We start from the raw sequence: 68,960 nt of genomic DNA, 5'->3' as shown, positions 1-68,960 counted from the left end.
AGATCTGCCGAGAGTTTAAGAGCTTCATTTCACTTAAAGATGGAAAAGATGTCATAGCAAGGGATTCTTGGTTTTGCTAACAGTTGTATTTTGCATTCATGATTTTATTTATGGTTTAGTTTGTGGTGTAGACATTAGAAAATGAATGCAAGGAAGGCAGGGATCCAGATGTACAGTTTTCCTTTGTTATTCATAGAGCCTGGTCTAGTGCTCAGTAAATTCCATTTTACTTGACTTGATGGTAGCTAGAGTAAGAAATAATAATTTTTTCAATAGTGGGATTAATCAATGTCACTGGAAGGAAGAATAAAATAAAAAAGGTAAGTAATTCATATTTATGTTCTAGCAGATGTTTATCAATAGGCCTCATTCAGTGGTATTAGTTGCAAGAGATTTCCCACTCTTGGTTTGGACCATAATTAAGTTTAAGTGGTTGAGAAAAATAATTCAGGCTTTAATTTATTTACTTAAACAAATTAAATTTAGAGGTTCCTTGGGTGATGTGGAGGAGATATTTTAGTTTTTGATTAGAGCAAAAAATAGTCACTGAGCCAATAATGTTAAAAAAAACTGATCATGGTAGATTAAAAAGTCTGGACATTGAAGTATCACATATGTGTTTTCTTAACATTAGTAATCAAGATGAGCACAGTGCAGAATGGAATTTTCAAATTCTGATTTATAAAAAATTCAATAGGAAATTTTAATAAGTAACCTAACAGTTACAATATTGTAAGGACACTATTTTGGAATTTAGCCTTATTATTATTATCAAAATAGAATGCTACTTAGAAAAATTAAAATTTCACCGTTAAACATATTCAAGAAATAGTTTATAGTTTTAAATGTATTTTTCACAACAAACATGAGTAGAAATTTATATAAACTCTTTTAGTAAAAATGGATAATTTGACAGACCTTAAATAACCAGAATGATATATATGTATATATAGTCACTATATTTGTGTGTACATATATAATGCACATGTATATACGTGTATAATTCACAAATATTGTGAATTGCCAAAGCATGAAGAAGCAGCATTTAGAATATTTCTATGGAACACCACAGTCCAGCCATCTCTTTTCTCCTTTCCTGTCTTCTCCTCTTTCACTTCAAAGAACATGATTCCAGCCTGGGAGAATCCTCTTGCCCTCCCGCCACTGGGGAATAGGGGACATCCCTTTGAGTCAAGGCCTGCAGTGGAAGTGGCTAACCACTTGGGAGCAGCATAAATTCCCCCTTCCAGTTTGAAAATCTCATTCTATTCAGGTGCCATCAGTGCACCCAGGAAACATGGCCTTGGAAGAAGACATCTTTCTATCCAAGATCCCCTAAGCTAGAGGTCTATCAACAAAATTGAAACCCTCAGTTAAATGTCAAAGTACACACTTGCCTGCATTTTCCATCTGTTTTCTGATTTGTGGTATTTTCCTCCAGCATCAGTTTATTACAGTTATAGAGGCATGGAAATTTAGAGTTGGAAGGAAGGTTACTCCCAGAATGTTTTCATTTATTAGATGTGGAGATTGGAGACCAGAGAGATTGGATAGAATATTCAAGATTGTGTTTCTAATTATTGGCATTATCATGAGTAACTAACTCCCTGTCCATTATAGTTTTATAAAGCTGTAAATTAAAGATGTGGTGCAATGCTGACTGGTCTTTTTATATTAACCATTTGTCCTTTATTTAAGGAAACACATTCTGAAAGTGTTTTGAGGACAGGACTATGGGAAATTTAGTGTGAGATAAACTGTAAATTCTTATTCAGCCCAAATTTATGAAATCCTCTTCCAGGGCATGCTAGGTTATTTTACATTTTACCTCATTTATCATTACAATAATTGTGAAGATATCATTACTTCCTTCACAGGAAAGAAAATTCTTTCAAATTGAATTAAGTAACTTGCTCAGCATTACAGATAGTGTCCTGCAGTTCAGGACTCAAACCTCAGCTCTTGACTCCCAAGGTCACTGCTGTGTTCCTTCTGTCATAGCTGCCCCTCCTTGCACCCAGCATCCAGCTCAGGAGCCCTCGACCTTGAATGCTGTTATGGATTGACTCATGTCCCCACAAAGGCATATTCAAGTTCTTACCCCTGTTCCTGTGGGTATGGATCCATTTGTAAATAGGATCTTTGAAGATATTAGTTAAGGTGATGCCAAACTAAATCAGGGCAGGGGGGTGCTTAATCCAATATGACTGAAGTCCTTAAGCGCACAGGACGTTTGGATACAGTAGGAGGAGACAGATAGGGAGAGAGACAGCCACGTGACGGAGGCAGAGATGAGTTATACTTGCAAGCAAGAACACTATGGACTTTGGAGAAAGGGTTATCCTTTGGATACCTTGAATTTGGACTTCTGTCCTCCAAAACTGTGAGACAATAAATTCCTGTTGTTTAAGCCAACCAATCTGTGGTATGCATTATAGTGTCGATGGTAAACTAAGGGAAATACATATTACAATCAGCCTGGAGTTTTAAAAAATCTTGAGGCTCAGGTCCTACCCAAAGCAACTAAATAAAACTGTCTGTGAAAAATTTCATCCAGGCATGAAATTTTTTATGAAATTTCCTCATGTGATTTGAATGTGCAGCCAGAGTTGAAAGGCACTGATTTAGCATAAAATGCAGATGAATTATCATGTATAAGATGGCACAAGTTTCTTTGGAAATACAGAGATAGGTTAAGACATAGTCTCTGCCTTTAGGGAACTTATAATTTAGCTGAAAAGCCACAAAGATGTTTACTGAAAATATAATGCAGTCACATGTTAGTAAGTGATGTCAGCATTTTTAGTACAGTAGTGCTTATCAGATGGACTACTTTTCTCCAGAGTCTGAAGCATGTAATGGTTGATTAGGTAGCCTCAAATCCATGTGCTCTTAGCACCTAGTAATAATAACAGCTGCCTCCTGTGTGCCAGGCATTTTATATACCACATTTAATCTTCTCAACTGCCTATCAGTAGGATATTACTATTCTAAATTTACTGCTGGAAACAAAGCTTAGAGATATTAAGTTATTTGTCTGAAATCTGAGAGTCAGGCTTTGAATGTAGGTCTAATGGGAACCAAAGTCCTTGTTTCTATCCATAAATTATACCATTTGGTCTTGGTAAGTACACGGCAAGTGGTAGTTAGGATAAGCTGCATCCCATAAAATGTTCCATAATATTTTAATCTACTTATGTTTCTTAATTATTTTTCAAATTTTATATTTTGAAAAATGTGAGACTACAGAAAAGTTGAATAAATAACATACTGCTGTGTATATCGTTTTTTTTATATGGACAGGCACCAGGAATCGAACCCGGGTCCTCTGGCTTGGCAGGCAAGCATTCTTGCCTGCTGAGCCACCATGGCCTGCCCTATAGCTTTTACCTTGATTCATCAGTTGTTAACATTTTTCTACATTTGCTTTATTTTGTTCTCTATTTATATATTTATTTACATATTCTTTAGAGATTTCCTCTTTTATTTTTCCCTTTCTCTTCCTACTCTCCTCCTTCTCCTTTCTCCTTCTCATCAGCCCCTCTTGCTTCTGAGTAGCACAATGGACCCATGCATTTACTTTTTCATTTATTTATTATAACCTGTTACTGTCATAATTCATTCTGAGACTCAACTTGCCGGAGATATGGCTTGTAAGCATCCCTTCAGGCGAGCTCCAGTATCTTTTTGACATTATTGTGTTAGAACAATTCCTTTCTTTCTTGGAGAGCAAGACATTCCAGGCTACCTTGTATTTTCCCTGTCCCAATCTTTTCTGGAATCAGCCATTTCTCCAGGGAATCTCAGTTCCTTTTAGTAAGAAATAGTATTTAAGTACACAATCTATGTTCTTGCTATTACTTGTTATGATTGCCTTGAGAATCAGTTAAATTGAGTTCTTCATATTATAGCTAGAGAACCTATAGCAATGAAGACTTTATTGAATTAGAGACTAACTTTTCAAGTGTGCAGTCCCTGGTAAACATTGGAAACCCTTTGAGTGGTTTGGAGCATAGCATGTAAATATTCACGCTATGAATATTCATGTTACCTATTCAGTAAATAGTGAATAAACAAATGCATGAATGAATGGCCTTGGATCATGGGGTTTACTCCATCTGCTGGGATTGTCTCCTATTCTATGTGACCTTGTCCAGGTTGTAGTGAGTGAAGGAGACTGGGATTTGGCATTAAATTTCATCAACATATTCAGCTTATAGCCTCCTCTCCTGTTATTGATGAAATCCAGGTTCCCATCTCCTGGCCCTCTACAAGGTTGTACAGCTGCTTTCCAAGGCAGTGATTCTGTGGCACCGCCAACTTCTCATCTGGTTCTCAGTGCATCACCTAGATTTCCAAGGGGTGAGAAAGCTTATCTTGAAAAAAATACTTGATAAGAAATATTTTTCCTAGTTTTATAAAAGAGCTAGCTAAGGACTTTTTTTCCCCCCACAGATGAAGAGAATACAGTTAAAACAAAGCTAGGAATATAGACGGCAGAGCTCTTGAGAATCTCATATGTTTAATATCTATTCTGAGAAACAAGGATTCAGTCACAACCACTCTTTGAGGATCTATTTACTGTCAAAGTGTAATTGGATTTCGATATAGCCATTCATTTCGGGGGTGGGGTGGGGATGGAAAGGTGATTACAAAGTAACAACAAACAAAATGAAAGTGATGGTACCTTTGATTTTCCTTCCTCCTCCCCCACTCCTGGATTTTTACAGAGACTGGGAATAAACCCCTTCTCCCCCACATGGTCTCAGAAAACAAGGCACACACGTCAGCTACTTCTGCTGTGAATAATCCATTGAAGCCAAACAGTATTATTCGAGATTCATCCGTGTTCACACACAGGTCATATCCTTATATATCTCTTTGAATTTGTGGGCCGTCCATGGTATACCTCTTCTATAGAAGAAATGTTTTCGTTTTAGAATTCAACTTTTGTAACCTTTGGCAACATGTATCAATGGCTCTTTGTTGTTCAAAAAAAAAAAGTAAAACTGTAAGCTGTCCCCAAGGATATGGAGGGCGTTACTATAGCAACAGCATCTGCCTCCCAGCGCCACAAGAGAAGCTATGAATAAAAGATGGTGTTCTGAGGACAACAGAATAGAAGAGGTTGTTTCAATCCTTCTAATACCTGAAATTTGCTGTTATTTTGTTAAATGCAAAATAAAAATCTTGGGAAAAGGTCCGGTTCACTCAAAGGATGAATTTCTATATTGTACTTCAGATGTCACAGGGAAAAAATACATGCTTTCTGAACATTCAGTCCCTGGCAGGCCAGGAAAGGGCCAGAATATTTGAGTTATATATTTTTTTATTTAGTTTTTTACTTCAGTTGAAAGAACTTGAAGACAAATATGTTAATTTTATGTACAACAAAAAGAGACCGATTTAAACTCTGGCCCAAACTGCCATGTGGTTCCGTTTTTGAACACAAGCACAGGGTGCTCTCACTTCAGCTTGCATTGTCTAGTCTAAGTCCAGTTGTTTGGTCTCTGCCCACTTTGGTGACTGAGTTCTTAGCCTAGTGGCTTCACCATAACTACTAACTACTACCTTTCTACTTACTAACCCAGCTGTATATTATGGTACCGGGTATTTCAGGACCCAGTTCTTAAGGTGACAGCTAAAGGCTTTAGATGATTCGGAAATGAATGAAGTCTGAATCTATTTCTCTCTCCATTTCTCCTTTCCTTCCTCTCTCTCTCTGCCTATATATATATATATTGTGTGTGTGTGTGTGTGTGTGTAATCTTCCTACGTCTGTCTTCATTTCATATTTAGTTAAGAAACATTTTTGTTGTGTGAAGTATTTGGTGAACTGTTATTCAAAAAAGAGATAAAGACCTCCCCCTCTGTAAATGCTTATTTTAAAAAAAATTCAGAGCTAAATGGAATTGTTGCCAGTAGTTAAAACTATCAGAGAGACGGCATTAAAATATTTGGTATGAATAGTTCCTTAATTTTCCTTCAAATTAAAATTTAGTTTCTGTGTGTAGTAGGAGAAGGCATGCAAAGGGATGAGAAGGCATTCTCAAAGTTTTCCTCGGAGTTTTCTTTTGCTGCTGTCACACTGGCAACTTTACACAACTAGAGATCTAAAGGTTACTAATGCAGTTATCAAATATGTATTTTAAACTACTGTTTTGACTATGATATCTAGAAAATATCACTTTTTGTTTTAGGTGGAATATGTTTTCCCACTGAGTTCATGGGCAAACGTAATTGTAGGCTGTATTTACGATTAGTTACAATGAATAAAAAGGTAGCATTTTGTTTTTGAGTTCTATCTTAATTTATTGTGGGTTGTTCTAGTTTGCTAGCTGCTGGAATGCAACACACCAGAGATGGATTGGCTTTTAATAAAAGGGGATTTATTTTGTTGGTTCTTCAGAGGACAGGCAGCTAACTTTCCACTGAGGTTCTTTCTTATGTGGAAGGCACAGGATGGTCTCTGCTGGTCTTCTCTCCAGGTCCCTGGGTTCCAACAACTTTCCCCGGGGTGACTTCTTTCTGCATCTCCAAAGGCCTGGGCTGAGGTGCGAGTGCTGAGATGAGGAATGCTGAGCTGCTTAGCTGTGCTACGTTGCGATCTCTCATTTAAGCACCAGCCAGTTAAGCCAAACATCACTCATTGCAGCAGACATGCCTCCTAGCCGACTGCAGATGTAATTAGCAACAGATGAGGTTCAGGTACCATTGGCTTATGTCCACAGCAACAAGACTAGGTATGCTCACCTGGCCAAGTTGACAACTGAATCTAACTAACACATGGGTAAACGACATATAGGCAGGTTGGACTAAGACTGTACATTAGTACTAATCTTATAAGAAAAAATTCTGGATAACCATTGTTAAAATTTCTGAGACCTCCCTTATTCCTGTTGAGTGTTTCCTTCTCTTTAGGTCCTCCATAATTTAAAAGCTCCAGAAATTTTTTGATACCAAGGGATCTGTATTTTGTCAAGCTGGTCATATAACTTGACTGTTTCTCCTAGTCATAAAACCAGACAGTATACCAACATGTTAATCATGAGTGGTGAAAACATGAGTGATTGTTTTCTCCTTACTTTTCCATTCATTTTCTAAATTTTGTGTAATAAGCATTCAGATCTTTCATGGTGGAAAAGTTATAAAGTTAGAATAAAGCTAGAAAGCTCAGAATTAGATATCTAAAACTGTGAAAAGAAAGAGGAAGTAAATATTCTGACCATGAGTTTTAATATAGTTATGGTGACTGAACATTAAATTTAGCTATGAGCTTCCTGACAGTCAAAAAAAAAGGAATAATGGATTAGAAAATTCTCATTATCTGATCAAAAGAAAGTACACCGACATTTTGTGAAAGAACATTATTTTTCCGGATGTTAACTTTTTTTTTGAGTAAAGCAGGCAGAAAATTTACTGAGAACACATATAAAAGGACGTGTGGGTATTCTCACAAAGATGGAGGGAGAGAGGAGGCAATAGGCAATGCGGGGCCATTAGCTTTTTTTTTTTTCTTTTTGGTGCATGGACCGAGAATTGAACCCCGGTCTTCCGCATGGAAGATGAGCATTTTTAGCACTGAACCACCTGTGTACCCGCCATTTGCTTTTCTAGATTAGTTTTACTTATTCCTCCTCCCCTTCCTTGATCAGGGCTTTTCTTCTCTCCAGGGCGGTGCCTGGTGGTAGATCATGCATTTGAATGGGTAGTTTGGCTGCACTCTTCTCTGTAGATGACTCACTCAGGTGGGGGTCACTTGGCTTCAGATGAGTTGGCTGCCGCTCGGTGTTTCCCATAAGTGGGTAGTGCCCAGGGTGGGTCGTCTGTCCTGGACAGGGGCCCTCTTGACCTTGATTAACCATCCTTGCTTAAGGGCTTCTTCACGTTTTTTTTCCCCCTCTCCCCTCTCCCTGTTCTAGCCAGCCTCCAATTCCTCCTCAGAGAATTCTCACCCCTTAATCTTTTTTTAATGCAATTTTATTGAAATATATTCGTGTGCCATGTAATCATCCAAAGTGTACTATCATCCAGTAGTTGTACATATATCACCACAATAAATTTTTCAACATTTTCATTACTCCAAAAGAAATAATAATAAAATAAAAAAGAACACCCAAACATCCTGTGCTGATTTGAAATAGTTATGTACCTCAGAAAAGCCATGTTTTCTTTCCTAATCCCAACTTGTGGGGCAGACCTATTATTTAAGGTGGAAACTTTGATTGGATTGTTTCCATGGAGATGTGAGACACCCAATTGTGGGTGTGACTTTTTGATTAGATGGAGATGTGACTCCGCCCACTCAAGGTGGGTCTTGATTAGTTTACTAGAGTCCTTTAAAAGGGGAAACATTTTGGAGAATTTCCAATGCAGACTCTTAGAGTACAGTTGCTTTAGAGCCGACAGAGATCTAGATGTTTGGAGATACCTGGAGTGCCAACAGCGAGAGCTGACACAGACTGAGATGTCTGGAGATGCAGAAAGAAAATGCCCCAAGTGAAGTTGTTTGAAACTAGAAGCCAAAGGACCAGCAGACACCAGTGATATGCCTTCCCAGCTGACGGAGGTTTCCTGGACCCATCATATTTTCTTGAGTCAAGGTATCTTTCCATGGCTGCTTTAGTTTGAACATTTTTTGGCCTTAGAACTGTAAACTTGTATCTTAATAAATTCCCTTTTTAAAAGCTGTTCCATATCTGGTATGTTGCATTCCAGCAGCTTTAGCAAATGAAAACACATCCCATATCCCTGTACTCCCCTATTATTTAATATATTTATTTATTCTTGTCCTTATTTTTTGCTCATCTGTCCATTACACTGGATAAAGGGAGTGTCAGCTATAAGGTTTTCACAATTACATGGTCACACTGTAAAAGCTTTATAGTTATACAGTTTTCTTCAAGAATCATGGCTACTGGGTTACTGTTTAAAAGTTTCAGGTGTTTTCTTCTAGCTATTATAATATACTAAAAAATAAAAAGGATATCTATATAATGCATAAGAATAACTGCCAGAATGACCTCTTGTCTCTATTTGAAATCTCTCAGCCAGTGAAACTTTATTTTGTTCCATTTCTCTTCCTGCTTTTGGTTAAGAAGGCTTTCTTAATCCCACAGTGCCAGGGCCATGCTCATCCCTGGGAGTCATGTTTCACATTGCCAAGGAAATTTACATTCCTGGAAGTCATGTCCCACATAGGAGGGAGGGCAGTGAGTTTACCCGCCATGTTGTCTTAGAGAGAAAGGCCACATCTGAGCAACAAAAGAGTTTCTCTGGGGGTGACCCTTAGGCATAATTATAGGTAGGCTTAGTTTTTCCTTTGCAGGAATAAGTTTCTTAGGGGCAAGTCCCAAGATTGAGAGCTTGGCCTATTAAATTGGCCAATGCTTGGGAGAGTGTCAGGAATTCCCAAGGTGGGGAAGTTTAATATTTCTAGGTTAATATTTCCCCAGTCCCTCAAGGGTCTCCTCTTAATCTTAAGGGGTGCTGAGGGATGAGGGTCTGTCTTCTGTATCAACTCCTAGCTTGTCAGGGGTTGTAGGCCCTGACTGACAGGTATAGACCTTTCTTGCTATCTCATTTAAATTGAGAGGGGCAGTTGGAATGACTGAAATTCTTGCATCAGCATTGGTTTGGTGTGAAAGGCTTCTAATTTGAAAGAAATAAACTTGTGAAGAGCTTAAAAATACAAGGGCAATTAGTAGCAAGAGGAGGATAAAAGTGAGCAGGCTTAGTAGATGCCTTAGTCAAGTGAGACTGGCCAAGAGGAAAGGAAATGACCAACTTTCAGGTCCAAGAGTGAATCTTAGCTGGGTAACGACTGCTTAACTGGGGAATAAGAGGGCTGATGTGCTAAGTTAAGGAGTGCACAAATGAAGCTTAGAGGATGCTTAATTGATTGGGCTGCAGATTTGGCTGCCATGTTGGCCCAGTTATTCCCTAAAGAGATGTTGGTATTATTTTTCTGATGGCCAGGGTAATGAATTACTACTATTTTTTTTGGTGGTAAGGTCATTGCATTTAAGAAATTGAGTATCTCTTGGTAGTGTTTAATAGGGAGAAAGCGTTGCTCTTTCTCCACTGTTGTGAGACCATGCAGGAATAAGAAGGTACAGCTTTTTCCATTTTCCTAGTTCTGGAGCTCATGTGAGAGCAATCAGTTTTGCATCCTGCGCTAACTCCCTGGGGGTAGGGCTTTTGTTTATTAAATTGCGAGCTCTCATTGCTTAAGAGAATAAACTAAATTCCCCATGTAGGGAAGTTCAATAGTTTTATTTATTTATTATTTTTTATTTATTTATTTATTTATTTATTTATTTATTTTTGCTTAAAGTACTCTGGCTCTTTTTTGGTCTTATATAGATGCTAAAGTTTTAGAATATAGAATATAGACAATATTATATTTATCTTAGTCCTAATTAGATCATCATCATCATTCACATGTTGCTATATGGAGAACTTCAGCACTGGAGAACTTTAACTCTGAGTCTTGGGTTTTAAACAGATTCTTAAAGTCCCAGGGAACTATTAGGTTATACAAAGAAAAGCATCTCAGAATTTAGAAGGAACAGTTAAAGTTTGGGAGTAAAGTGATTGTTGTATGAGCTTACACTTTAAGCTTTACTTTTTTATAAGCATTTTTAAATGAATTTGTTTTTAGAAATAAAAACATTTGACAGTTAACTTATATTGGGGTCATCAACTACAAAGTATAACAGAAGTTTTGTCCTGTTTTACTTTTATACATTTACCATGGTTATGCTAATTAACTTGTAGAATATAATTTTTAAACTTGGCTTGCTTCTGTTTTAAAGTCCTTTTGTTGAAGATGAAGTTTTAACTTATGGATGACTACCTATACTTTTAGAGAAGCCTTAAAGTAGTGTGGGTGACAAGCAAATTTGGTTTTTAATGATTTGTAACTTTTAACATTATACAGATTAGTATTGGGATAGAAACAATTTCTACATATATGAATAAAATTTTACTCATGCACATTTACCTAACAGAAGGATAGAATTTTTAAAAATTATTGTAATACTTCTTAAACACTTTTTTAAGGAAATATGCTAAACTATTTTAATACTTTACTTTTACAAGGTGAGAGAAGTAAACCCTTTGAAACAGTTTTCCTTTAAGAGTGAGAAGATTTGTCCTCTGAAATAAAGGATGCTAACATTAACAAGGTTATTATTCTAATATGCTACAAAATTTTTCTTTAAAACAGAGTATTTAGATGGTTAAGAAAACTTTTTATAACTTTTCATTAAGAGCAATTTAACAGAGATCAGCATTGACCAAGACAGACAGAATTCATTTTTATGAACTCTACATAACTTTTGTAGTCAGCGGTGACTACAAATAAAACTTACTTTCTTCAATTCTCTACAACTTTTCACATCCATTCAGGACTTGTGGTGAGTAATGACTACAAAATTCACTCTCTTAAATCTTCTACAACTTTCCATATCCATTCAGTTAACAATGAGTACAACAAAAAATTCACTTAAATTAGAATATGATAGTTTACAAAGTTAACATATTGCAAGACTGTACTTTGAGGCAGTTGGAGTCCAGTGAGGTCTGGTGCTAAGGTATTTTTAAAGATATAGGGACTATTTTGAAACACTTGGGGCAGCACTGAGTAGGGTGGGAATCTTATTTTTGAGTCCCTGCCATTCAGTAGCAAATAGGTATTGAGAGTTAGGGTGAAGAGGGATACAAAAATGCATTTTTAAGATTTAGGACCAAAAACTTGCATGCAATCAGGGGTTATTTATGGGGTAGCCTTGGGATGCTTTCATCCCATTAAGACAGGTGTATTTGCTTCAGGATCTTCTCTGGGATGGCAAGAGGCCTTGATCTAATAGAGATCTCAGGGCAAATAAGGGGATAAACACTAGCTGGGTTTTCTAGTCTTAAGGTTGTCCTCAAGGAGTGAAGAAGCTCTCTCCCTAGAGGGAGGTGGGGCATTTAGAGCCAATGAGAAATTGATGGAAATGAAGGAGACAAATAGTGAAGATTTTAGTTTTGATTTTCCTGTCAACTCACATAATCAGGCAAGTCTGAGTGGAGATCGGCCCAGAGTGGCAGTTTGGGACAAAATGTCTCCAGTATTAATTAAGAAATCAGTAATTGTACCTGTCCCATTAAGTGTTACCCAGGGCTTCTCCAAGTTGGTCAGATGTGAAGTCAACTGAACCATGCATGGTCTCAGACACCCTCGGTCTCCTTCATTTGCTGTGAGCAATGCTTGAGGGCTGTCCTGTCCTCCTTTTGGGAGACAGGGCAGTCCCTGGGCCCAAAGCACTTGTTGGTGGCACCTGGGACAAGGTTCTAGTGGGTCCTGAGTTTGAGGGTTATTTCAAAGTTTCTGGTACCGTCTGCCCTTGTGGCCTTCTGACCCACAGATGAAGTGAAGTCTTTGGGCCTTGGAGCCATGATTTGGGTGACCTCGAGAGGACAGGGCACTGTTCATAGTGACTAAAGTAAGTTGAGCATGTTCTCTGGTCTTTGCTTTCCTCTCCAACTTGGCCTTGTTTCAATGATTAAAGATGGAAAAAGCAGTTTCTAATAAGTCAGTGGGAGTTTGCAGGCCCATGGAGAATTTTGCAGCTATCTCTGACTGGCTGATAAAATGGTACCCAGCAAAATCTGGCTTTCCCAGGAATCTGGGCTTACATTCATAACTTTTGTAGGGCTTCCACTAACCTCTCCTAGAATGGTGCTGGGGTCTCCTCTTTCTCTTGAGTGGTTTTCCTCAGCTTATTACAATTAACCAGCTTGGTGATACTTTTTCTCATGCTTTCTAGCAAACAAGTATTTCTTCTCAAATGGAAATTGACACACATGAGCATAACACAAGTGACAAGCATTTTTTTTTTTTTTTTTTTTTGCACTTGCAGGCACTGGGAATCGAACCTGGGTTTCCTGCATGGCAGATGAGAGCTCTGCCTACTGAGCCACGGTGGCCTGCCCGACAAGTCTTTTTTAGTTTCTTGTTTTGATAGAGAGCTATAAATATCTGGGCCTAGGGAATTTCTGACTACTTTTCCTGACTTTTACAGATTGGAGAATGGTATTGTAACTGAGAGTCCCATTAGAGGGCTATACTTCCCCATCTTATTTAGTTTATATTAATTGTTGGCATTTCCCATTTTCTCTGGAAAAGGAGAAAGAGGAGACCTTTTGTCCTATAAATTTTCTGTTTCCTGAGGGCTATAAAGAGAGGATAATTTATAAGAGAAGTTTTATATTTAGTTGCAAGGGGTTTTAGTAGAGACTAAACAATGATTAAGGTGGGGGGATATTTAAAAGAGGAATATTTTAAATATTTGCCTCCTTCTGCAAAGAAGTGTCATGAGGAAGAAGTTTTTGGCAGTTTTACTGGACATACATAATTTGCAGGAACCCTTTATGGGTTTGTTCTGATAGAAGGCCATAAAAGCTGTCAGTAAGGAAGTTTTCTCCACTTTCCTTCCTTCTATAAAAGAGATTTAATTAAGATAGGTGTTCTAGTTTGCTAGCTGCTGGAATGCAGTATACCAGAAATGGAATGGCTTTTAAAAAGGGAAATTTAATAAATTACTAGTTTACAGTTCTAAGGTTGAGAAAATGACCCAATTAAAAGAAGTCTATAGAAATGTCCAATCAAAGGCATCCAGGGAAAGATACCTTGTTTCAAGAAGGCTGATGAAGTTCAGGGTTTCTCTCTCAAGTGAGAAGGCACATGGCAAACATAGTCAGTGCTTCTCTCTCAGCTGGAAGGGCATGTGGCAAACACAGCGTCATCTGCTAGCTTTCTCTCCTGGCTTCCTGTTTCATGAAGCTCCCTGGGAGGTGTCTTCCATCTTCATCTCCAAAGGTTGCTGGCTGGTGGACTCTCTGCTTTGTGGTGCTGCAGCATTCTCTGCTCTCTCTTTCTCCAGAATGTTTCCTCTTTTATAGGTTTCCAGTAAACTAATCGAGACCCACCCAAATGGGTGGAGACACCCCTCCATCTAATCCAGTTTAACAACTACTCTTGATTAAATCACTTCTGCAGGGAGATGATCTGATTACAGTTTCAAACATATAATACTGAATAGGGATTAGAAGAAATGGTTGCCTTTACAAAATGGGATTAGGATTAAAACATGGCTTTTCTAGGGTACATACATCTTTTCAAACCAGCACAATAGGGTTTTGGCTGACTGTCCTATTTGTGGGCCAACACTGGCCACCCTCTAGGCAATATTGTGGCTAGGCAAATGCTGTAGGAAATACTGGAAGAATCACCGATTTTTAAGAGAGATAAAAATGCAGATTTCCATGCTGGTGCCTGGTGTCCCAGTTCACCAGCCTGCTGTTCCAAGTGCTGATCCTTTGGTCCAAGTGGATCAGCCTGTATTCCTGGGCATTCTGGGGCCCTTGAAGACTCAGGAGATAGATGGCCCAGTACCATCCAGAAGCTGCTGAGCCAACTCACTTGTCTTCCTGGGTGTCTGGGCTCTTAATTTACCACCTAGCTTATTGCCTAAGAGACTAGAAAGTATTTGCCAACAACAAAGAAATTCGAGGAAGGGTATCTCCCAGGTGCCAACCCTGGGTATTGCCATGATCAAGCTAGAGGAAAAGAACATGCAGCAAGGAAATCAGGTTCCTTCTAAGAAGGTGGTTTAGTAGGCTTTTCAAGTAATTAGAGGGATCTAGGTATGGACAGATTATAGGACAGGGCCAGGGAGCCAAGAGTGAGGCTTCCTCCATCCCTAACAGTGCAGATCTGTGAAAGTGAAAGTGAACACACACCCAACATCCTATTCTCCCCAGCCAATGGTTTCTTCCTATGCTGGGCAACCCCTTCAGGAGAGCTAGCAGCAGAACATGCTAGGACTCAAGACGTAGTAGCAGACAAAGAGATGGAAAGACCCAGAGAGAAGGCTAGCTAGGGCTTTTGTTTACCCTGTAAACCTCACTTCTGGCTTTTGGGGGAGACACTCCTATTGGAAAATACCCAATTCCTATGAGCAAAAACCAGAGATGACTCCTTAGAATATTAACTGCCTTGTTTGGTACAGGAACCCTTAGCCCAGAATCCTGTGCTACAAAAGATGGAACGACTCAGAAGGCCTAGAAAGTCAGATAGAAGAGAAACAAGATTCTTATGGAGGCAGGGGAGAGGATTTCCATGGATGAGGTGGGAAGAGGAACAATTCAGCAAGAGCAAAGGTCTGGGTCCTCTGAGGGGATAAAGAGAGAGAGAGAGAGAGGACAGAGGGCAGAGGACAGAGGAGAGAGAGAGAGGTGAGAGGAGAGAGACTTTTTGGTTCCCATCGGACTCCTGCTAGACAGGGGGAGAAGCCCCTAGTTGGGTCCCAAAGGGTGGTATCACCCACCACCCTGAACCTCCTTGGATCTACCTGGCATGGAGGTGGGGCTCCTGCCACCTCTGAGGAGGGAACCGGTAGTTCAGGGTGAACCGAGGTTATGTCCTGGGGATGCTGAGTCAGGGTGCCTAGATTCCTAGAGAAAGTAATAAAAATGAGGACAAAGGAGAGGATAGCAATGAGCCAAGTGAGAAGAAAGTGACAGCACATGCACAAGCCTCCCTGTACTCACCAGCCCAGATGGTTGCAGAGAAGTGCCTCCTGGCTAGCTCACCAAAATATGTTGCTGGATTTTGGCTTCCAGGTTCTTGGCCATGCTATGAGAAAGAATTCAAGGGCACACCATAGCATAGAGTAAAGCAGGCAGAAAATTTATTGAGAACACATGTAAGAGAATATGCGGGCACTCTCCAAAGACAGAGGTGAGGGAGGGGAGGTGCTTGATATTAACTCTTAAAAGGACTTTTGTCATAGTATGTTTTTATTTTTGTAAAACAGAAAGAGAGTATTTTTGTATGCTTGTAAGAGCAGAAAAATCATCTGGAAGTTACCCAGGTGATATAAAGGTCCTCAGTCATTTTTGCGGCTCAGCACAACTTTCTCCTTCCTTTGGTGATGATGTCCCCTTTGCTCAAGGGCACTGCTTCTCGGCCACTTCAGTCAGGAGTTTCTGGAGGGTGGGGGCATGCTGCCCACCCCAGGACTCCTTTGCTCTAAGCCAAGCCAATCAGAGCATGACCCTGGGGGCTTTCTAAGGGGAAAAGAATCCCTTTTTCTCATGGGGGACAGTGCTATAAGTCCCGGAACCACTGGAAACCCTGTTCTCCCCTACCTGAGAAATCTAAGGGAGTAGCACACATGCAGAAGCAGAGAGAAGATCATAGTTGAGGTTCCACTCTCTGAGGCACTTGGAATTGACCTTGTTCCTGCAGTAGATTTTTTATTCTTCACCCTTCTCCTAGATGCCTTCCACGTCCTTTCTTGTATTTCATTTACTTCAAGTTACAGTAAATTGCTTGCAGTGGAAAGAATCTCAAGTAATTGATTACTTCTGGGGGTTAGAACTGTGTGTCAAACTTTAGGGACACCCAAATCAATAGGCCATGCCCTATTATTAGTAATCATGAGGCTACTCTTGTAAGAGTAGCATGTATGTACCTCTTGCTTATGTAGGTAGCATAGAAACTTAGACTACCTATAGGCATGCCTAAGAGTTACTTCTGGAGGACCTCTGCTGTTACTCAGATGTAAGTGAAGTCATTGCCCTCTCCGCTATGTGGGACATGACACCCAGGAGTGAAAGTCTCCCTGGCGACATGGGAGAGGACTCCCAGGGATGAATCCAGAGCTGGCACCATGGGATCAATAATTACATCCTGGCCAAATCAAGGAAAAGAAATCTAATTAATAAGTATCAGTGGCAGAGAGAGTTCAAATAGAGTTGAGAGGCTACTCTGGAGGTTGCTCTTATGTAAGCTTCAGTTAGATCTTGCTACCTATCATAACCTGCCAACCCCCAGCCAGGACCATTCCAGTCAATCCTAAAGAACATCTAGGGCGATATATAAGATTCCACAAGGGTTCCAGGCACTAGAGTAACCTGCCATAAACCTACAGCCTCCAGATGGGTTCCTGGTCCAGATAAGTCCTGAAACCTAGCCCAGCCTCTCCAGAACATCAGATAGTTCCATCTCCCTACCCCATATCAATGACAGACCCTTCCAATATCAAAAGTTTAGAATTATCATAGCCCAAACAACCCCAATGAGAGGTATGGAAAGATCTAAGGTAATGGTGGAATTATACATAGAAGATAGACTGGACAAATGAATATGAATGCTGAATCATTAAATTGATATCTCTTTTAGTCTCCAGTATTTTAGAGCAGCTAGAAGTAAAAACCTAAAATTGTGAAGTTATAACCCACGTCAAAGTCTGAAATATGTTCTACAGCTAATTGTGGTGCTGTGCTGGGAAATTTATAACTTTTTTTGTATACATGTTATTGTTCACAAAAAAAGAAGGGGAAAAAAGTTTATTGTGATTATGGAAAGTATTTAAGCCCTCTAGTCTCCTATATTCTGGAGCAGCTAAAAGGAAAAATATGAGAGGATTGTATGGTAACCCATGACAAACTCTGGGATCTGTCCTGTAACTACTTATTGAAGAGTGCTCTGAAAATTATTGCTTTTTAAATTTCTTTGCTTTGTGTATATGTTATACTACACAATACAAAAAGTTAAAAAAAAAAAGTCATGTGGAAGAAATTCTAAGTACTTGCTCTTGAAATAAAATATTATCTTTAAATCCTTAAAAAAAATAATAAGTGCAATGGTTTTAAATCTATTCAATATGTTTTAATCCATTAGTTTATAGTGAGTCTCAAAGCAACAACAATTTATTGGTCACCTTTAGAGGATACTAAGAAGCCACCTAATTTTTTTGAAAACTAATAAGGAAAAATGCCTGGCATTTGGCCTCCCTTTCCTTCATAATCTGTGCCATAGCCTAGCCAAACAGTTGATCAGGAGGCAGGTTTTCATTCCCTAAGTATTCCAACTAATAAACAAAGAAGGGATGATGGAATATTTTTACAGTCACTAATCAAGTAATGGATTGAGGCAATGATGGTAAGCTGAAAACAGATAACACAAAGAGAGAGAACATCAATCATTACATATCTTCTAATGAAAGTGCACACCACTTTTGAAGAAATCTTGTAAAATTAAACTTGAAACTGATTGCACCTCTAGATTCAAATACCAAATTACAAAATATTCAAGACAGATGAATATGTGAAATGTATTATGTGAATGCAATCAGAAAAATCCAGACCAGAAATTCTGCTGGACAAATGATTGAATTCTTCAACAACAACCCTTTGCATTCACACATACAAATGCACATGTGTTTGCAAGAGAGAGAGGGAGATACATATAGATTAAAAGAGATTTAAGCACTAACAATACCAAAGGCTGGCAAGGATATGCAGCAACTCGAAATTTCATACATTGCTGTTGAGAATGTAAAATGGCAAAACCACTTTGGAAAAGGTATAGCAGTTTCTTACAGTCTGACCAAGTAATTCCACTCCTAGAAATTTATACAAGAGAAATGAAAACATATCCACAAAAAGAGTTTTATTCTTAAGAGCCAAAAACTCAAATTAACCAAGTGTCCATCAAAATGAGAAAGGATCAATATATTGCAGTAGTGACAGCTGTTAAAGTAATCCAACTACGTGGGTTGATCTCACAGAAGGCATGGTAAGAAAAAGAAGCTGAGATGTAGAAGGAGAATAAAGTTCTAGAACAGGCACTAATCTAAGGTTAAACACACGTACACACACACATGCAGACACACCAAAAAATCACAATCAGAACAGCGATGGCCCTTGGTGGGGTGAGCGGCACAAGGAACCTGTGTCATGAGAGGGGTATGGGTTATATTTGTGTATCCATTTGTCAAAATTGTAGAACGAAGATTTATACATTTCAATGTAAGTTTACTTTACCTCAAAAAATGTAAATAAGTAATAATTGAGTGAGAACTGGGGAGCTGGTGGAGGTATAGATGAAAGAAAAGAATTGTGTGGACAGGCAAAACAGATAAGGGAGCGTTTATAGTTCTTGAAAAATTTTATTTACAATAAGCATATAATGCTTTTATAATAAAAATACTAATTGAAATAAAAGCAAGAGTAATTCATTATGAGCAAACTTGTGTAATGGACATAAAATGATATAGAGGACAACACATCCAGACAAGATGCTTATAGCAAATGCTGGGGCTTCATTCAGGTGTGTATTTATGTTGGGCTTATGGTAAAGTCTGAGTTGTATGTTGAAGTGGTACTCAGTGATGTAACTAAGCTAATGTGGTGCTCTAGATTTATACTATATTAGACTGTAGAATACTTAGAGAGACAAACAGGGAACAAATCTCAGGCTGTCAGCCTATTAACCTAAGGACCTTTGACCAGAACTGGAGAGCAGACAATTCCAGGTGAACTTTTCTGACAAAAAGTAAGTGTGCATATACTATTGAAGGCACAGTGATATGCTTTGGATCACTGATGAACAGATAGTAGAATTGATATTTTATAAAATAACAACTGCTCCATTTGTGTTCTTACCTGAATAAAGGGTCACTCCACTTCTAAATGGAAGTGGGTCACTGAGGTCTCTGTAGGTGGGTCCATTTTCCTTCTTCAAGAGGCAACTTCAAGTCCTTGTAAATGTTTTAGTGTGTGAGACCTTCGGGTAGCTTAAGATGGATACAGCACATCATAGGGGAAGGAGACTTGAACTCTATACATCCCTACAGCAATTCAATGACGCCTGTCACCTCAGCTCCTTCCCAATGCTGAGCTCTCTTTCTGCAGCTCTACATCAAGACATTGAACTGCTTTTTGACAGATCTGTTTGGAAGTACTTCAGATTCAATGTCTGAAACTTAACTCATTATATATTCCTGAAAACATGTCTGTATTTCTTTATTCCCTCTCTGATTGAAGGGTATTGCTATCCATCCAGTCACTCAAGACAGTAAGCTGGGAGTCCTTCCAGAGTTCTCCCTTTCCCTCCCTTCCAATATACAATTGCTCCCTCTTTTAAACATTTATGCAGTTTGATGTCTCCTCTCCATCTCCACAATCTCTCTTTTTGGTTCTGATTATTTCTTGTAGAATTAATGAATTAGTTAATTGATTGATTTAGCAAGTATTTACTGAGCATCTGTTATATGTCAAGCACTGTGAAAGGATCTGAGGATTCATTGGTAGGAAAAATCAACATTCTCTGTCCTCATAGAGCTTATAGTTTAGGTAGTTACTGCAATTATCTCCCGGATATCCTCCCTTTCTATAGAACACAAGCTCGGCCCATTTGTCACAGTGGTGTTGACTGCTCTTTCTAAAATGCAAATCTCATCATGGCATTTCCCTGATTAAAATTAAGTGCTTTTGATATAAAATACACACTCAACACATTTATGACCTGGCTCTTGCTTTCCTCATTTTTTCCCAATAGTAGAATAAAGAAAGACTAAAAACAGAACCATCCTTCAAAGCCACCATGGGAAATTGGCCTCATTATTCAGGACTCATTTAATGCATACTTTGCAGCATCATAAATCATAAGGTAGTCTGTGTTTATAAAAAGCACATAAAAAGGAAATATAATATTTCCTCCCGCTCTATTTTAAAACTTTATCTAGAAAATAATGGATTAAGATACTTGATTTGGAAGTTCCTTTGCCCTTTGTTAAGTACTTTCTTTAAAAATGAGATTTTAGAGGTAAATTATTAGGACTAGTAAGAGATTTCAACATTGTTAATGAATAAAGGTTGAATGTACAAAAATTTAGAAAAAAATGTCACTTGCAATATTATCAAAAACTTTATGGCCCTGAGAATATATTTAACACAAGATGTGTAAGACCTTAGAGGGGATCACGATAAAACTTTAAGAAAGGACATAAAATAGAACCAAATAAATGGAAATATATAATAAATTCATAGAACAGATGAGAAGACTCAATATCATAAAGAGGTTATTTCTTTACAAATTACTCTGCCGTGAATTTAATCCTAATAAAAAGTCTAACAAGTTTTTTTTTCTTGACACTTGAGAAGTTGAGACTAAAATTCACAGGAAATAAGAAAGTGACAGGAAGAATCAAAATAGTTCTGAAGAAGAATAAACTGAGGGAGGGCTATCCTATTTGATTACAACATTTAATGTAAAGTGATGGCAATTAAAACTGTGACATTGGCAGGATAGGCAACTAGTTAACACATATGTGAGATACTGATATATGACAGAAGCAGTAATAAAATCAGTAAGGAAAATATAGACCACTTATTAAATGGTATCAGGGCAATTGGGCTATCTACATGGGAAAAAGAAATAGATACTTATTTCACAATACACACAAAATTAAATTCTAGAAGGATTAAAGACTTAAAAGAGAAAACCAAACTTTAAAACTTGAAGATATCATTATGACCGCAGGTTAAGAAAGAATTTTTTTACATTAAAAGCACAAGCCATATAGGAAAATGCATAAAGTGGAAGATGTACAATTTTATTTACTTATATAAAACCCTAAAGAAACTCACATGTAAGAATTTTTATTGTTCCCTTTTCCAAATAGCAAAACTTATAACCTCTGAAACTTCCTTGAAAGGTAGACTAGATAAATGCATTATGTATTGTTCTGGTTTGCTAGCTGCCGGAATGCAATTTGCCAGAACCGGAATGGCTTTTAAAAAGGAGAATTTAATAAGTTGCTAGTTTACAGTTCCAAGGCCGAGAAAATGCCCCAATTAAAACAAGTCTATAGAAACGTCCAATCAAAGGCATCCATCAAAGGAAAGATACGTTGGTTCAGGAAGGCCCATGAAGTTCAGGGTTTCTCTCTCAAGTGAGAAGGCACATGGCAAACATAGTCAGGGCTTCTCTCTCAGCTGGAAGGGCATGTGGCAAACACAGTGTCATCTGCTAGCTTTCTCTCCTGGCTTCCTGTTTCATAAAGCTCCCCGGGAGGCATTTTCCTTCTTCATCTCCAAAGGTCGCTGGCTGATGGACTCTGCTTCGTGGTGCTGCAGCATTCTCTGCTCTCTCTGAATCTTCATTTTCCAAAATGTTTCCTCTTTTATAGGACTCCAGAAACTTATTAAGACCCACCCAAATGAGTGGAGACATGTCGTCACCTAATCCAGCTTAACAACCACTCATGATTAAATCACATCTCCAGGGAGATGATCTGATTACAGTTTCAAGCATACAGTATTGATAGGGATTATTCTGCCTTTATGAAATGGGATTTAGATTAAAACATGGCTTTTCTAGGGGACATACATCCTTTTGAACCAGCACATGTATATTCTTGTACTTAATGTTATTACAGATATATTTGGGTTATATATACTATCTTGTCCTTTGTTATGTATTTGTCCCACCTCTTCTCTGTTCCTTTTTTGAGCTGCTCTCTTTCCTTCTTTTTTGCTTTTTTATGAACTAAGAACGTCTAATTTCATTCCCCCCCCCCTTATTTTTGCATTCTTGGCCTATTCCTTTAATAGTTACCCTAGTAATTACAACATGTATCCTTATCTCATTCGAGTTACTATCATTTAGTACTTTTACTATGTCCTGGTTCACACAAGTGTTATAGGACATTTTATCCCTACTTAACACCCCCCTAGCCTTTTGTGTATTGTTGCCATTTATTTTACATCTACATATATTTTAAACCTCACTGTGGTGGTTTGAAACTGAATGTGCCCCAGAAAAACATGTTCTTAAAATTAATCCATTGTAAGTAGGACCTTTTGATGAGGCTGCTTCAGTTAAGGTGTGTTCCACCTCAATCAGAATGTGCCTTAATCCTATTACTGGAGTCCTTTATGAGAGAATGAAATTCAGACACAGAGAGAGAGAAAGCCATAGGATGGAAGAGGCTAGACACTGATGGAACCCAGAAGAGAAGGCAGGGACTAGGAGATGCCTCCATATGCCTTGCCATGTGGCAGAGACTCTGAGGCTCTCTGGCAGCCAGCCCCAGAATGCCAGTCTTTGGCCAGAAAGCACCACCTTGATGATGCCGTGATTTGGGCTTTTTCCCAGCCTCAAACCATGAGCAAATAAATTCCCTGTGGTTTAACCTGGTCCATTTCATGGTATTTGTTTGAGTAGCCTAGAAAACTAGAATATATACTAATAAGGCATTATTATCGTTGTTTTATAAAGTCAATAATCATTTGAATTTGACCATATACTTACCTTTACTGGGTTGTCATTCTGTCCTGTATTCTGTGTTTACATTTGCAATCATTTGACTTTGCCTGAAGACCTCTCTTGAATATTTATCTTGTTGTACATCTACTAATGATAAGTTCTCATACTTTTTGTTCACCTGAAAATATCTTTATTTTTACGTCCTATTCAAAGGATGTCTTTGCTAAGGATATAATGCCAAGTTGGAGGCTATTCTCAATCTGTCTGTGCTTTCTGCTTCATTTTTTTTCTGTTGCAAAGTCAATTAACTGTCTTATATTTGTTTCTTTAAAGGTAAAACTTCTTTCTTCTCTGGCTGCTTTTAAGATTTTCTCTTTGACTTTAATTTCAAGGAGTTTTTATGCTATATTTAAGTGTGGTTTCCTTGGTTATTCTGTTTGGATTTCATGAATCTATGGCTTGAGATCTTTTGCCAGTTTTTGAAAATTCTCAGCCAGGTTCTGCGCCATTCTTTCTTATCTTTTTTCTGAAACTCCAATTGAACAGATATTAGCCATTTTTACCATGTTCTACATATTTCTTATGTTCTTTTGTGTTTTCATTCTTTTTTTATCTCCGTGTCTTGATATTTTCCACTGACCTATCTTTTATTTTCCTAATTTTCTCTTCTTTTGTGCCTGATATATTGTTAATCCTGTTCATTGATTTTTTTCTCTCTTGGAAAAACATGTTTTTAATTTGTATATTTAATTACCATCATTGTCCATTCTAGGCATTCCTAAATTATACCATCTCAGTCTTTATCTTCTATCTTTCCTACTAGTTTCATATGTGCCCCCAGCCCTTCTCCCTCAATCATATTCACATTCAGCTTCATTTAGTGTACTTATATTATTGTGCTACAATCAGGTTGCATTGTGCTATCCATTTCTGAATTTTTACAGTCAGTCCTGATGCACAATCTGCATTTCTTCACCAATTGCCCAATCTCTGCCCTATTTCTATCTTCAGATAACTAGTGTTCTTAACTTCCATTCTCCAAGTTCACTCTTTAATGTTAGTTCATGTTACTGAGACCAATACAGTATTTGTACATTGTTACATGCTTCATGACTTTATTCTGTCTTACAGCTGTATAATATTCCATCATATGTATATACCACAGCTTGTTTAGCCACTCATCTGTTAATGGACATTTGGGCTGTTTTCATCTCTTGGCAATTATAAATAATGCTGCTTTAAACATTGGTGTTCAAATGCCCATTTGTGTTCTTACCCTCAGGACCTCTGAATATATACCTAGTAGTGGGATTGCTGGATCGTATGGCAATTCTATCTTTAGCTTCCTGGAGTACCGCCAAACTGCCTTCCAGAGCGGCTGTACCATTTTACATTCCCACCAACAGTGAAGTGTGCCTCTTTCTCCACATCCTCTCCAGTATTTGTCATTTTCTGTTTTTTTGATAATGGCCATTTTAGTAGGTGTCAGATGATATCTCATTGTGGTTTTGATTTGGATTTCCCTAATAGCCAGTGAAGTTGAGTATCTTTTCATGTGTCTTTTAACCATTTTTATTTCCTCTTCTGAGAATGTCTGTTCATGTGTTTTGCCCATTTTTTTAATTGGGTTGTTTGTCTATTTGTTGTTGAGTTGAAGAATCTCCTTATATATTCTGGGTACTAAACCTTATCTGATGTGTGATTAGTGTGGTCAGTGTTTGCCTCATGTACTTTGGAGCATTCTGGCTTCATGCATAAGTAATTATTATTGTTGTGTTTACTTTTGAGTTGTTCCTTTTATTAATACATAGTGTCCTTCTTTATGTCTTAATTGTTTTACATTTGAAGTCTAATTTGTCGGATATTAGTATAGCTACTCCTGCTCTTTTCTGATTGTTGTTTCTATGAAACATCTTTTCCCAACCTTTCACTTTCAACCTATTTTTGTCCATGGGTTTAAAGTGAGTCTCCTGTAAACAGCATGTTGATGGGTCCTGTTCTTTAATCCATTCTACCAGTTCATGTCTTTTGATTGGGGAGTTTAATCCGTTGACATTTAATGTTATTACTATAAAGGCAATCATTTCTTCTACCATTTCTTCTTTTGGATTTTATATGGCATATCTAATTTTTTTCTCTTTTTATCTTTACTGATAGTCTTCATTTCTATACTCTTCTCCAGACCTTTCTCTCATATCTTTTCCTATCTGCCTGTAATGCTCCCTTTAGTATTTCTTGTAGAGCCAGTCTCTTAGTCACAAATTCTGTCAGGGATTGTTTGTCTGCAAATATTTTAATCACCCCCTCATTTTTTTTTAACTTTCAATGAGATTTTTAAAACTTTTTTTTATTGTATGATATAACATATACAAAGCAAAGAAAGAAAAATGTGATAGTTTTCAAAGCACTCTTTAACAAGTATTTATAGGACAGATCCCAGAGTTTGTCATGGGCTACCATACCATCATCTCAGATTTTTTGCTTCTAGCTGCTTCAGAATATAGGAGGCTAGAAGGAATAAATATTTTTTTATCATCACAATTGACTTTTTCTTCTTTTTTGTGAAAAATAACATATACAAAAAAGCAATAAATCTCAAAGCACAGCATAAAAACTAGTCGTAGACAGATTTCAGAGTTTGGTATGGGTTACAATTCCACAATTTTAGGTTTTTACTTCTAGCTGCTCTAAGATACTGGAGACTAAAAGAAATATCAGTTTAATGATTCAGCAACTGTATTTACTTGTTAAACCCTGCCTTCTCTGTATAACTCCACCATCACCTTTGATCTTCCTATCAAACTTTTTAGGGGTATTTGGGCTATGACCATTCTAACTTTATCATGTTGGAAGGGGCTGTCAATAATGTCTATACTTTTTTTTTTTTTGCATGGGCAGGTACTGAGAATCGAACCTGGGTCTCTGGCATGGCAGGTGAGAACTCTGCCTGCTGAGCCACATGGCCCACCCTTTTCCCCTTCATTTTTGATGGACAATTTTGCTGGATATAGAATTCTTGGTTGACAGTTTTTCTCTTTTAGAATCTTAAATATATCATACCACTGCCTTCTCGCCTCCATGGTTTCTGTTGAGAAATCCGCACATAGTCTTATTGGGTTTTCCTTGTTTGTTATGGATTGTTTTCTCTTGCTGCTTTCAAAATTCTCTCTTTCTGTTTAACATCTGACAATCTGAGAAGGAATTGTCTTGGAGTATTTCTCTTTGGAGCTATTCTGTTTAGGGTATGCTGTACTTCCTGGATCTGTAATTTTAAATCTTCTTTAAGAGATGGGAAATTTTCATATTTATATTCTCTATTAGTCTTTCTCCCTTCTCTTCTTCTTCTGGGATATCCATAACATGTGTATCCATGCGCTTCATGTTGTCATTAAATTCCCTGAGACCCTGCTCGTATTTTTCCATTCTTTTCCCTATATTTTCTTTCGTGAGTTGGATTTCAGATGGCCATTCCTCTTGTTCACTGATCCTTTCTTCTGCCTCTTCAGATCTTTTGTTGTAGGTTTCCATTGTGGGTCTTTAAAAATTTTTGGTATGCTGTATGGTGGGAGTCACATTTCATTCTTTTTCCAAGTGAGTATCGCATTGTTACAGCACCAGTTGCTGAATTTATGTGTGTTTTTTGTTTTTGTTTGTTTGTTTGCTTATCTTGCTTTTGGGAAATGCATGGGCTGGGATTCAAACCCAGGTCTTCTGCATGGCAGGTGAGAATTCTACCACTGAGCTACCCTTGTACCCCCTCCATTGTTTTTAAAATCTCTTTTATTGTGCCTTTCATTCCCATAAATGCTGTGATTTGTTTTTTGAAATTTTCGAGTTCTTTTTGCTCACCCAATGTCTTCTTTATATCCTCCCTCAACTCGTTGATTTGATTTTTAATGAGATTTTCCACATCTCTTTGAACATCCTGAATTAGTTGCTCCAATTCCTATATTTCATTTGAAGCGTTGGTTTGTTCCTTTGACTGGGTCATATCTTTGATTTTCCTAGTATGATTTCATTATTTTTTGCTGATTCAAATTTTTTCTAGGCATTTGAATTCCTTAGTTTATTCTGGAGGTTGTTTTCACTCTTTTACCTAGGATATTCTTGCTGGATGGCTTTGTTCTCTGTCTGTTTTTTGACACTGAGTTCAAGTTGATTTCTAGACTTCTAACATAGGTTCTTTTTAACTGATCAGAATTTTTCAGTTCTTGTTTTTCTGCTTCTTGAACTGCCTATATGGAGCATTATTATTATTATTATTATTATTATTATTTTGAGGAGGGTTTCCTCAGATAGTTATAGACTCCAGTCAGATTTTCCCTAACCAGACAGGCCCACATCTCAGGAGGAAAGAGTCACCAGCATCAGTTTTCCCTGAGGGTGAGACCAAGCTGGTTGACAGACTTTCCTAAGAAGCCACTGGACTCTACTTTTCCTATCCTGCCCAGTATGTGGCACTTGTCTGCCCATGGGTTCCCACCAGTGTAAAGTGATGTGGTACCTTTAACTTTAGCAGATTCTCCCTGCTGCGGGCATGGTTGAGACATAGGTGAGGCTGTAGGATGGCTTTAATTGCTTCAGTTTTCCAGTCCCTGGGGCTTGAATTCCTTGAAGGAGGGATTCTAGTTGAGCTGGGCCCCACTATTTAGGAAATTGATTCTTTTCACCTGACTAGTTACTTTGTCTCTCAGACAAGCTTAAGTCCACCCTTGCTAGGATCACGCTGGAGCCCAAGAGTGCTTCTAGTTCTATCTAATGAGTTGTCAAGGAGCAGAAAAAAAAAAAGCCTTTCAAAGCCAGAAACCTGCTCCTAAGGTTTGTCAATTAAGAGCTTAAGTTGGTTTATGGCTCTACGTATTTCTATGCTCTATGGGCTCCCTTTTCTTGGGGTCCAGCCCTTTTGTAGTATTTTGTGCTGTCTGACTCAGAAAGCCTCTGTTTTTGTTTTTGTTTTTCCCATCAGCCCTGCCCCCTCTCTGTGGGGCAAAAACTCCTAGTACCTTTAGTGCTTATCCCAGGTTTATCTGTGTTGGGGGCCTATTTTCAGTCATCAGAATTTGTTAATTATTTCTGCAGTTGGAGCTTGGTTGAGCTAAATCCTTGCTACTTGTAAGGTCTGTTTCCTTTCCCTGTGGGGAACCAGCCTGCCATATCTGTGGAGGAGGGGCACTAGTGTCCATGGCTTGGGAGACTTGCAGATATGTGTGGGGTCTCACCTGGTCCAGACTGGTATATGCTATGTGTCTGGTCACTGATGTGGCCCCAGCAGTTGTTCTGTACCATCCTTGGGTATTTACTAGCCGCTCTGGAGGATGAACTAAATTCCACACCTCACTAAGCCACCCTCTTGCCCCACCTCCAGATCTCATTGATTTCTTGTTTTCTGATATTGTATTTTATAGATTCCAGTTCCCTGAGAAAATTCCCTCTGTTGCCATGCATCTTATGAAAATATTAATCACAATTATTTAAAGTCTTTGTCTGATAGCATCGATATCTGGATTACCTTTTAGTCTATTATTTGTTTTCTGTTTATTATTTTTTTTTTAGATTTTGGTCATTTGGTTTTACCCCTAGCATGCTTAATAATTTATGTTGTTGTTACATATGGATCTTGTGTATCTTTAATGACTCTGGATGGTGTTAAACCTATTCCAAATAGGAGTTAATTCTTTTTCTGGTAGACAGAGTGTGGGAAAATGATCTTGATCTTTAAGGATGGAGATGATTTGAAGTGGAATTTAAGTCTTTGCAAGAACTGGCTTATTTCTATTTTTCCTTCCTGCAAAGTATAGCCCTTGATGGGTCCGACCTGAAAGCCTGGGTGTTTACTAGGTCATGCCTTCCTTGGTGGGCCCTGAACTCCAATTTTTACCCATCTTGCCCCAAAAGACAGCTACTAGCTTTCCTTAGATACAACCTCTTAGCTGCTGCTTTTTGCTTGGCTTTTTTGGCCTCACACTTTTTGTGGTCTAGGAATTGACAAATCTCTCAAGGAAAAAGTGGTCAAGAACGTCCAGCTCACTTCTCTGTGATTTTCTTTTCTCCTGGATTCTTGTCCTTCCAATTCCTGGCTGTCCTGAATTCTAGTTTTTATCTTCATATCCCCATAAGACTACCAAAATCTTTGAGCCTTTTTTTATACTTGACCTCTTGGTCCTGAGCATCTTAGGAACTGGTAAATATCTTGAAAGAAAGGACAATAGAGAGCATCATGCTCACCCAAGTGCATTCCCCTTTTCTCAAGGATAAGCCCAGAAGTTCTGGCAGTCTTGGTTGCATTGCAAAAAAGCAAACAGCTTTTTTTTTCCTTTGGCTTATCAAAACTTTATTCCTAGCAGGAGAATTGTTCTTATACAAGCTACTCTAGTACCAGTAGAGCAGAAATCCCTAATCTACTTTTTTATCCTTCTTTTTTGTTGTTGATGATTTATATTTGTTTTAAGATGACATTTTGATTCATTCTGATAGCTAACCTCTAATTGTTCTATTAATATTAAGAATATTCCTATACTAGAAACACTTGATCCATCAGTTCCATAATCCCAACAGTTTGGACTTGATGACAGTTAAGAGGTAATGTGAGTTAATGAGAAGGAGCAGATGCCTGGTTCCTAGTCTTGTTCTGCCATTACCTGTGTAATTTGGATCATACGGTTTTCTCTGGGCCTTTGTTTCCTTCTCTATAAAATAGGGAGGTCAAGGTAGTCAGTGATGTGGCAGATTTTATTTTCCAGTGATGGTTTGAGCAATATGCATATATAAATATATCCCATCGCATATGTTCTTGCAATGTGACTTATACCCTTCCCACTGAGAGCTACATTTCCTCTCCTTGATTCTGGGAAAAGACTTGTAATTACTCCAACTGGTAGAATGTGGCAGAAGTGATGCTATATTACCTCTGAAGCTAGATCATGAAAAATATATAGCTTCACATTGGCTTTTTTTCTCCTTCCTCACGGGATACTTGCTCTTGGAACCCAAGTACAATGCTGGGATATCATCAGAACTAGCCAATGTGGAGAGATCAGATGGAGAGACCCATTTGGAGAGGAACAGAGACTTCTGTCTGACAGCCTGTTCTAGTTTGCTAGCCACCAGAATGCAATATACCAGAAACAGAATGACTTTTAAAAAGGAAATTTAATAGTTTACAGTTCTAAGGCTGAGAAAATGTCCCAATTAAAGCAAGTCTATAGAAATGTCCAATCAAAGGCATCCAGGGAAAGATACCTTGGTTCAAGAAGGCCGATGAAGTTCAGGGTTTGTCTCTCAAGTGGAAAGGCCCATGGCAAACATAGTCAGAGTTTCTCTCTCATCTGGAATGTCATATGGTGAACACAGTCAGGGTTCCTCTCTCATTTGGAAGGGCACATGGTGAACACAGCGTCATCTGCTAACTTCTTCTCCTAGCTTCCTGTTTCATGAAGCTCCCTGGGAGGCATTTTCCTTCTTCATCTCCAGAGGTCACTGGCTGGTAGACTCTGCTTCTCATGGCTATGTCGTTCTGCTCTGCTCTGCTCTCTCTAAATCTCCTTCATTCTCCAAAATGTTTCCTCTTTTATAGGGCTCCAGAAACTTATCAAGACCCACCCAAATGGGTAGAGATATGTTGTCACCTCCAAGGAGATGATCTGATTACAGTTTCAAACGTACAGTATTGGATAGGGATTATTCTACTTTTACAAAATGGGATTTTGATCAAAACATGGCTTTCCTAGGGTACATAACATCCTTTCAAACCAGCACACAGCCAGTATAAACTGCCAGACATATGAATAAACAAAGCTTTGGATTATTCCAGTCCCCAGTTTGCATCTTCCAGCCAAGAAGGCATTCATCACAGATCAGAGACAAGGCTTTCCTGTGGTTCTATATCTGAATTCCTGACCCTCAGAATTGGTGAGCACAAAAATAGGGTAATTGTTAGGCAATATTAGATAGAGATTGCCGATACATATCATAACAGTGCCAGCCAAATAAGGCTTTTCCTATCTCTTTACCACGCTGCCTTTCAATCCTGAAAGGGGTTGGAAATCATAGTTAAATTGAGATAGAAAGAGTAGATGTACAAGTTGAGGTAACAAAGAAGAAACTAATTCATTTCTCTCTTCCACTGCTGTTTAAATGAAGTTTGAATTTTGGAGTTTTATACCGGATACTCTATAAAATCTCATATTTTTATATAGTCAGTGTGGAAATTAAAATATTTTTGAGCTGATGAGTAATATGACCAGATCTGTTTTTTAGGAGGTGTCTGGGTAGAGAATGGATTGAGGCTGAAGAGTCTGGAAGAAGGAAGATCCGTTAGGATAGTTTGTAAAATCTAATCCAAATATCATAGGGGGTCTGAACTGATTCAATAAGAGTGGGAGATAGAATGAAAGTAGTTTACTGATTAGATTAGAGTGTGGTGAAGGAGAGATGGAAGGACTTGATGATGTTGCTAGGGTTTCCTTTTTAAGCTACATGACTAATAGAAAGAGATAAAAATGTGAGATTATAGTAAGAATGAGTTTCTAGATCCTGAATAGACAAGAAGGAAGAAGGAATCCTTTAATCTCCTGCCTAAGGATTTAAAAATATGTATTTTTATTGACAAATCTTCACATACATAAAGTCCATACATGGTGAAAAATCAAAGGCTCACAATATCCTCATATAGTTGTGTATACATCACCATGATCATTTTTAGAACATTGCATCACTCTAGAGAAAGAAATTTAAAAAAAAGAAAACATCCATATATTCCATACCCCTTACCCTTCTCTCTGATTGACCACTAGTATTTCAAGCTACCCGATTTATTTTGCCCCTCATCCCCACTATTAATTATTTATTTTTATTCATATTTTTAAACATATCTGTCTGTACCCTGAATAAAAGGCGCATCAGATGCAAGTTTTTCACAACCTCACAGTCACATTGTAAAAGTTATATTGCTATATAATCATTTTCAATAACCAAGGCTACTGGAACACAGCTCAACAGTTTCAGGTATTTCCCTCCAGCCACTCCAGTACACTATAAAACTAAAAAGGGACTTATATATAATGCATAAGAATAACCTCGTGGGTAACCTCTCTACTCTGTTTGAAATCTCTCGGTCACTGAAACTTAATTTTGTCTCCTTTCTCACTTTTCCCTTTTGGTCAAGAAGCCTTCTCCATCCCTGGAGTTCTGTCCCATGTTGCCAGGGAGAGTTACACCCCTGGAGTCATGTCCCATGTAGAGGGGAGGGCAATGAGTTCACCTGCTGAGTTAGCTTAGAAAGAGGCCAAATCTGAGCAATGAAAGAGGTTCTCTGGGGGTGACTCTTACTGCCTGAGGGTATTAACCTGGCTGCCAGTGTTCTGGAAGCTGGGGAAAGGGACAAGGGGTCACCTCCTGCAATGTGCAGGCTTTTCTTTACTCTCTTGTTTACTTTTACCTTAGATATTCCCAGACCATAAGTCAAGATCCTTTAGGATTGACTTTCAATCTAACCAATAATAATCCTTCTGTCTTCTGTTATTCTTCAGGGTGTGGGGGTTGAAAGTTCCCTGGCTTTTGGGGGTTGAAGGAAGGGATCTGGGCATCTAACTGCTCACTTAACAAACTTTGAACTGCTTTTCCTATTTTCAGCTTTGACTTGCCTCCTGTCTTCAGGGGTAACTGATTCACCCCCAATCCTAGGTCTTTCTCGAAAGTTGACTTTCTTCTTGTTGACTTTCATTTTGGTAGGTAACTAGCTTTTAAGTTACTTTGGTCTCCTAGGTTAATGCCCATTCATCCTTCCACTTTTCAGATTCCAAAGGTTTGTATATTATATTTACTGTTATCTTCTCCTCTGTGTGATTTATCCTTGGGGCTTCATGTATTTTTATTTCTCCTACTTTTTTTTTTAATGGGATTGGGGATGAAGCAAAAATTAAGGCTTATATTCCATCCTCCATGTCTAACAGGAAGCCTCCTCTTTCCCTGTCTAAATTTTATGTTACTATTCCATTTTATTCTTTGACATTGTGTGAATCTGGAGAGTTCTGATTATAACAAATAATAAAACTTCCTGGAGGGTCAGATGTTTGTTTTAATGTATCTAGTGAAATAAAATGTTGGGTGATTTGTTTTAATTATCCATACTGAGAAGACTCGGAATTGAAACACATCCCCCCATATGGTGTATGAATATGGTCAACTGATTTTTTACAAAGGAGCAAAGGCAATTCAGTGAAGAAGTATAGTCTTTTCAATGAATGGTGTTAGAACAATTGGCTATTTGTATAGAAATAAATAAACTTCCATCCATACCTTTGTATATTGTTAATATACAAACATTAACTCAAAATGGGATGTAGACCTAAATATAAAACCTAAAACTATAAAATCTATGGAAGAAAACACAGGAGAAAAACCATTTGATCTTAGATTAGGCAAAAATTTCTTATATATAATTCCAAAAAAAAAGTTGATAAGTTGGTCTTCATCCAAATTAAGAATGCCTGCTATTCAAAAGACACTGTGAAGAGAGTGAAAAGACAAGCCACAGACTGGGAGAGAATATTTGCAAACCAGAAAGAACTCTCAAAACATAACAAAAAAACAAAGATCTTATTTTAAAATGGATAAAATATTTGAACACTTCACCAAAGAAGATATATATATATATATATATAAAGATGGCAAACGCATGAAAAGATGCTTAATATCATTAGTTGTTAGGGAAATTTAGGTTAAAACCATCATGGAATACTACTATATGCATGTTAGAATATCTAACTTGAAAAAGAATGACCATATCAAGTGTTAGTGGGAATATGGAGCAACTAGAACTCTCATACATCATTGGTGGTATTGTAAAATGGCACAAACACTTTGGAAAACAGTTAAACATACACCTATCCTAAGATGTAGATATTCTGCTCCTAGGTATTTACTCAAGAAAAATGAAGGTGTATGTCCATACAAAGACTCGTACAGAAATGTTCACACCAGCTTTATTTGTAATAGCCAAAAGCATTTGGAAACAGTTCAAATGTTCACCAATAGTCAAGTGGATGAAAAAAATGTGTTATATTCATACACTGGAATACTACTTAGCCATAGAAAGGAATAATTAACTATTGATGCATGCAGCAACGTGGTTAAATCTGAAAATCATTATCTCTTTTTATTTCTTTTCTTTGGAGTAGTAAAAATATTCTAAAATTGATTGTGGTGATGAAAGCACAATTATATAATGATACTGTGAGCCACTGATTATATACTTTGGATGGATTAAATGGAATGTGGATAAATCTAATAAAATTGCATTAGTTAGAAAAATAATTATGCTGAGTAAAAGAGGTTGTGCTGGTTTGAAAAGATGTATGTCCCCTAGAAAAGCCATGTTTTGATCAAAATCCCATTTCATAAAGGCAGAATAATCCCTATTCAATATTGTATGTTTGAAACTGTAATCAGATCATCTCCCTGGAGATGTGATTTAATCAAGAGTGGTTGTTAAACTGGATTAGGTGACAACATGTCTCCACCCATTTGGGTGGGTCTTGATAAGTTTCTGGAGTCCTATAAAAGAGGAAACATTTTGGAACATAAAAGAGGAGATTCAGAGAGAGTAGAGCAGAACAACATAGCCACGAGAAGCAGAGTCCACCAACCAGCAATCTTTGGAGATGAAGAAGGAAAATGTCTCCTGGGGAGCTTCATGAAACAGGAAGCCAGGAGAAGAAGCTAGCAGATGACGCCATGTCTGCCATGTGCCCTTCCAGATGCGAGAAACCCTGACTGTGTTCTCCATGTGCCTTCGCACTTGTGAGAGAAACCCTAAACTTCATCAGCCTTCTTGAACCAAGGTATCTTTCCCTGGATGCCTTTGATTGGACATGTCTATAGACTTGCTTTAATTGGGACATTTTCTCAGCCTTAGAACTGTAAAGGAGCAACTTATTAAATTCCCCTTTTTAAAAGCCATTCTGTTTCTGGTATATTGCTTTCTGGCAGCTAGCAAACTAGAACAGATTTCATGACAAAAGTGAACATATTATATGATCCCATTTATTTAAAACTAGAAAATGCAAGCTAACCTATAATGACAGGAAGCAGATCAGTGGTTGTGTGAGAATGGGGAAAGAGAGGGGTAGGAAGGAGGGCTTACAAGAGGACACGAGAAAGCTTTTGGGAGTGATGGCTATGTTCAGTCTCTTGATTGTGGTGATGGTTTGTACACATATCGAAAATGATCAAATTATACACTTTAAATATGTGCAGTTAATTTAATGTCAATTAGAATTCAATAAAACTTTTTTTTAACAAAGGTACCTAGGCAGTTAGATCTTGACGCTCTCTCAGTGGTTTGAAGACAAACAAAATTAAATGAAAAATTCTGTCTCTGAAGAGTTAAACGCTACCCTCAGAAAATGCTCCACTAACCTGAAATGTTTCTTGCCTCTCTTTATTTGAAAATATAAAATGAGGACTAAAAACTACTCAATATGCATGCCAAATTGAAGCTGATTAACCCCTGACCTTTGTGCATCATTTAATGAGGCAGCACGCATGCTGGCATGAAGAAGCCTCTGTCCGAATGCTGAGTTTGAGAAGATGCCTCTTCTGGAGCTCTTTGTTTTGCTCATCTGAGGCTGGGGGCTTTACATGAATCCCAATCAGTCACAGCTGTTGGCAGAAACAGCTTGGTGGAGAATGAGAGTCGTGATTTTGTCATGTATGAAAAATGTATGTGATCAACAGGAAATAAAATTTCCTTTGTCTCTGGTCAGTCCCATTTAAGAGCTATTATGGTATTTGAAGAAAACATCAGTCTAGTTATTTTGCTTAGATTATTTTGTATCTTGATGAGCTAAAAAACCAAAAACGAACGCAGAGAGAGGTGTTGTGGGACAGAGAGCCCACCGAATTTTCCGCGCTGTACACAAAGACTGAAAACAAATTGCCCACAGATTGAAATAATTTCCATGGGGTCAAGGATGTCAACAGCATCTTTCAGAATTGGTTTTCTTTTTAAAACTGGGAACTTCTTTTATGATATTGCCCAGCTATGAAAACAAGCTTCACATAAAACACAACTTGAAGCTCTTAGTGTTGTGTCATCGTTTTATTTTAGTTATTTCTAACATCTTCATCATGATTCTAACGATCATCATTAAACATTTACTGATTGTCATGTGCAGGGATAATCCCCCCGCACCACAGAAACTATACATTTAAAACATAGGAAAATTAAAGGCTTCCTTCACATGGTTTCATTTAATCACATGACAGTTCTGTATCTGCTGAAAGATCCAGAATTCTCATGTAAGCAGTAGCCACTTTTTAAAAAACTTTTGAATTGGATGATGACTATTTTTTAGATAATGACTTTCAGTGTAAAGTAAAAGTAAAGACTTCTAGATCCTTCCTACCCTTATTACATAAGATTGCCTAAAGGGCAATAAAGGCCCTTCGAGTGGAGGCAATAATTTGGATTTTAGTTTCATACTAACTGCCGTCTGGGAGAGGCCACGGTGTAATATATTTTTTTCTTACTCATTCATATGACAGGTAAAAAACCCCAAAAACTCCTACAGGTAAAGGACCACTATGTGGTCGATCTCATGTCTTTTGGCATGCTTTCATTCACTCAGACAATATTTATGGAGCAACCATAATAGACAACACTGTGGTAAAGACATGACAGCACAGGATATGATTTAGGTATTAAGGAAGCATACAGGAGAGTCCCCTAATTCCATGTTGGGGCATTGGGTTGTCAGAAAAGGCTTGCCAGAGGAAGTGAGGCCTCGGCTAGGTCTGAAAGATGGGTAGGAGTTAACAAGGCGGAGGAAGTGAGGAGGTAGAGGAAGGTGGGTGGCAGAGGCTAGCACACGTAAGGGCTCAGAGGAGAGAGAGGGAGACAGAATTTAAAGCAGTTCAGTTTGGCTGGAGTGTAGGATGCATGGAGGAGTGGGGTTGTAAACAAGGGCCAAAGTAAGGCATGGCAAACAGGGTCAACAGGGACTGTTAGAGTAGTTTAAATAAAGGATTTACTTGTTCATAATTTCATTTGAGGAAGGACTTAATATTGTTCAATGAGGAGAAAAATGAAGAGATTTGAAAAGCATTTTATCTACAAAATATAATGAAAATGTGTTAAATGTATGAATGTTACTGAGTACATTATGGTTTATTTATAACCACTGAGAGATCATGAAGACATAAGTGTTTAGGTACTTTTGTTAAAAACAGTTTTATTGAATTATAAATTGACACCTTTATTGATAAGTGTGTTGGGTAGTTTTCATACCATTTCATTGTAATGTGGCTCTTGAAATAGACTCATTCATATATGGAAATATAATTTAGAATTTGTAGGATGACAGAAGTCTTAGCCTCTCCCTCTGCCATTAGATTAAGCTAAGGAGGAAACATTTTTGTGCAGAAAACACATCCGCAGTGTTCTCATAAAAACAGATTCTATAGAAACCATCTGAAATGGGAATAGAAAAGAGGGCAGAATCCTGTAATACTTCCTTATCATGTGAGTTGGGTTTGCATTTTCATGACTTCATTAGGAAAATCCAATAATTTTGGGAAGTGGGATTAGGGCTGGAAATATCTGTATTTTGAGGTCAAGATTTTCTACATCGTTACATCTGAACCAACGTCTGAAGTAATTAATTCACAGATTCCGCAAACACGGGTGAGTGCAAACAGCGTGCCAAGCTCAGTGTCACAGGTTGGGCAGCAGTGCTGTGAGCCAGGCAGGTACAGCTGCTGCTCTCGTGGAGCACAGGGTCGGCCTGCAGGGAGGAGAGGCCTCACCCACTCAGAAGTAGGACTCAGGGCATGCAGATGCCATCTCAGATTGCCGGCGTCTGCGGCAGGCAGTGGAGTCCAGGGCAGTTTAAGGGATGATGGTTTGGAAACCTCTCTCAGTCTCTGAAGAATCCCTGGAAATTCTCCAGCCTGTATTTACATTCAGTGAGCTTCCAGCCCTTTTACTCAGTCATTGCCAGTTTCTCCTTTTCTGATCTGGCTTTTTGTACAATGAACAGTTTTTATTTGCTCTCCCCCCACTCCCCACCCCCAAGCTCAGAGTTTTGCTCAAGAACCTCGCCACTGGGGTGGGCTGGTAAGAGGGTTGGCTCAAAAGTCACTTGACCACTCTAGGATCAAGGAAGAGTCTGGAAAGTGGCGTTTGAAATGGATTCCTTTTAGAGAAGCTTTGAAGGTTGGGCCTGGCCTGAGGCCCTGGGATTCCTGGTGTGGTCAAGCCTATGGTAAAAAATACAGTTTTTTCCCCTTAATGAAAAGAGCTTTTCAATTGTTATCATTTTTGTTCTACAAAACTTTTACAAATTGAAATCCATATCCTCGTTTAACCGATGAGCAAACTTGGGTCTGTGCAGGTTAAGCCAAAGGACAGACTCTGTGGCTCTTCTATTTTCCTCAACTCATGTCTTATTTGCCCAAGGTAAGCCATGGGATTGTTTGGATTGCAGGTAGGCTCTAGAGTGGAATAAGTGGACACAAAGCTGGGCCTACCCTGGGTTTATTATACTAGGGCATAGGTAGGCCTGTATTTTAACAGAGTTCTATGCACCTTTGATCAGAATAATCATAGGTGGCTGAATTATCACAGAGATAGTTTGTTTTAATTTCTATAGGTTTATTTGGTAATGAGATTTGTTTGAGGGTAGATCAAGATGTGGGAAGGCAAAAGTATAGCATTACAGTGTTTTTCATTATGTTTACTTCTTTCATATTGGAAGCAAAACAGTCTGTGGTCTTCATTTCCTCCAGCACGTTGGCATTAGGAGATCCCTAGTGTCCCCTTGCCAAGAAGTTTGCAAGTTTGCCCCCTTAGCTTCTGGGCCTCTCTGATTAAAAGCAATAGACAGGGGGCGGGGGGGGGGGGCACAGGTGGTTCAGTAGTAGAATGCTCACCTTCTTTCATGCAGGAGACACAGGTTAGATTCCCGGACCATGCACACACACCCTCCCCCACAGCAATAGTCAGCCAAATGGCATGTGTATTATTTGATGCACTGCAAAGAAAAAATAATACACATTTCACTGAAGTTGGCTTCTATAAGCTGTGTGTTTGAACAACTAATCTTTTTCATAGAGAGAAAACTGTATTTCTTACCATTATGGACCTTAACAATTCAAATCCATTTGTTCAGTATTGTAGATGCATGACTTTACATGAAATGGATTTTTTTCTTTAAAGTCTGCACTGTGGGATACACAATGAAGACAGTCTTAAATGCTTCTCAGACTTAATTAGTGGAACATTACAGATACATGAGAAATCCCCTTGTGATAGGGTTCTCTATTATGCTGTCATGCTTGATACGGTTTCTGTACTTTAGAGTTTCTGTGCTAACGTATAAGGTGGCTCAGGGAATTAGTGGAAATCTCGAACATTTGCATAGAGACATAGGCACAGTATAACTAATGGATCCGGTTTGTTTTAAACTATTGTCACTTTTGTTTCCTGTTTTGTAAAATCCAAAAAGTAATTTGATGGATAGAACTCAGGGAGTCCATAGGGCATAAGGACAAATCATTCCTATCTCTGTCTCACAGAGTTTTTAACAGTCGTATGGGACTCATATAAGCTAAAAATTCTTGTATAATCTTAGAAATTATGATGTCAAAAACAACAGCACAATCAGTTCAGTTTATTTCATTAAGTTACTGGGCAGTATAGGTTGTAGAAGAATTCTGGCTTTGGCGGTGGAAAGATCTAAATTTAAGGTGTGGATGACCCCTTCCATTTATGAGATCCTGGACAAGCTTGATTAAAAAAAAAAATTTAACCTATCGACAAACCTGTGGGGAGCAGCCTGAGGTATGGGTTTCTCTCCCTCACCCCACTCCGCCGCGCTCCCGCAGAGCCTTGGAAAGGGGCCCCAGCTTCCCGGGGTCTGCGGTGACTTCCTTGGACCGAACTGAAACGGCCTTTGGATTCTGCAGCAGCAGCTGCAAGAGGCAAGAGTTGGAAACCACGGCTGCGGGAAGGTTCGCAAGCCTTCCCAGAAACGTGGCGGTGAAGCACCAGCTCCCCTCGGCCTCGTCCATGGACCTTCCGAGCGGCAAGTCACCTGTCGTTGAACATCGTACAGATGCCCATCCAAACGCCTCTGTGCGTGGCACCCTCCCACGGAAGGAAACAGGCTCCTCCCACAAGGTCCTGTGATAACTTCCGGCACCCAGGCATCCTCCCTCACTCCACATCCCCACGGCAGGACTCGCCTCCGACGCAGGACGGCATCCAGGCGAGCCCACTGCAAGGCTGGAAAGGCGAAACCTTCACCTCCAGGGAGCAGCATCTTCTGGACCCAACCCAGGAATATGGGACGTTCTCCAAGGAGAGGTGCGTTATGGACAGAACCCCGGAGAGGCTGAAGAAAGAGCTGGAAGAGGAGCTGCTGCTGGGCAGTGGGGACCCGCGCAGCCACGCCTGGTGCCACGGCTGCGTCCCCTGACAGGTGTCCGAAAACCTCGTGCAACGGGGTGGGGACCTCCTGGTGTGCGACTCTCAGTCCAGCCCCGGTACCTTTGTTCTGAACTGTCAGTGGAAGAACCTGGCGTAGCACTTCAAGATCATCTGGAAGCATGCAGTAGCAGTTCGAGATGGGGAGAGCTTCCACTCCATCCCCGGCCCCGTGCGTTGCTCGGTGGGCCACCGCTGGCCTATCTCCCCGTAGAGCCGAGCCGGTCGACAGGACGGTGCCCCTGCAGTGCCTGGAGGAGGGCTACAGCACCTTCCCAAGCCGGACCAGCGAGGAAAGGCCCGAGGCGGCCAAGAGGCTGAGCTTCAGCCTGGGCAGCAGGCAGGCCCCAAGAGCAGAGCTTGTCCAGGAGGAGCCTCCTCAGAAATAAAGAGAAGAATGGTAACCAGCCAGCTTGCCTGGATCACATGCAGGACCCAAGAGCCTTATCCCTCAAAGCCCACCAGTCGGAGAGTTACCTGCCAGTTGGCAGTAAGGTGTACCCTCAGTCCCCAGGTGTGGATCCAGGCCCCTGCCCAAACTCACCCATGTTCAGGATGGGCAGTGAACCCAACCAGCAGCCCGGCAGTGGTTAGGAGGGTCTCCTCGGACACTAGGGTGGGGGAGGTGTTGAGCCAGCTGTGCCCTGAGCCACCCCTCAAGCCGTGCAAGGTCCCCTTCCTCAAGGATCTCCGTCCACTTGGCTCAACTTGGAGGTCAACTACTGTGAACTGAACCCAGCCTTCGCTGGGGACTGTGACAGAGGAGCCAGGCCACCCTTATGTCCCTAGGGCAGCTATGTGGACCTGATAGCAAAGCAGAACAGGGCCCCTAGTCCCCAGAACTCTGGCACCAACTACTTGACCCTTGATGACCATGATGGGAGAAGGCCTTGGGGACCTCCAGCCATTGCAGATAGTCAAGGGACAGGAGGACAAGGACGAGTTTGTGGTGCCCCTCCTGGAGACCGTCTCTTCTTTCAGGCCCAGTGACTTTGAGCCAAAGCCCCTTTCTCCTGAGGACAAGCCCTTGGAAACAGCAATGCTGAAACGTGCACAAGAACTATTGACCAGCAGCTCTCCCAGGGTCATCATGCAGCACATGCTGAGGATGGACTGCGAGGTTGCTAGGATACTGGACATCTCAGAAGAGATGAGGGGGAACATGAGCAGGAGCTCGGGCCTGGAACTCATTCCCTTGTCTTTTGGACATCAGCTGCACCTGGACATAATCGGAAGCCACAGTACAATGGCGGTTGGCATAGCAGTGGACATTCTGGGCTGCACGGGCACTCTGGAGGACCGAGCAGCCACTCTCAGTAGGATTGTCCTGGTGGCCGTGGAACTGAAAGACTCCATCGGGGTCCTCTGTTCTTTCTCAGCCATCCTGAAGGCCTTGGAAATGCTGCAGATCACAAGGTTAGAAAAAATCTGGACTGCCCCGCAGCACCGGTGCACCCACACGGCCATCCTCCATGAGAAGCAGCTGGAGCCCTTCGGCAAAATCCTGCACAAAGGTGGAGAGTCCGCGTGTATTCCCCTAAGCAATGGATCAGCCCCACTGCTGATGCCTCTTGTGACCTTCATGGAGTGCCAGGCTGTTACTTTTGAAGGAACTGACATGTGGGAAAAAATGACCAAAGCTGTGAGATCATGTTGAACCATCTGACAACACCCGACTCATGGTGGAGGCCATATTCACCTGCCGGATGAATGCTGACAGGATCCTGGAAGATTTTCAACCCGATGATGCAATGAGTGAAATCTTCAAGACTGAATTTCAAATGCAATTGTTATGGGGCAGCAAAGGTGCACAAAACAATCAGACAGAGAGATATGAGAAATTCAACCAGATTTTAACTGCCCTCTTGCGTAGATTGGAACCTCCACCTATAAAAGCAGGCAGAGCTTTTCTAATTTTTCCTTATTTCAAGCTTCTCCAGTTCCTTTGGAAAAGATCATCATTTGATAAATCAGATGTGCATCTGACAATATACAAACTTTTAGAATCCACAACTTGTAAATGGCACAAAGCACACTTATTTGTGAATTGTTTACAATTACTACTGATTTTAAGTGAATGGTAACTTATTGTTCAGGTAACTATTGCTAATGTTGATCAGTATATTTTTAAAATGAAAAAATATTTTTAACCTCTCTTAACTTCTGTTTCCTCATCCGGGGATGACAGTGTGCCCATCTGAGAAGGTGGCTGTGAGAATTAAATGGAACAATGTGGATAAAGCAAGTAGCATAGTCCCCGGAATATGGAAAATGTTCAACAAATGTAATTTTGCTCCTCTTGGCCTCTTTATGTGCTGAACTGGGACCTGATGGAAGAGGACCTTCACTGTAAATTAGTTTGTGCCATTCTTTTCAATTAGGAGTTTGCCTGCCTGAAGAGAAAAGATGTGACAGATTTATCAAGCCATGCTCTCAGGGAACGAGAGCTCCTTAGGAGCCATGAGATGCGATGGAGAACGCCTTGCCTGGGGGTCAGAAGACATGGTTTCCAGTCCAGAGTTCCAGAATTAACTGTGTGGGATTTTATACTCTCTGGACCTAGTTCCTCTTTTCTCAAGTGCTTGACATTTAGAAGATATTTGTAAATATTTGTTGTCTAGGTTAAGGAATTAATCTGTAAAATGAAGTGATGGGATTGAATGATCCAGTTCAAATCTTCTTTTTGGGGATCCCATTGCTAATGGAGAAAAGTCTTCAATGAGTGGGTATTTGCTCTATGTCTGCCACGTGGAGCTTTCTGTGGGGCACTTCCAATTCAATTGACATAGGCACCCTGATTTGTTGTGTTTATGGGAAGGCCACCTCAGGGGGATAAAGATGTCAGAAGATGCTAAAAAAGGAACTAGGTACATTGACAATCATCCCTACCCTTGACTATCCCCAGTCGGGGCACAGGACTGCTATAACTCCTTGGTATTCTCTTTAGCTAAGTGCTATCAAACTCTAGTCTACCTTTTATGTCTATTTCAATCCTTTGTTAATTCCTTTTTTATTTCCTCTTCAAGATTGCCCTTGATATTTTAACCCAGTTTCACAAAAGATTTTCAACGAGGGCAAGTGCAAAGGGAGGTGCATGATTTAACCTCATTATAAACTCTTAGGGATGCCTCTCAGCCCTTAATAATTTTGGAAATTATTGCACTACTTTCTTTCTACTCTTTTAGGGTTGGGCATAACAGTTGTTCATTCATGTGAAGCTGCCCTTTGCCCTTATGCTCAAGAGCAATTCAAGATGTGCTTCTTACTCTTCTAGGATATCAGGGGTACCAGGGTACATGAAGTCGCCAAGATCATTCATAAAGCCTGAGCTTCCTTGTTCTTCAAGTCTGGGGTGAAGATCACGAAGAGAGAGTCATTCAATGATGTAGGACATGAGGGAGGGGAAATAAAAGAAACCAGATGGTGAAAAATGAACTTTGGGCTGAGTCTGGTGAGGTCAATGTTTAGGAAATAGAGTTGTAGAGATATAATATAGCATTTAATGCCTTCTCATGTATCAGACACTGTATCACTTAATCTTCATAATACCCCATTAGGTAAGTACTGCTTTTATCCTTTTCTTAAAGAAACTGAGGCACAGAGAGATTAAGTATTTTGTCCAGGGGCACACGGCAAGTATCAGAAGTGGGATTTAAACTCAGGAAGTCATGCAGCAGATCCTGTGCTTTATCACACACATGAATGTCATAGTGCTAACCTGTTTTGTCTCTAGGTCTCTTTCAATGCAGGCAACATGGGACCGAGTCTTCCAAGGGTCCTGAATCATGAGCAATGCCTTGAATTACACAGGAATATACAGTTCTCCTCCACCCAAAAATAGACCCAGCAAGGGCAGGAACTCCTATACCCACTTCTGAACCCCAAGTGTCCTGGACTGCCACCCTATATTTCCATTAGGGATGGACTTGCCTTCCTAGGGTCACAGTGCAATGATTAAAGACAAAACACCCTCAACCATTCCACACTCATGCCCAACCACTTTCAGCTATAGCCACTTTCAGCTATAGCCATCACCATTCTATCCTGTTCAACTGCATTCCAATAATTTTCTTTGTTTTGGAGGGTGCTTTTAAAAGTCTCCCTCAAATCCATCTGTTCTCTGCTCTCAGATCCTGCCAGAAAATACCATAATCAGTAAAAATTATGTCTAAGTCCTCGTTCTGAGTTTGCATTCAGGAACAGCAGTATGACTTGTGCTTGTCCTTGCCATATGCACACATGAAGGCCACTTCTGAGTCTGGGCCTTTAGACACTGGGCCCGTGCCCTTCCACATGCCCACTTTTCCCTCCTGAGAGCTGGAGCACAAAGGTGTCTGTGATCCAGCTTTGATGAAGCAGGTAGGGGCAGCAGTCTGCAGTCTTGCAACTTGGAGTGTGATCCACAGGCCAGCAGCCTTGCATTAGCTGGGAGCTCATGAGAAATGCAGACTCTCAGGTCCCATCCAATTCCTATAAATCAGAATCTGATTTTTTTTAAACAAAATTTCCAGATGATTCACATGCACATTAATATCTGATGAACCAATAGCATGGAGAAATCCTAATTTCCTGAGTGACCACATGGATCATGGATGTCCTCATGGGGACTGTTATGCAAGAGAGATTTAGGCATCTATGATAAGCCAACATAATTTGGGGTCTTTTGGTTACAATGCTTAGCCCTTATTTTAAATAATATTGATGAGGGAAGTGAGAGTAAGAAACAGTATTATCAGGGCCCTATCGGGAATTGGGGTTCAACTCAGATGTTTCTAATAAAGATATTTTAGTCAAGGCAGATATAGGCCAGTTAAGGAGAAAGTGCTAGTGTAGGTCCCTTTTTAAAGAAACCTGGCAGTAAAGGAAAGGAAACCATCTGGCAGCTAAAAGGAGACTGGAGATCAAGAACCTAAATATATTCATAAACTGAGGAGAAAGAGCCTGTGAAATGGAAAAGGTTGAGACTAAAGGAGTGGTGATTGGTGGGGTCTGAAGGGAGGAGGAAAGGACATAATAAAAGCATGGTTCAAGGGGAAAGGGATGTTGTCTTTTCTAAGGTAGGAAAGAGGTAGAGAGGTGTGCGAATTGTGGTCAGTCTATGACGTGTGGGTAACGAGGCTTGAGGGAGCTCACACATTCACTCAAAGTAGGAGTTGAGGTCTTGTGCTGAGACAGCAGGGGCCATTTCCCATACTATTTGAAGAGATCTTGCACGAATTAGCTGGGGGATAATGGTGAATTGAAGTAGGGGAAGGCTGTGTGTAGTTTGAAAAATCTCTGTGGCTTTAAATCTCCCCCCTTGGCTCCTGAGCACGGGATGGTCCAACTAGAGAACTACTGTGGTAGGAACTAATGGTTTCTGATGAGTAATCTCTTACATTAGATATAGTTTAGTAGAGAATTTACTCGGAGTAAAATCTGGACAATGAGATCATATCCTGAACTCCCACGAAACATTTGAGACACTAAAATTTCAGTGTCATTCTTTGTCCATCAGCAGAAGTTACACCCTGGGCCCAAGGCTTGAGCCCATGCGCTTACCTAGTTGCTTTAGGAGAATAAGTTCATGTCCAACATACAAGCAGCCACTCCAGCCTTACTCATTTAAGCCCCCGTTCAGAATTCTTATGTGAGAGAATTGTTTGGAGGGTGTTAGTGACCAGAGTTGGCTGCCAACAATACTTCATTTTATGGGCCAGACAGCTTGGAAAGGGGGAGACCTGCCCTGGGGGCTTCAAGTTGTGTGCCACCTTGCATCAGTGGACTTCGGCCAGGAATGGTTGGGTCCCTAGGATGTTGCCATTTTCAGTGTTAGCCAACTTTGCTGACTGAACCATCAGGCCAGCTGGTGGCTTCTCTTTGACTGGTGTTCAAGAACGGGATTTCTTCCATAGAAACAATGGATTTTTTCATCCATTTATTTCAAGGGATCTGGGGTCCCTTTTCCAGTGCTAAATTATTTGTCCAGCTTAAAAAAGTAAATGCACAAGGACATAATAAATTATCAGTCTCTCTGTAATTTCTGACTCTAAAGTCTATAGGGTATAAACGTTCTGTTTATATTTGGTATGATGGGGTATCATGTTGTATATAGGCAGGAAATGATTTTAGAAGTATGGTTTAATGTTTGCACAAATTTCACATAAGGATAGATTTATATTAACATAAAATGATATAATGCATGAATTATTAGACATTTAGTCAAATGCTTTTTGATCTAAATACACGAAATACTTTTATATAAATTCCTGGTCTTTTTCTTAACCTTAGGGACAAAATAATGGGGTCCTCCCTCTTGGGAAAATTACCTTGTTCCTTTTCCTGTTTGTTTTTTTTTTTTTTTAACAGAAAAGATAACTCCATTATCTAATTTCATTAAATACAAAGAGGCAGATTAAAACTTTGTTAATGAAATAATCCATTTATTTTAAGTTTTTCATGTGTTCTGACTAAGGAGTACATTTAATTTAATTATAAGAACAAATGTATTTTCTAGTTATAGGCAAATGTGTCTCAAATTAGTATGCGTGGAAGGAGTGTTCATAGGTGTTGTTAAGGGGGAAGAACAAGTTATAAAATAATATGTATAGTATGATTCCCACATGCATAAAACACAAAATCAATATATTATATGTAAATACACAGAGATGCATATTAAGGTAGGGGTGTAAAAAATAATTGGAGGAAGGGTAGTATAACAGTGGCTCAGTGGCAAGATTCTCGCCTGCCATGCCAGAGACCCGGTTTTGATTCCCGGAGCCTGCCCATGCCAAAAAACAAACAAAATAAAGATAATTGGAAGGAATTCTGGGATTTTTATTGCATTTTCAATTTACTCTTTTTTCCATCTACAGTTTTCCTGGATGGCAGCTCTTCTCATGGGTGGACAGAAGGGAGTAGGTTCTTAGCAGAAAGAAACATGATGCTTCTCTTATGAGGCTGATACCTGACGCCTCCTGGTTATATTCAAGTGTTAAGAGTTGTTACCTCATTTTCTAGGGAGTATATAATAATGCAAAATTGGACACCTGAAATAATTGAGTTCTAATTCTTCCCTAAAACTAAAAAAATGTAAATGATGTATGCCCATTTATACCCTGTTGTTACAGTGTCATTAGTAGATATTTGAGGTCTGGGCAAACATTAGAAAAAAATTATTCCAAATAAAGAGAATTTCCAAATGCTGAATACAGACAATAATTTGTTAACTTAGGGAAACTATATTTCAGGACAAACAAATCACAATAACTGCATAAATGGGTATTCTAAAGAGAAGATAGTTTGGAAAAATAAAAATGGAGAACGCCCAAAGAAGAAATGAACACACAGCACCTATTGCCACTGCATGTCTCTGGTCCGTCTTACACCCGTAGCAAACATGCATGTTTTAGAGTTTAACAAGTTGTTACACAAGAGATGTCAAGTGCTAAACAGATTCAGCTTTATTATAGCAAAGGCATTTTACTGCAGCCTTAGGAGGCGCTGTACTATGATTTCTGAAGGTTTAAAAACACACCTACGATTTAAAATAGGCCCCGAGGGAAATTTGTGGTGAGCTATCAAACCCCAGGCAATTTATTGGCAGAATTAAAATCTGGCTAATTTCCTTAGTGCTGCTGTGGCCAGCACTCTCATTAACTGCACTGGTTGCTGATGGAAAATACGCCTTTCAGTGCAGGGCACTTTGATGAAGTGGAGTTAGCCTTCTGCAAAGTGCCTGGAAGATTGGTTTGGAGTATCCTGAAGTGGTTTCGGGGTCCCCGGAGACCCACAGGCATGGTACAGTGACTCCTGTCAGGTGCTCCTTTGGCCTCAGTGGAAGGTTCTGATGTGAAACTCTGTGCTAATGCCAGGCCCGGTTGCCAAGACAGCTTGTGTGTGTTATTGTGTGGGAAGAAAAGGCTCCACGCCACAGCTCACCCCACGTTACCGGGAGAGGAGTGCGAAGGGGAGGGTGTGAGTAAGAAGGTGCAAAGGCTGGAAATGCGTCTGGAAGAGGCTCTAGTCGCAGTCGCTTCCTGGGCAGAAAAAGCTGTAGTCAAGGATACTTGCAAGCCAGGGCGCATGCAATTCATTGAGTTCAGGCATCGTGATGGAGTGTAAAGAAGTGGGAAGAATAAAAGACGAGGTAAAGATGCCGGGGTTTGCTGTAGGAAGCTGGGGGAAGGGGGAGAGGACGTGTTTAAGGTGGTGTTTCATTTGTTAATGCTGTTGGAAGTACAATATACTAGAAATGGGTTGGCTTTTATAAAGGGAATTTATTAAGTTACACAATTACATCTCTAAGACCATAAAAGCATCGAAGCTAAGGCATCCAGAGAAAGATACCTTGACTCAAGAAAGGGCCAACTACCTTTGGGGTTTCTCTGTCATTTGGGAAAGCATGTAGAGGACATCTGCTAGCTTTCTCTCCTGGTTTCTCAAATGGTTTCCCTGGGGGCATTTTCTTTCTGCATCTCCAAAGGTCTCGTCTGGGACAGCTCGGAAGTTTTTTCCAAGATGGTTCCCTCTTAAAAGATTCTAGAAAGTAACCCACCTTGAATGGGTGAAGACATCTCCATGGAAACCACCTAACCAAAATGATACCACCCAACAATATTGAATCAGGATCAAAGAACATGACTTTTCTGGGGTGTGCAACAGTTTCAGACTGGCACAGGGAGTGTATAAAACCAAAGCACCTTTGGATTTAGAAGGTTAGTGGTTACCAATATGTTTTAGTCTGTCAAAGCTGCCAGAATGCAACACACCAGAGATGGATTAGCTTTTAATAAAAGGGGATTTATTTAGTTAAAAATGTATAGTTCTTCAGAGGGAAGGCAGCTAACTTTCAACTGAGGTTCTTTCTTACACAGGAAGGCACAGATTGAGGTATGCTGAGATGAGGTATGCTGAGCTGAGCTCTCGCATTTAAGCACCAGCCAATTAAATCAAACATCATTCATTGCAGCAGGCATGCCTCTTAGCTCACCGCAGATGAAATCAGCGACAGATGAACTTCACGTGCCATTGGCTCAGGGCCACAGCAACAAAACTAGGTACCTTGACTTGGCCAGGTTGACACCTGAACCTAACTACCACACCATACAACACAGTATTTTAGAATTCTGTGATGATGTCTGCATATTTACTTGATTAAATCCCTTTGTGCTGGGCGGGCCGCGGTGGCTCAGCGGGCAAAGTGCTTGCCTGCCATGCCGGAGGACCTCGGTTCGATTCCCGGCCCCAGCCCATGTAAAAAACAAACAAATAAACAAAATACAATAAAACAAGAAAATGTTTAAAGATGTTTCCCTTTCTTCCTTCCTTCCTTCCTTCTCTCTGTCTTTCCTTCCCTTCCTCCCTCTTTAAAAAAAAAAAAAAAAAAATCCCTTTGTGCTATTGTTCTTTCTTTCTGCCAATATAATGGACAAGAGGGATATCATTTATTATGTGACACCCAAGTAAAGGAAAGAGTGTGCTCACATTCAGTGTCTATGTTGGCTAATAGCTTAATACAATGGGCCAGAACATAGAACAAGGGCCTCAGGGAGCCTGGACATTAGCCAGATTGGAGAATGCAGCTGTCACAGAGATGTGGGTGACTCATTCTCCTTACAGCAAAGAACACAGCAGAAATATGTTGGGTTTATTCTGAAGCAGGTCTCCTTGGAACTATGCTTATTTTCCTTTCAAGAAGCCCCTTCAAGGAAGGTATTCTAGTTTGCCAAAACTGCCAGAATGCAACGCACTAGAGATAGATTGACTTTTAATAAAAGGGATTTATTTAGTTAACTCCTAGTTCTTCAGAGGAAGGGCAGCTAGCTTTCATCTGAGGTCCCCTGTCATATGGGAAAGCACATAGCGATGTCTGCTGGCCTCCTCTCCTGGCTTCTTGGTTCCAACAGCCTTCTCCGGGGTGATTCCTTTCTGCATCTCCAAACGTCTGGGCTGAGCTGTGAGTACCGAGAGGAGGTGTGCAGAGCTGCCTGGGCTGTGCTGCGTTGAGCGCGTTTCTGACCTCTCTCTTTTAAGCCTCCAGATAATTAAATTAAACATCATGTATTGTGGAAGGCACGCCCCTCAGCCAGCTGCAGATGTGATCAGCTATAGATGAGTTTCACATGCTAATGATTCAAGCTCCCAGCAACAGAACTAGGCACCATCACCTGGCCAAGTTGACACCTGCACCCAACCCCCACAGGAGGGCAGAAAGGGCTGTGTATTAGTTCTGGCACTGGGGTGATGTCATCCTGGCAAATGTGGAAAGGACACGGGAATGAAACCATGGGTGTCACTGGAGCCAGCAAGTGAGGGTGTCATTAGAGCCGCAAGAACATGACAGGAGACTCACTAGAACAAAGAGAAAGACGGGAAAAGTCACAGGTTTTGCTAGGTGTTGTAGCGGAGTGCTGGAAAACTGAACGACTTGGACTGGTCCTATCAGCAGATGTCTGGAGGAACTAACTGGAATGACTTACTTCTTAAGCCTAAGAAAAATGGCTGCAGTAGATTAAGAAAGGGAATAGTCAGGAATCAGGACTGAAGGAAACATCTTTCAAAGAAGCATCCTCTAAGCCCCAGGAGTACCGGAGAGAGCTATTATACCTAGCATAATAGACTTTGTGTTTTAGGATGAGAAATTTCACCTTTGGCGAATGTAGCCCCTAGTGAGCTACTTGTAGAACAGCAGGTTCATAAAATGTTAGTGACTGTGTGGCATGCCCTGGGGATAAAGAGAAAGCACTCCCATTCTCACTCCTTGCCTTATGATGCTTTCGTCTCGGAAATTCTCTGTGTTAAAATAAAATCTGTTTTTAAGACACCAGCATCCTTGCCCTCCTGATGGGTTTCCCTAGCCTGTAGGAAAGAAAAGGCAATCATATGGCTACAGTTTAGTCTAATGCTTTTGGAGAGCATAAGTGATAGTTTGGGCAAAGTATTATGAAAACTTTCAATAGTATCCGATTAGCAGACTTTAAAATAATAGGATATTTTCTAAGAGGATTTAGTTCTATAGTTCTGTATATAATTCTTGATTATATTGTTCTGAAACTTATTTCTTTGTGGTACTCTGAAAATTGCCTTTCTGTACCAGCAGGTTGAACCTATTAATACCTCTGACTTTCTAGCTTCTCTAGCTATAAGGCATTACAAACAGCTTATTGGTAGGGTGTACTTTTAAAGGTAAAATTCGAAAATTGTAGTACTCTTTTGTTATTAGATAGATTTTCTAATACAAGAAAAAAAGCATACCAAAATGGCTGCTATTTTCTTTTTTAGTTTCCAGCATCTGAATCCCCTTCCTATGCTAACAGCAGTTTTCCGAAAGTTGAAAATGATGCTTAATTTCCTAGCTTTCCATGCAGCTATGGCACAAACATGTGACTGTGAATTGGCCAATCAGATGGATCTACCCTGGATTTTGAAATGGGAAGAGTGTAATCCAAAGAAGCAGGGAGAGTGGAAATCCTTTTAGCCACAGGATCAGTGATAGCAAATTCCACTTTGCAGTGGTGCTAGGGGTGTTGTAAGCTGGGCCTTTTACTGCCTGGCAGTGTCATCATCGGTTAATCCTTGGTACAGTTTGGTTCAGTGGCTCTGGCTGCCTGGCCTTCCTCATTCCTGCCCGTTTCCTGATCTTGGTCTCCCAGACTTCCCTGTTACTTTGTGAGCTACCCAATATCCTTCGCTGTTTTCCTGCCCCAATCAGCCAGAGTTAGCTTCTGTGTTCATGCTGCCTTTTATGTTTGGCAGGTTTACCACATTGAATTGAGATAAACCTGGGTCCTTCTTTCAGTCCAGTGACTAAATAATGGGTAACCAGCAGGTTGGGTTTGCCTAGGACTGAGGGGCTCCCTGGGACACATGACTTTCTGGGCTGAGGCTGACAAAATCTCAGGGATACGTTGGTCATCCTACTAAGCACCGCGTGGCCTCAGACATGTTTCAAAGCTGCTCTGTTTCTTTATCTACAAAATAGAAGCACCCCTGTTAACATGAAGCTCAGATCAGATAGTTTGGATGAAAATGCTCTTGAGACACGTAAGGAGACATGAGAAAGCGAGGTCTTCAGTGTGGCTCCTTCGCCAGAGTCAAAGTGGGTTCCAAGGGCAACTGCATCCCCATAACCTATTGAAATGCATATTAAATGTTGAAATGCTTGTGCTCCCCCAGACCTGTTGGCAAAACCTCCTGGCAGTGAGTGCCAGTGATCTGAAGTTGAATGAGCTTTCCAGGTGATTCTAATGTATGCAAACATTTAAGGACCCTTTCTTTATGAGAAGGAAAAGGCTGTAGAATACCAGCCTTTCCTTCTGCTTGCAGTTGGGTCTTCTCTTAGTCCTCTCGATTCTGAAGAACACATGCCAAATTCTTGTACTTAAAGTATGATCCATGGATCAGCAGCGCTGGCATATCTGGGTGCATTTTAGAAATAGAAGCTCAGGTTCATCTCAGAATTACTAAATCAGAATCTTAGTAGTTCTAAGATTACACGACCTTCAGGTGATTCTCGGGCATTTAAAGTCTGAAGAGCATTGCTCCACATTAGGTTAATAACAGACATTAGGGGAAGGTTGTACCTTCCGGGATAACAATAGATAACCCTCTCTTATTCCCCAAGCTCTCAACCAACTGAGAGACCCAGCCATCAGATAATGGAGCTCAGAATGCCAATTTTTTTAAATGAGAAAGGCAATAATAGATGTCATGACTTGGGTGGAGTGAAGGATGCTTATTAACCCTTCCTTGAATTGAATGTAACCTCTTAAACATCAGATTCCCTGGAAGGAACAGCTCTGCTCTAAACTCCCTGCGTAACCAGGGCGACAGACCAGAGTGTAACCTCTCTGCCACCAGACTGAGCCAAAGAGTGAAGGGGCTGAGCCAAGGTGGCCAAGTTTCTGCTTCTAAACCCACTAATTGATTCTCATTCCTCTTGGTTTGAGGGATTGGTGGGGTAAGCCATAGAGTGAGAAGGCAGGAGTCCTACCTAGGGAAATCACTCCACCTGGAGGCATGAGGCTTAGGGGATGAGGGTTCTTTTAAATCAGCATGAAAGTTCTGATTTCCATCCTCTCGGAGACCATGGGTTGCATTGGGCAGCCAGCCCAAGGGGCTGCAGAGCCACTGTGACCAGTCTGTGATTCATCCTGTAAAGTCCTAGTATGAAAACCCTCTCGCCTACTCAGCTGCTTCTTTCTTCTCTGTCCATAATATGCTTGTTCCACAGTTGCTGAGAACACGGGGCTGGGAACCCCATGGAAATCAGGTGGTGGCTACATGTGCAGATGAAGTGCTAGAGACAAGAGCCAAATGATGAGCTGTGCATTTTTGAGGAATTTCACCCCTTGCTAAAATCAGGTCATTTTGACATGTTCCTTCAGTCCATGAAGAAGCTGCTTTTTTTCCATGCATGGGTTCCTCACTTCCATTATGTGAAAATGACTCTGAATTCAGATTGATTGCCTTCATGCCTGATAGCATGTTGTTAGGGATATGCAAAGCCAGGCATTGAACCTCAGTGTATCTAACATTATCTAATCATCTAATTGACCATAATGGTTTTATTATCTGGGTTTTAAAATGGGACAATTGGCAATTTTTTCAAAGTGCTTCCAGGTTGTAATAGGGAGGAGGTATGTAATATCTATATACCCAGTAACTGCTTTTTCAGATTACATTCATTTCTCTTTATTTTGTTTGAATGTCTAGGGAGTTCGACATAGTTCAAGGAAAGCATTGTGGTAAACAGCCAGCTTAAATGTGAGCAGTGTAAAGAGCAGCAGCTTGCAGAAATATTGCTATAGATACTAAGACCGTATCCTGCCTCAATACAGACCATACATAATTGAATCATGTTCAATAAAAGGCCATTACAAAACCGAACTTATTTGCATTGCTAATGTGGGCAAGACAGCTGCCACGGAGAATTAAATATGATCATTCAGAGCTTGAATAAATGAGGTGTCCATTATCTTCTGGCTGTGTTGCAGGCTGCTTGAAGAACACAAATAAATGATACTGTTGCAGTAACCAGCCCATGGGTTTGTCTTTTAGTCACAGAAATATGAGAGCAGTGGAGGGGGTGGGGAGATACGGATTCAGAAAAGAAGCTTGGCAGATAAATATAGGTAAGGGAGGAAAGATTTTTAGCCCCCCTGCCCCCATCAAGAAGCCATGGATGCAAGGACATAATCAAAATTCTATTTTTGAAGGCTGAAATAGATTTTAATTCTATTAAAGATTGTTATCAAGATCCATCCTTCTCACTATAGACTCAAATCACAGCCAATTCACACAGCAGGCTGAATGTGAAAGGGTAGCGTGGGGAGTAAACAAAGCTAAGCCTTTTGTCGCTTCCCCAAGGCTTTCCTTCCTATCCAAATGCATAATAAAGGTAGCAGACAACTTCGTGGATAATCAACCTTCCAATAGGCATAAAAGGTATTTAGATCAGTGTTATTTTTTAAAATGCGGTTAATTATCCAGTTAACAGAAAGGAATAATCGATTGGATCTGAGCAACCTATCTACAAGTTAGTTTTCTTATGTTAATAACATGGAACTTCTAAGCTGTCATCTTTTGACACATAAAAAAGTTAGGAACGCTCTTTAAGAACCCTTAAATATAAGACCAAACCTTTTTGGGGTTGTCAAAAATAACATGACACTATGGTTGCTAGAGAAAACCCAGGCTCCAGGGAGCAGTGGCTGGCAAGACTGGACTGGTCTCTCTTTATGAGAAACAGGTAGTGATGCAAAATGACCCCTCAGAAAAAGACTGGGGTTCTAGTTTTTTGCTCTTTGTAAACTATCAGTGAAGTTAGCCACCCCCCAAAAAAATTTGATAGAGGGATAAATAAATAAGATTGTGTTTGTATCTGTCATTATATATCCCAAGAAATGCAGCATTGCATTTGTTGTGTATTGTGGTATGTGAATTGCATTTATGCATTATATAAATTGAATTCAAGAAAATATTATATTTTTAGCTTCTAAGGACTGAGTACCTTTGTGCTGGTCCTGTTAATTTTCTCTAACCAGACAGGTTTCTGGCGTTTATGTAACATTTTAGAAATGGAATATCAATACTTTTATTGGAATTCTAAGCATTTGTATTATGGAAGACCTGTGAATAAAAACTACGTCTCCAAAATATCTAATACCTCTCCTCCCAGGGCTCATGTATTTTTTTGGAGTTAAAAATCTATTTTTTTTTGAGAGAATAGTGATGGTGGGATATTTATTGTGATGGAAAGAAGAACGAAGTCAAAATGTTGGGCTTAAGAGAATGGGCGAATTCCCGAGAACCCTGGCTTGAATGGAACTTCAAGGAGTCATGTCATCTTGGTTTCTACATTGGAAGAGCTGTTCCTAAATTACCTCAAACAGAAATAATCTTCTATTCACGATTTCTTAGTTATTAGAAGCTGAATAACCTAGTAGGGGACTAAGTGGGTATTCCAGCTGGAACCTTAAGCTTTTTCTTTTCTAAAATGAGTATTTCTTTCCGATTGTAAATATCATACATGTTTATTAAAAAATTCAAACAATACGGAGTTGTATAGTAAGTGTCACTTCCTCAGAATTCCAGCCTTCCAAAGATAAATCACTATTAATAGTCTCATGGATATCAGCACAGTACTTTTTCCATGCATATATACACAAATCTCTTTTTATAGAGTTATATATGTGGTATAAGTCTACGTGTTTTATTCATTTACCTGTATGTCATGGACACCTTTTCATATCTGCACGTACAGATCTACTTCATTTAAAAAAATGATTGAGTAATATTCTGTTGTATATCATAATATTTCTTATAATCTAACTCAGGGATTGGCCGACTGTGTCTGGCAGAGCAAATCCTACCTGCCACCAGTGCTTTTAAATAAAGTTTTATTGGAACACAGCCATACTCATTTGTTTAGGCACTGTCTTTGCCACAAAGGCAGAGTTGAGTAGTTGCAACAGAGACTGTAGAGCCTGAAAAGCCAAAAATATTTACAGAAAGTTTGCTTGCTTTTGATTAACCAATTATCTATTGATGGGCATGTTGTTTCTAATTGTGTACCATAAAAACAATGCTGCAATACATATATTTATTTATATGGAGGGTAAGATAAACATATTGTAAATGTGTTGCTCAACTATGGTCTCTGCTTCAATAGATGTGAGAAGTTGAAAGTGTCCATCAACCTTTAAGAAACTGCTGGTCATCTTTAGGTCATCTACAAAAAGACTAATTCTCTAATCTTCTTTGTGTATTTACTCTCGTTTCCTTAGGATGACTTCTGAGAAGTAGGACTACTGGGTGGTGCCTTAATTACTAAACTTTCTTAGGCCACTAGGGTTCTATTTGATAAGTTCCTGTGGTAATGGATGCCCTGTGAGCGCTACTTCTCAGTGACATAGATTTTAGATTCAGGCAGAACTGAGCTTACACTCTGGCTCTACGCTTATTAGTATGATTGTATAGTTTTTTTTTGGTTGCAAGCAACAGAAATCAATTCTAGTTAGCTTAAGGGCAATTTTGGGATGAGATGCAGTGAAGAGTTAAATTAGCAGTCCCAGGTTACTCAAACTTTACACATTCCAATGAAAGGCCCATCTCAGGGGGATTAACATTGACCACCTGCTGGGAGAAACTCCCAGGACAATCCTGCCTGAAAAGAGTGTTTTTGAAGTCCTAAGACCTTGGACCAGCTGTGTCAGTTTGACCTGACAATTTATGCTACGAATGAGACTTATGGTAAACACCTGTTTTTGTTCACCTGTGGCCCTGGGCTAGCTATTTCAGTTTGATAGCTGTGGTGTGTGCAGATTGAGCAGTGGGAGCTGCATGCTTCTGTGACCGACTTCCAGTAAAAATCCTGGTTAACAAGATTTGGGTGAGCTTCCCTGGGTGGCAACATTTTGAATGTTGTCACACATCGCCCATGGACCTCCACTGGGAGAGGATACTGGAAGCTGGCACCTGATTTCTCTGGGCTTCCTCCTTTTTCCTTTGTTGATTTTAATCTGTATCCTTTGAGGTGATGAACTGAACAGTGAGTATAACAGAATTTCTGCATTCTGTGAATCCTTCTGGGAATCATCAAACCTGAGGGTGGACCCCCAACTCAGATGTTTGTTGTGTAACTCACAAATGTAATGGGAAGGCTAGAGAGTAAGGCTTAGAATCAGGACAGAAGCTGCACAAGAAGCATGGTCCACCATACTTTTCATCAGGCCAGCGCCATTTAAGTGACTGGGCTCCATTTTTTCTGGTTCGAGGTCTTCTACTTAAAAGTGAAAGTTCCACCATAATACTTGGAACCTTGAGTAGGGCATGAGATTTTTAGGTTTGTCCAGAGTGATGCCCTGATAAATCCCAGAGTGATTTGAGCAGTGAATAAAAAAGTATTTGCAAAGTCCCCTTGGGGGAATGGTGAGAAAGGGGGAAGATTCAGCTTCCACAAGTGGAGAATGCTTGATATTCTCACAAGCAGTGGGGACAACCAAAGCAATAGGCTGAGCCCGCAATCTTGGGGTTTGTTCATAAGGTGCTTAATCCCACAAAAAATAGGCTAAGCCTACTTATAATTAGGCCTAAGAGTCACCCCCAAAAGATCCTCTTCTGTTGCTCAGATGTGGCCTCTCTCTGTCAGCTAACACGACAAGCAAACTCACTGCCCTCCCCCTCTACATGGGACATGACTCCCAGGGGTGTGAACCTTCCTGGCAATGTGGGACAGAAATCCTCGAATGAGCTGGGACTCAGCATCAAGGAATTGAGAAAACCTTCTCGACCAAAAGGGGGAAGAGCAAAGTGAGACAAAATAAAATGTCAACGGCTGAGAGATTCCAGAGTTAAGAGGTTAGCCTGGAGGTTACTCTTATGCATTAAATAGATATCACCTATTTAGTTAAGGTGTAACGGACAGGCTGGAGGGAACTGCCTGAAAATGCAGAACTGTGTTCCAGTAGCCATGCTTCTTGAAGCTGATTATGTAATGATACAGCTTTTGCAATGTGACTGTGTGGTTATGAAAACCTTGTGTCTGATGCTCCTTTTATGTACCTTATCAACAGATGAGTAAAACATGGATTAAAAATGACTAATAGGGGAAACAAATGTTAAAATAAATTTAGTAGATTGAAATGCTAGTGATCAATGAAAGGGGTAAGGGGTATGGTATGTGTAAATATTTTTCTGTTTTCTTTTTATTTCTTTTTCTGAATTGATGCACATATTCTAAGAAATGATCATGATGATGAATATACACCTATGTGATGATATTGTGAGTTATTGATTATATAACAAGAATGGAATGATCATATGGTAAGAATGTTTGTATTTGTATGTGGTTATGTTTCATAAAAAAAAAAAAAAAAAAAAAGAGTGAAAGTTCCAGAAAAGTCTGACTTAGGTCCTGTGCCGCCCATGTCATCTTGCTGTGCTGGTGGCGGGAGGAAGGATCTGAGGGAAAAAGCAGGTGAGCCTCTAGGAGCTTCGTTGTTGTGGGCAGACAGTGCCCCCAAGGTCACGCACTCAGTCAATGAACATTTATTATCTATTATCTACCTTGATTCTAGGCACCGGGAGTATGTTTGAGAATGAGGAAACGTCCCTGCCCTTTTGGTACATGTGTTGTAAAGCCCAGTAGGTGCTGAGTAGCCAAAAAAATAGCAAATGTCCACTTCAGTGAACAAGTTATTCAACCTTTCTAAGTCTCAGTTTCCTCATCTGCAAAATGGAGGTAATAATGGCTAGTTATACTATTGTAGGGATTATATGAGATAATCGTTATACTTGGCGCACAAACCAACATATGGTATTTATTGTCCCACAGGGCCCTGGGCTTGGTTTAATGCTCTCTCCCCTTGCTGTCTTGAAAGTCTTAAGTTTTTAACAAGGGGCCTACATTTTCATTCCACAATGGGCCCCCCATATTATGTAGCTTTTCCTGCTTCTGAGCTTCAGTGTCCTTATGTAAAATGGAGATAATAAAACATAACCATGTTATTTTTCATTGATTTCATTTTTAACTCCTGGTTTAATTTTTTTTACATTAAAAGATTTTAATTTGTCTCCTTTTCAGACATAACATCACTCTGTGATCATATCATTCCATTTCATTCATTATATTGGAAGAAAGCAAATCCAATTTCCTAAAGAAAAGTGAAGTTTTAAGAACTGTGGAAACAAACATAAGGCTCATGCTTTGCAATGAAGAACCAGACACTGGGTGTTTCAACATCTTTCATAGACTACACAGCATTTTTTATATGAGGAAATTGTTGCATTTAAGACTGAAGATAAGACAGAATGAAGAACAATTCATAAACTTATATAATAGGGATATAGCTGGCCTTGAAGATTGGTGCTTTGATGTAGACCGTGGTCTGAAAGCAAACTTCAGTACTGTTAAATGCCCTCTTATGACTAATTCTTGCAATTTAGATCCCTGTAGTCTAGGGCAGAGAGAAATAAAGAACTGGGTCCCAGTACATTGGATAAAGTAAATTTGAATGAAAGGTTGAAGTAAAGGGAATAAGCCATTTATTCAAGCACAATGGCCTAGTTGTCTTTTTAGATAGAATACTTGTGTTTAACTTCCACCCATCAGCAGGTAGGAAGAGAAATGGAGAAAAGTGAAAATAGCTTTATGGATCAACAGAGCCCTATTGAGCTAATGAGAGATCTAATGTAAACATGTGTTCAAGTTCTAGCAATTTAAAATGTTTTTATTTGGAGTACCTATCTTCAACACTAGAAAATTAAGTGTTGGGTATGAAACCTGGTATCATCGGAGTCTTGGCCAAATTTCTTTAACAGCTTTGAGGCACCTAAACATGCTCATGAAGGAGGTAGTGGACTAGGAAGGAAATTGATCTAGATAGTAAATTTCTGATTGGTTCTGTCCACCCTCCTTGAGATGGCCACCGGCAGTCAGGAAAGCCTTTAAGCCTATTTTTCCCCACCAAGATGTGTGGGTAAGGTGATAAGGAGGTAGAAAGTACTTGGCATCATCTCAGAGCTTGAAGTGAAAGCATACTTCAGGTTTGCTGCTTCTGCATGCTAATGGGCCAGAAAAGTTCAGTTTGGCAAACAGGGCTGTTTAAATTCAGAGAACTGCTGATTCAAAACTTACAAAAACAAATCTTTTGTGCGGATTAAAAAAATGCCCGTGGAAGCATAATCTGCAAAATATGCTTGATATGCTTGAATGAAAAAAAAAAAGCATTACAATTTTATTGAACGAAAATCCTAATTTTTTCCTAATATATAAGACCTAAAATCAGACATCTTCAGGCTTGTGGTTCTATTATGATTTGCTAACTTTGACATCTCTTTTCCGTAGATTATCTCCATCACCAGATACAATGGACTTGCTTAAGGTGAGGTCAAGTTTCCCTGCTAACTTCGCGGCTAGACTGCTAGTAGTGAAGGAGGAGAAGGAAAAACATAGGAAGCTGCATAGCAAGTTCTTCACTGGGAAATGGAGGTGGGCTGGGCATGGTAGCAGTGGCACCCTCTTCAATGAAGAGCTTTTAATTTTGCAGTTAATAGAATGTCTGCTTTATTTTGCAGCACATTTAAACTTACAGTGTTACCCCCACTTGAACTTTAACAAACAAGAGGAGAATGAGCAGTTGGCATGGGGTCCAGGGAAGGGAATGTGAGAAAAGCATGTGGCTTAAAAACTCATTGTTGCTTAGTTCACATTTGTAGGCTGAAAGCTTCTCTTACATCTGCAAAGGTCAATGGTACAATAATGTTATTTATTATCATAATCATTATGTCAGTTGGAAAAATTAGTTTTGAATATTTTTTTGCCCCACCCCACTCTTGCTGGAGTGCCAAAAAGGAATTACTTGTTGTGAATCAGGAAGGGACTCAGAAAGATATAAGAAGTGGATGGTGCACTATATGCTTTTGTCTTTTGTCCTAACACAGGCCACACACAACCTGGAGAAGTGAAAGGGGGGAGGTTAGTGAAGAGCTCGTCGGTATCAATGGTTTCATTTCCTGCAGCGGGAAAGTAATTGTTTGGATTTCAATTTGGAGGGTTTAAGGTTGAATGTGGGATTCAGTCAAGCTGCTTGTAAAGCATGAGTGACAAATCCTCTTTGTTTGTTCATGTAAGGTGTATATATATATGTTAGATTTTTTTCAAGGGCTCCTGAGAGATCATATCTTGAATTCATGCCATAGAGTCTGTCAAAGTGTTTGGAAGGAGTCCAGCTGGGTTCTGCAGTTTATGTGGGCTTTAAGCTGATAGAATGGTCTAGATTTTGGCTTAAGCATCTTTTGTATATATATATTTTTTAATTTCAAGAGAAGGATGAAGGGGCTGGTGGTAGAAGTAACAGAGACCTTTGCAAAACAACTTCTTTAAGATATTCCTAAAGAAGAAGATGACGAAAGCCTTGTAATTGGCAGAGTTTTGGGAAAAATCATAAACATGAATGACATGCCTCCAATGGGACATGGAAGAACATTCATTGTTTTTATATTTTTTATGTTAATTAAATATTCATGAATGGAGCATGACTCTTGCTATAACATGTGTGCAGTTGCTGCACAGCTAATTAGAAGGCATATTCTACACTCCAGATATTTAATTTCTAGCCATGAAAGACTTTTTTCCTGCCTCATTTCGCAATTGGATGAGTAGAAATATCTTTCACTCCACATTTCAATTTGATGGCATCATCCAAGAATGATAGGTTGAAAGATGTTCCATGACACTTCCAATCAAGATGAAAACCTCTCAACCACCTTTTATTTCTAACTATTGCTCACTGATTGCTTCTCATTGATACCCAACCTTTTCACCGTATCTCTATCCTAAAGGGCTGGGTAATATTTCGATTGGAAGAAGACAGACACAGGACATTTCAAGCAGATTAAAAGGCACCAGCAAAGGCATATAAGCATGGAAGTGTGGGAATGACAGAGTTTCCTGGAGTAGCCAGAGATGTGATGTTTTAGTGGGTGTAGGGGATGGGAGGAGAGGTTAGAAAGAGAACCGTGTAAAATGGAGCCAAAAGATAGATTGAGGTCAAATTGTAAGAGCCAGTGGAGAGCCATTATAAGCCTGTGATCTGTCATAGAAAAATGACTCTGGTGGCATTATGGAAGCTGCATCGAAGAGCACAGTAAGGTCAGAAAACCAATTATGTTGTTGCCTGTTGAGAGATGATGAGGCAAACACTGTCCATGTCTGTAGGAAGGAGGGAAGGCAAGAGAAAATTATTTCCTGGATAGAATTGAAAGGATTGGGTGCAAGGTGGATGGATGAGATGGTTGAGGGAAACAGAGGAGTCAAATCTCAGGGAGGAGAGATGACTTTATAGTTGATCAGTGAAACCTGTAACTCATGGGGAACATGGCTACACTGGAAAAGCGGGACTCAGCGTGGGGTAGGTGAAGTGACAGTGATTGGCTTTAGATGTGCTAAGTTTTAGGTTTCTGCAGGCCTAATGTCAGCAGGTTGTTGGAAATAGGGATACTAGCTGGATGCAAAGATTTTGTAATCATCTACTTATAGGGCACACCTATGAAGAATTTTACATGGATTATTTCATAATCGTTGGAGTACCAACATTTGCCTGGGGAAGAAAAGAAGGAAGAGGGATATAAATTCCTTGAGTTCTTCCTTATGAGTGAGGTTCTGTGGTCTGTGCTTACATATCTGATCCCATTTAATCCTCACAAGGACCCAAGGAGAGAAGTCTTGAGTGGAAACTGAAGCCTGAGGTAACAATATAGATAAGAAGTAAACTGGGATTTGAACCCATGTTTATTTGATTTTCTTAAAAGGTGCTGAGAGAGAGTATGAATCAAAGAGCCGGGGAAGAACCCTTTGAGGAATTTAGTATGTTTAAGGAACAGACAGTGGGAGTCAGTTGAAGGGAAAGGAAGATACAAGAACTAGCAAAGAAGGCCATTGAAATCCAAAATAGCATTTCAAGAATTAGGGTGAGAGTAACAGTATTAGCTATTTTAGACAGGCTGAGGACCTAGAAGTGTCTCTTTGGTTTAGTGCCTTCTCTGCACTTTGAGCATCCATTTGATTAAGAAATGAAATTATAACAAATTTTCGTCCACAATGATTACCGGCAACAGATTCACTGTAAAATAAAAAAGAGGATTACTGTCAGTTTTATTCCAAGTTCACCATAGTCAACGTGTTGTTGGGGGAGAAACACCAATTGTGATAAATTGCTCTATCTGTGTGTATACATTTACCTAGTGATGACTTTGTTGGCAAATTATAGTCTTAAGTTCTGAGTGTGGAGCACTGGGACCTGGCACTATGGTTTGCAGGTGCATGCTTTTCCCATGCACATGTATATGCTGCTATGTTGGCTACTAAGAAATCACATGAAATCCTCTATCTTGTTTAAGCTTGGTATACCAGCTCAGGGAGAAAGCTAATGAGGACATTATAGAGGCCAATTTAAGGCGCGTTAGGACATGGAAGGCTACCAGGTGATATAGAAGCATTTACTGGCTGGTTGCCCATACCTTCTTTACATTCACTTCAAAGAAGAACATTTTCATTAAAAACAAAGCAGTTAAAATGTCAAGGTGCCCATTCTCTTTTTCAGATTCTCCTTTTCACATTACAAAATGAGTGGATTGAGTAAAGCATAAAATGCAGCTAAATAAAGGCTTCTCTTGGCATTCCTCAGAGAAATCAAATTCAAGACCAGTGGTGAAAGGTGATTGTACTGTATCCACTACACAGACTATTTCTTCTAATTATCAGTATGAATGTAATTACTTACAAGCATCTCAGGCTCCTGTGATCATGTCCCCTAGAGCATTTCATCTTTAATGATTTTCCCTGATGGGAAGCCAGTTGGAAGTGTTTGTTGGATAACATTGCTCAACCAGAAAAAAAAAATACATACTTCTTTGAGGAAAGATCTCTATGCTTTCTTTTCAATGGCACTTATATTCTGCCAGAATTTGATTAGGAGCTATCTTGGCACAAAGATTGCTAATGACTGAGGCAAATAACTTATATAGATTAAACAATTTCTTGGAAAAAATTACAATGTAGCATGGCATTCCTTTTCCAAGAATATTGAGGTTCAGATTGTTCCCACTTAAGGTGAATCATTAAGTCACCTAACGTACAAGGGCAGATGCTATCAGAAGGACAGGCTCCTGAGGGAGTTTGCAGATTCTTCAGTGAAATGGTTTTAAGGAAAGAAATTCCTGGACTGGAGGTGAGCTTAGAGTGTAAAATCACATACCCGATTAGGATTTCAAAGCTATAAAGGCATCTGGAGACTACCTGACCCTCTATTTCAAACAATGGGCTAATGACCTAGAATAATAATTCCAGAGAGCCATCTGTCTGTCCCTCTTCTCTCTCACTTGCATGCATGTGAAGATGTGTGCATATGTACAAACATGTACATACAGACACACACATTCCATTTACGGCTTTAGGCTGAAACCACCTAATGACATCATCTTCAGGAACTTCAGTGTCCCCCCTCATTGACTCTGCCAACCCCTTGACCTCAGCACATTATTATGGAAGCATTGCTGCAACCCTCTTGTGTGCAGCAATAGTTTCTGACTGTAGATGGTGGCACTTGTCTCTTTCCCTCTTCATTCCCAACCTTCCTCTCCAATCCCCCCCTCCTTTTCTCCCCCAATTCATGCTGAGCCTATACTTAGAGGCTGTGTGGCATAATAGAAAGAATATGGGCTTTGGAGTTAGCTGTACAAAGGTTTAAATCCTTTCCAGCTGTGTAGCCTTGGGTCTTCACATCTGTTGCATGGGGATAATAACACACTACAGAGTTGTTGAGAGGGTTAAATGATGAATGTAAAGCAATTACCACTTAACAGATGGTCACCTACAGATAGTTCATTTCCCCCCCTACCCTTCTGCCACTCGCAGGGTTGGTTCTTACCTGTCACTCAGAATTGCTATACTAAACAAAGATCTCAAACCTGGAGCTCCTCCCTGGAGTCACCACAAGTCATGTGTAGGCAGGAGAGCAAGGAGGTGATGAAAATCCAGCAACAGGAAGAGGCAGAGATCCCAGACCATGAAACAGCTGCTCCCTTCATCTCATCTCGCTGCCAAATTGGTGAGCTGGGGTAGACTATTTCCAAGGCCCTCTCTACCTCCAATATTCTAGTTTTCTACTCTTCAATGGTATCTCTTCTTTGCCATCATCATGAACTCCAGCTCCTCTGTGTTTTTGCAGCTCATTAGCTTTCTTCTTAGTTAACTTGCCTTCCATCAACCTTTCACTTGAAGTTTGTCTTTGCTATTTATTTTGACCATAAATCTTGTGTTCCAGGCAAACTGAACTATTACCATTTCCTGGTTTGCTTTTCTTCATTTAATGCTTTTCTTTCTAATCTAATATCATATTTATTTGTTTGCTTATTTATTTCTTTTGTTTTACTTCAGTCTCCTTCATTAGAATTAGCTCCTTGAAGGCAGAGACTTAAACACCTATTATAGTAACATATATACAACTCACAGTTGCTCATTTTAACCAATTAAGTGTACAATTCAGTGGTATTAATTACATTCACAATATTGTGCTACCATCCCATTATTCATTGCCCCAACTTTTTTTTTATCACCTCAAAGAGAAACTCTGTTCCCATCAAGTAGTAATTCCCTCCCTCCACCCCAGTCCCTGATAATCTGTAATCTACTATGTCTCTATGAAATTGGCTTTTTCTAGGAATTTCTTATAAGCAAGATCATATAATAGTTGTCCTTTTGTGTCTGGCTTATTTCACTGAACGTGACGTCTTCAAAGTTCACATGTAGCATGCATGAGAACTTCATTCCTTTGCAGCTAAATAATATTCCATTGTATGTATATGTCACATTTCATTTAACCACTTACCTGTTGGACTCTTGGACTGTTTCTATCTTTTGGCTACTGTCCCTAATGCTGCTATGGACATTGGTGTATATAGCAATGTATTGGAATTGTTTTGAGCCCATGCTTCCAATTTTTATGGGAATTATACCTGGGAGTGGAATTGCCGGGTCATACGGTGATTCTATTTTCACACTGATTTCCACAGGGGCTGAACCATTTTACAATGAAGGTAGGGACTTTGTGTTCACTACTATACCCCCAGCATCTGGAATAGTGCCTGGCCATAGAAGGTGTACAATAAGTATATGTCAAATGAAGTTTCTGCAGTCCCTTTATGCTTCCGTGCATAGGCTTGTTGGGGTCACTCTAGTTTCTGATTATGATAGGGGCATGAAGTAAATCAGAAACATGAGCATGATACAGTTCCTAGAACTCGGCTTTGATCCACTGTATAGTTTCCTTGGCAGTGACCTGCCGACCAGCACGTATTTTCCTGCTGCTGGTGATGACCCAGTGTGTCTGCCAGACTGTAGGGGTCGGACTGCTGGCCACCTCGTTCGGGCTTGTGTCCCACCAAGACTTCCTTCCATCAGGTTGTTGCTGGGATGCCTTAGGCCCTAGCATCTCCTTATTATAACATATTAAATTAAGTTCTTATCAGGTCAGATCAGCTGGTCCCAATGATGGAAAGGCTAACAAAGTGGAAATCTGAAGGCAAGGACACTGGTTCCAACTGCCTATTTGACACTTGATTTCAGACAAATCCATTAACTCAAAATTCATACTGTTAAGAACCATAATGTACAGATGGATCATACAAAGAAGTCTGTAGGTGGTTTCCCCTCTTTACAAGATTCCAGTCTAGCTGAAAAGACAAGACACATACACAAGAAGCATTTTATTTTATCTGCAAAATATCTCCCAAATGCTCTCACTTCTTTCCATCTCCACAACCACACCCGAGTTCTAGATACCATGCCCTCTTGGTGGACTTTCAGGATTTCCTACCTGGTCCCACCTTCTAATCTGTTCTCTTATGGAAGAATTACCTTTTAAGAAATCTAAGTTATATCCTGGTGCTCCCCTGATGTATTAGTTAGGGTTCTCTAGAGAAACAGAATCAACAGGGAACACTCGCAAATACAAAACTTATTAAAGTGTCTCACGTGACTGCGGGAATGCAGAGTCCAAAATCCGCAGGGCAGGCTGTGAAGCTGACGACTCCAATGGAGGGTCTGGACGAACTCCACAGGAGAGGCTCGCCAGCCGAAGCAGGAAGAGAGCCTTTCTCTTCTGAATCCTCCTTAAGAGGCTTCCAGTGACTAGACTGAGCATCATTCATTGCAGAAGACACTCCCCTTTGGCTGATTACGAACGGAATCAGCTGTGGCTGCAGCTGACATGATTATAATTTAATTCTATAAAATGTCCTCATAGCAACAGACAGACCAGCACTTGCCCAACCAGACAAACAGATACCATAACTTGGCCAAGTTGACACATGAACCTCCTTTAAGCTTTCTGCTGGACTTTGAATTCAATCAAACTTACCATGGGGCCTATTTAGTCCCGCCCTGTCCTTATCCATCCTCGTCTGGTGACCCTCTTCCCTTCCCAGTCGTGATGCAGTCACACAGAACAACTTCACCTCCCTTGACACGTGACCATCGTCTCCACTTCGGAGACTCTGCACGTGCTCTGTGGTCTGCCGGGAATTCTCTACTTCCCCACTGTCCGCGAGGCCCTCATCCTGACATGGCCTGCTCCTTCTCATTCTGAGGTCTCAACAAAAAGGGGGTCTCCTTAGAGGCATTTGCTGACTCATAGCCCCTGGTCATCCCATCACAGGACATTATAGATTCCCTTCATGGTCTTGATGACAGATGCCAGGGCTTCACTTGTCTGGCTCACTGGACTGTAAGCTCCCTGAGACCACGGCCCAGGCCCTCTTCCACACTGTGTCCCTCTAACCTCAGTATCTACCTCCCACAGTACCTGATATGTAATAAACACTTAATGAATATTTTAACAGTAAACAACAGCTGGAAGCTGAGTCCAATGTTCCATAGGATGGCACTGTATGCAATTCTGTGGAAGCCGGTGAGTCAGCGAAAGATTTTGTTCATTGTAATTTATGGTGACTGGGCTCTGTGCTGGATGTCCTCAGGACTCTTTGACACAATTAGAAATTATTTAATACTTTAAAATTTATGCAAAATCCTAAAATTGGTCAAAATGGGTGTATTCTGTCAAATGGGATATATCTGACTTCATCAGGCAGGTGGTCTAGATCAGGAACTTACATTCATAATATGTATCATGCTTGCTTCATTTAAAATCAGTATTGAAATTGTAGTCTCCTCGTCTTGACAAATACCCTTAAAAAAGCCAATAACTCTTAGAGGGACTGACCCGCCTCTCCTAAGGACCCTGGACTCGGAGTCACTCTGTCACATTCCTTTCAGATAATACTTCTCTGTTAGGCACCGGATTATAACCGTCTAGTTGGGTGGTT

At 39.9% G+C, this 68,960-nt stretch overlaps 1 pseudogene; it reads left to right on the top strand.

Moving 5' to 3' along the window:
• The first annotated feature begins 40,091 nt into the window (after positions 1-40,091).
• On the top strand, positions 40,092-48,698 carry LOC143655253 (breast cancer anti-estrogen resistance protein 3 pseudogene; annotated as a pseudogene).
• Positions 48,699-68,960: the final 20,262 nt, after the last annotated feature.

The sequence above is a fragment of the Tamandua tetradactyla genome, chromosome 14, assembly GCF_023851605.1.
Source record: "Tamandua tetradactyla isolate mTamTet1 chromosome 14, mTamTet1.pri, whole genome shotgun sequence".
Taxonomy (NCBI): Eukaryota; Metazoa; Chordata; class Mammalia; order Pilosa; family Myrmecophagidae; genus Tamandua; species Tamandua tetradactyla.
This window is presented reverse-complemented; position numbering and strand designations above follow the sequence as displayed.